The sequence below is a fragment of the Gallinula chloropus genome (assembly GCF_964237585.1).
Source record: "Gallinula chloropus genome assembly, chromosome: 1".
In the NCBI taxonomy this organism is placed as follows: domain Eukaryota; kingdom Metazoa; phylum Chordata; class Aves; order Gruiformes; family Rallidae; genus Gallinula; species Gallinula chloropus.
Window position 1 is genome coordinate 183,108,780 of NC_140085.1, and position 60,948 is coordinate 183,169,727.

Below are 60,948 nucleotides of genomic sequence, written 5' to 3' on the forward strand. Positions count from 1 at the left end.
GTGGAGAAGGGGGGAGGGGGGGGGCTGCAGCTCAAAAGGGGAGTGATAGAGCGGCTTTGGTGGGCGTCTGGCCTCCAGCCAGGGCCAAACCACCACAGCAGCGTACTTCACAAGCAGAATTTATAAGAGAAGGTCAGCACTTGCTTTATTATTTTCTGTAGTCACTATATTTGTTTATTAGTCACAGAGCACACGTGTAGAAGCCCTTCTAAATATGTGCCTGTATTACAAATAATGAAAACTTTATGAAATTCCTTCATATAGAAGAGGTACAACAAAATCATAAGAGACACGTAAAAAAAAAACCTAAGAAAATGCCACACACACAAAAAATCAGCTTAAGTGCCACAGGGAGGTGATAAGGCAAACCCTTATCACCACCTAGTCAGTCTTATAAATACAATGTTAATTTACAATATACACTAATGCAAACATTGTCTTCCTTTTCTCAGTAGACCTACTGAGGCAATTTGCCTCTGGGGAGACACATCATAAAATGCAGTTATTATCTGACCAAGAAGAGTCTTGAAACACTTAAATTCAAGTTTTAACATCAGGATACGCTTGCCACAAAAAATAATTAATGCCCTATTTTATTCTGAATAAATTATTATAGGCTTAGAATGAAATGGAAATTTGTTTGTACATAAAGCATCCAAAATCTGTGATAGTAGAATAAAAAAAACCACCCAAAACCAAGAAACTGACTTCAGCTCACTAGCAACTTTCTTTACAACTGCATTTATGAACAATCATGGATACTCACCTTTTCTTGCCTTTTCAATTGATTTCAGCTTTTCCTTTGCTTGATAAACAGCTGTTGCCTAGTTGTAAAAAAAAAAACCCAACAAATTAAACGTCAATACATCTTTAATTCGTTAACTTCTACATAAAGTCCACTCTGTGAATAAACCCTTGCATTCAATTGCATTTTAAGATAGAAACTATTCAGTGAACGTTATCAAAATATATAAAGCAGGTTTGGAAGAAAATTAGCATTAAAACCCAAAACTGCATAGTATGATAACTGAACAGTATTGAGTGACTAAAAAAAACCCAACCCCAAAAAACCCCACCAAACCACTAAGCTTTTAATTAAGTTTTAAATATTTAAATCTTCTCAAACTAACATACCCCCACCTTCCCCAGAACAACCTTTTCCACAACTAAGCGTTCAAAAGCAAACACATCATTATGGACTTACCAGTATGTGCTCTGCTTCTTTAAGCTGTTTCTGCAGCTGCTGAATATCATTATCCCTCTTTTCTACTACCTTTTCCAAAAGCTGCATTTCATGATGGATTTTCCCCTGATCAACTGCCAACTTCATTAGCTCTTGAAACTCTCCATCCCTCTGAATCAGCAGTTCCAGGATCTATTGAACAAGAGTTTTGTAGAACTTTATTTAGCTAGAGTAACACCACACCCTTAACTGTGCTGCAAGGAGCAGCTAACATCCACAGGAATATTTCTGTTTGCATGAAAAATGAAACAGAAATTATTCCTCTGTTTGGAGAAACAGGCTATGCAGCATGCAACAAGAAGCAAGCAAACAGCAGCATGAGGACCAAGAATGCCTCTGTAGTGGGGCCAAAACCTCATTACCACCATTAGCCAGAGTATAGGTAAGGGTGAGGGGGTTGAGGGGTGGGGAGAGGAAAATATTGGAAATAAAGCATTGCCTTTACCCGGAGGAACAGAGTTTAAAGTCAGCTTACCTGACTCTCTTCCCCTGGTTGTGGAAGCTTCTGGTTTCTTGAAATTGCCAAAATTTCAATTAGTTCCCTGAAAGGCAGACTCTGTGTTTGTACAATTCTCTAGGGCATTTTTTGTAAATCGCATCAAGTCATCCCAAAATTGTCAGAGTACTGATATCATTACAGGAGTAGTCACAGACTTGAGTATTTTATAGCTTTATAGTAGAGTGCTGGCAGGGATCTCTCAAGTAGGAGTAATTCTGTGAATACTCTCATGACTGGAGCACGTTTTCTTCCTTGTGCTTTGAGCTCATGATGTGCTCATGAGTATTTGTACTTACAAGACATGCTAAGATCCTGCCAAACTACGTAAGACACAAGGAACAGCTAAGAAACAGCACAATCAAATGCATTCATATCCCTTCTTCTACTGCCCCTCATCAATAAAGCTCTAAATAGCATCTTGGTCAATCACCCTTGGTCACTCCTGACCACCACGATAATTTAGAGAATAAAGATATTCACCATCATCACTAAAGCTTTATTATACCTGGCCAACACCAAGCAGTAGCAAATTAAATCTGTTATAAGAAGGTCAACTACCTCCACCAAGGTAGGGGTTGTGTTAGCCAGATGACGCACAGATGCAGGGTCAGAACTATGCAAGGGCTACAGATTGGACACGTTGCTTAATTCTTGCCCTCACCACCAAACTGGTATCTTGAGTGTAAAAGGCCTAGCTCTGTGCTGCTGCAACACTTTGCTGATCAACAAGAAGGTTCACTAAACACTGCTGAGGGCTGCTCTGGATTCACTATGGTAAAATATTAGCCTCAAAACTTTAAAAAAGTTTAGATAAAGAGCAGATTTTGCTGGGTTGCTGGTTGTTTGGTGGGGTTTGGGTTGGTTTGTTTTTTTTTTAAAAAAAAGCATGTTCTCCAGCAACCCATATATTACAAAAAAAATCTAAAAATAAAATAAAACTAAGGACAAACAACAAGAGCAACTGACCAATGTATTTTCCACGTCCTACCAGGGGTACTTACACAGTGAAGCAGCCACACTGATACTATGGGCCTGAAAAAGTTCTCCTAAGCTTCTGTTCTCCTGGAGAGGAGGAGAATAACCAGGAAGCGGTTCAGCTGCACTGCCAGCTGTGCCCCCACCACATGGTGGGCACCTGGGGCCAGGCTTATCTGCCCAGCCTGAAGAACACGAACCGAGCCCACAGTTGTACCATTCCAAGGATGAGCTCTGCAGCCTGACCTGAGCGAGTCTAATACCGGCAGCGACCAGAACGCCAGCCGAGTATCACCTGCAAGTTCCCCGCCCAAAACTGGGGGACGGGTGGTGCGCGTGCATTGCACAGGAAACGCGGGTGCCAGGAGAGGCAAGCGGAAGAAGGAGGAAGCTCTCCCCCTGCTCCGAGGGCAGGAAATAAAGCACCGCCGGCACTTCCCTACCCGGGATGGAGCCGCGGAGCAGAGCGCAGGGCCGGGCCGAGCGCCCCGGCGCAGCACCAGCTCCACTCCCGCACACCCGGCCCGGGGCCGGCCGGAGGGGCGGCAAAGGCGTGTACCGGGGCCGGGCCCTCGCCGCGCCCCACAGCCCAGCCACGAGTCACGCCCGGCCGATCCCCTCCCCAGCCTAACCCGGGGGCACCCGCTCCCCTCGCCGCTCCCGGCGGACGTACAGCACCCAGCACCCTCACCTCTCCCCACCCCACCGCCGCCGTCTGGGGCCGTCCCATCCGTGCTCGGGGTGGGGAGGATGGGGGGAGCAGAACACGGTACCTGGCCAAGAGCTCGAGATCCTCCAGCGCCGCCAGGAGCCGGTCCCGGGTGCTGCTCCGCTCCCCGCCTCCTCCGGTCGCCGCCGCCATCACGATGTCGGGTGCGGACCCGAACGAGAACCACCTCCCGGTGGCGGCGCCAGGCCCGCACGGGCGGGCAGCAGCGCCCCCAGCGGCGGAAGCGCGAGCTGCAGCTGCTCCCAGAGGGCGCATGCGCGTAAGAGGCCCGGCAGCTGGGAGGGCAATTGCTGCCAGCACGCGCTGGGGGCGGGAAGGGACTGAGGGGTAACGGCTCCCGTCAGGGGCTGGGCTGGGCGGGGGAAGGAAGGGAGGGAGGGAGGGAGTGCTGGGCGGACGAGGGATATCCGCCTAGCTCGTTGCGGAGAGCTATGGGTGTGAGGGGAAAGGAGGTCACATCTGCCTCGGCGAGGCCAGATGCGTGTGTGTAAACGCCCTCTTCTGGAGCTGGGCCGTTACACAAGGATCTGCGGTTGTTGCTCTTTGGAATGCGTTTCCAGTCCCCGGATTTCCGCAGAGGAGACACTAAATGCGATTCAGATGTACGCTAAAGACATAGAAAACAAACTTGTGACTGAATTGCGTCCTAACTTTTTAAACTCAATATCTCAGGGTCCTGATGTCCAAAAATCCCTTAGGCGCTTTTTATCTCAGGGAGGAAGAACTGTTGCTTTACTAATGGGAGAAGACAGTTCACTGGCTGATGCTGAAGATGTAGCAAACCCCTGAGCTTTACATCTGAGCCACAAGCTCCGTGTACATAGGCTATCTGTCCCGTTAAAGGATGGGACTTGGCAGTGACCTGCTAGAGCTGCCTGTGAGGAACAACCTACCCATGGAAGCCAGAGGCAGAGCTTGCACCCATTACATCTGTGCACGATGATCAGGGCAGGTAACAAAAGCAAATCCTGCCAGCAGTTGACCTATAATTAAGTACTGTTGGGGTATTTTTTTAATGTTGCTGTATGTGAGCTGGTGCTGTAAACAGGCCTCTGGGTGGGGTCACAGTGAAGCCACTGGAACTTTTTATATTCATGAAACTTTCCGTACTGTGATGAGAAGCCGGGGTGGAGGGCAGATGAGGGAGCAGGGAGTGAAAGCTGATCAGGGGCCAGGGTTTATAACTGGGGCAAGCACTTTGGCTGAAGAGCAGGGAGTCCTCCAGGCCCCATGTCCTTCTACTATCAGCAGGCAGCTGCAAATTGGGCCAGCAAACAGCAATTCTGATTAGAGGAAGCACTAGATGAATGATAACAACATCCCTGATTCTTCCGGTATTTACTCCAATTATCTTTTTATCTTTTGCTCTAAGTATATCCCTGCAAAATTTACTCTTAAAAAATAAGAGGCACAAAATTCATTAACCAATGATTCTTTAAACTGTAGTTCAAATAACCGATTCAGCATTATAAGATTTGTGGTAAAGCAATGAGTTCTGGCAACCCCAAGAAGAAAAAAACTCTGCCAACAGGAGTTATTTAAAATTCATTTACAATATACAGTAGCTTCCAACATTCTGATTGTAGATAGTTGGGAATTCTCCTTATACAGCAGGTAAAATCTCATTGAATAGTTCTGCCCTTCTCTCCCCACCCCCACCCCCTCACCTCCCCAGTATTTTCCTGATTTTTTTCAGAGAAAAATGTAATCAGTGATGCTGCCTAGTTGTGCATCCAGTTCACTGATCTATTAGAGTGTCTGTATGGGTGCATAAATAGAAAGAAATAGCAACTCTGAAAACAGAGCAATCCTGATAATCATTTTCTTCCTCGCATTCATTTTGGCATCTCAGTTACCTAGACCTGAAGTACTTCTGATATATTTCAAGGCCATAATACTAGTTTCACTGGAGCTGAGAGCTTGCGGCATTAAGAGGACTCCCAAACCTGACAGGTCAAGGAGTGAACTTTGGTAACAGGAGGTTCCTGCAGGCTGATCTTTCCCTGTGTCTGGGAGGCTGTTGTCCCTCTCCCTTTTGACAGCAGTACTGTCAGTAAAAGTGCTGCTGCCTCCCACTGTGTTGGGTCTGGTTGAGATGGAGTTAATTTTCCCCACAGCAGTCCTCACAGCGCTGTGCTGGGTATTGGTAGTCAGCAAGGTGTTGGTAACACCCCAGGATTTTGGTTATTATATCTCTGCTGTCTCTGTAACATGTCTCCCCCCCTACCACTACCACCATCTCCAGCAGTAGGCTGGGCAAGATCTCGGTAGGGGGGACAGCCAGGACAGCAGACCCCAGCTGACCAAAGGGATATTCCACACCCTATGATGGCTGCTCAACAATAAGAAGCCGAGAGACAGGGGAGGAAGAGGGGGGGAATTTGTTTTTACTTTTGTCTTCTGGAGCAACAGCTTCCCAGGAAGTGGCAGACACCGCCTGCTGATGAGAACTAGAGAATCATCTTTTGCTTTTGCTTTGCTTCTACGCATGGCCTTCTGCTGTTGCTGTATTGAACTGTCTTTATCTTGACCCACGAGTTTGGGGTTGTATTTTCCATCTTATTTCTCTCCCTTCCCTGTCCTGCAGAGAGAGGAGTGACAGAGTGGCTTGGTGGACACCTGGCATCCAACCAAAGTTAATCCACCACACCCACCCAGGCAATACCACCGTGTTTCACTGCAGCTGTCTCCCTTCTCTCCCCGCTTCTCAGACTGCTGCCACTCTTCCAGGCAACACAGACTTGTAGCTGCTTCCTACTGCCCAGTCCTTCCCTTCTCCTTGCCCTGGGAATGCAGCAGTGGCTGGGAAGTGCAAGTCCATAGGAAGAGACTGTAGCTGGTGCCTCTGTGTGGGAGGACAGGGTGAGACCAGAGGCACCCAGGAATGCCTGCCTGTGCCAGGACACAGAAAGTCATTCAGACTATGTCAGAGGGGTTGTCTCCCGCAGGACAAAGGGAAAGGCTGGGTAACAGGGTTTGCGCCCCAAACTTGCCCTGTGGGCCCACTGCTTTAAGACTGAGTGGTTAATTTGCTGAATAGACTTCTGAAACTCTTGCCCATAAAAAACAACAGAGCCTCTGTTTCCCCAGCGTTGGTTTCTCTGTTTCCTTGCTTCTTCAGTGCTCTTGGCCTTCTTTCCCTTGAGTAAACTTTTTTCATAGTTGTGTTGGGTTTGAGCCAGATCTACTTCTTTAAAGCTCATGCCCCTCCTGAATAACTAAGCATTGTTCCCGATTTTTTTTCCAGTAGTCTGAGAACTTTTTAGATTGTGTGCTCATGAATGTGTCTTTCCATCCACTGTGAGACTTGTAGACATTTCAGAGCTTTTTCAGATTGTCTTTTCGGTGACACACTGAATGTATTATTAAGAACCTGTTAGCACAAGCAAAAATAGCTTATTTTATCCTGTTTGGTTGAGTCTCCTCTCTCCCAGAACAGGCGTTATGATCCACAGAGCAAACTGATTCCTGATCCATGTGCAGCTGAGCTGATCTAATAGCCCACTGGTGCTGAGAAGCTGGATGTTACTGACTCCTCATCTCCCAACCACAGGTTTTCACCCTCCCTGAAGTCCTCCTTTGTGTTTGCCATGTGCTTCCATGAGCCACTTCAACTCAGTAACAAGACTGAGGAGTATTTAATTTGGGAGGGGGTGTTCACTTCCTTCTGGGTTAGTGAGTGAAACCTAACCTCATTGTATGGAACTGTGCCTTCAGAGCGTGGTTTTGTTGCAACTGATTTAGTATGGCCGTATACTAATGATGAAAAGTGAAGTCTTCTCCATCTCTCTCCAGCCTCACTCCCCTTCATGTGAGGTCTAGTGACTGTGAGACCGCAGAATGAACCAGGCAAGCAAACGAGTTTAATGGAAAACCGTAATTTTTCTGGTGGTTTTCTCTTCTGTCAATGAGTTCTTTGAAGCAACTGACATCAGGGCTAGTGAGGTGACTAGACACAAAGGAATATGTGGCTAGGGATGGAAAGAGGGATGCTACTCCTACTCCTAGGTAAGTAACATTCAGGCCTAGGATTCCTCTGATGCAAAGCCTTTTTTTCCAAGGTATTACTGTGAGTTCTTAAGTCTTGGTGCTACTACATAAACTACCGGATCATTTTGGAACTTGGAAGTTGAGCTGTAGAGAACCTTGTGAAGAGCTCAAAGCAGACACTTGTTTCAGTTTCCACCTGTATCTTTCCCAGGCTACAGTGCTCTTTAGCTGTCTCTTATTTATACTTTCCAGACACTAAACATCAAGTGTTCCTTTGGTCAGTGTTTGGTACACCACACCTTAAAATAACAATGGAAAATACTGACTTCATAAGATACATAACTCTTGAAGGCTCTCAGGTGTCTGACCATATGTAATAAAACACTGCAAACAGTACAAATAAAAATGCAGAAGGATAAGCAAGGAGAACAGGTAAGGAAAAGGACAGAACAAATACTCATTTCCATTTCCTCTAGATAATGTAAAAATAAAATCCTTTCTGTCAAATATCAACTAAAATGGAAATCAAACATCTTGAGCATTGCTTGGAAGGATGCCACAGCTGTACTTTGGCCTGTGGAGATGAGAATAATCATCCCTTATTTGTCAAGCTGTCTTTACACCATTAATATTTTTAAACGCCTCTGATAAATCATCCATTTCTTACTGCTATTTAAAAAGAAATCTTTATTTCCCTGCTCACTTGTATTTCATTGCAAAGTTAGGATGATGAGAAAAGAAAATAAAAAGGTTGTTTTGCTTATCCATTATAACTCTAGAATAGGTTAAAGATAGGTAAAATAGGTTAAACTACAAGCCAAAGCTTATTTTTATTTGTGGAAGGAGTGTGAAACACTAGTACATACAGCCAAAACCAGAGTTGGGCATACGATTCCAGACTGTTCCAGCACAAAATTATCTCCACTTTGAGCTATATTAAACCTGAGTTACTCTGATTTCTGCTTGTGTAAATTTGAGCACAGAGCCCTCGAGACAGGAAGTCACCCAGGCAGAAAGCAGTTGCAGCTTTCAGTCTGCTGGAGGGCTTCTTGGGACCGGTGCTGCTGTGAAGTAGGAGGTGTTGAGTGGGAGAGAAGAGAATCAAAACTGGCCCTGGATGGGGAGGGGAGGGAAAAAAAGAAGAAATAAAGAAGAAGAAAAAAATGTCCTTTGAAAAGGGAGAGTTTGTTTGACAGCTTGGCCGCTAGAGATATTCACAATCCTGCCAAGTGTTCCCAGGAATAAAGGAAAATTTGGGGGCAATTAAATATGAGATCTTTTCCTTCACCACGCTAAAAGTTAACGCTGACTACTTCATGAAATAAATCATCCAATTAGGGATAATGAGACTCCTGGGGTAGCCCCCCAATGCATATTAATTTTGAGTCTTCATTAAGTTAAACTTGTTTATTTGGGAAAAAAAAAATCTTATTTTCCTTGAGGCTCCTGCTGTAACCTGTTTACCAAACACTACTGGGACACCCACACAATCCTCTGTAGAAGCCAGGCTGAAATTTAGAGTTGTTTACTTCCCCTCACAAAAAAAAATAAAATCCAAGGACAGCGATGACAGCAGCAGTCCCTGCTCTCCCACATGCTGAATTCCAGCTAAGCTGATAGGAGTTGTAACTTACTTAGGAAGAATCTCATCCCACACTTCCCTCATCCTTTTACTGTCCCCCATTGCCTGCTAAAGATAAAGCTGTCATCTCTTCCATTTAGACTAGGTCACCTGTCTTTTAACTGGGTGAGTTCATCTTCTGATCGCCAGGATGCTCCTCAGATTTACACCTGCTTCACAGTAATGCAACTTGCAGACAGGTTTTCAAATACCTGCAACTCACACCAGCTTCTGCCCGTAAGATTCAGAAAGAGCAGGACACCAACCAGAAATAGAGGTCACTGGCTTAAATAGCTGTGTGGACTGAGTTCTAGGTGGAGGTAAAAAGGAAGATCTATTTAGAAAAAAATGCAAAAAATTGGTTTCTCTTCTAGCAGTTAGAGATGGATAGAGATAAAACTCCATATGAAAGATGAATCTTGGGAGAAGCGAGGCAAGCTTTTATTGGCAGCCAGAAAACAGTATGATAAACTATTCCAAAAGCAATTACAGAATGACTTGTACTCAGCAGCCAAGTAGGATCCCATGGGAGATTCTGAAATCTAACAAACTACTAACAATGCTGGTTCCATGTGAAAGGAGGGGAGAGTTCATAGCCATTAAGCCTGGGAAAGACTGTTACAATCAGTAGTAAGTCTGTCCTTTGTGAAGCAGGCTGTACAATTACACGCACAGATCCCTACTTCATGACTGTGCCATTTATTTGGGCATCAGCACACCATGCAGAAAGCAACCCTGCTCTTCACTTAAGTGCTGTAGATGAATCGTTCAAGGGTTAGTGGTTGGGTCAGGTGAGGAGTTATTTCCATAGTTTTGATCATCCACAAACACAGATGCTGAAAACACGCTGAACAGTCATTCTTCATTAGTGATCTGTGTGGATGCCATCAGGTGGCTGAGAGGCCTTTGAAGAGTTATCTCATCTGCTTCTGAAACAGATGAAGCCATTCAGCAGCATTGTCAATGCAGAATCAGAGACTGCCTCCAAATTCACGCCAAACCTCCCTCCAGTAGACAAATCCAAACTGCAGTTCATGTTTACTAATGCCATGTCTCATTTTTAGCTCAAGCCGCAGTGTAGTAGTGACATGAGGTCATTAAAAGCCATGCAGTCTTATCATGCCACCTTGTGCTGGGTAGGTGACAGTCAATTAAAATAACCTGCCAGGAGTTCATACATAATTAAAATAAATATATTGCTGATATCCAGGGCATTTTGAAATGATGCTGGGTGTTTTGCCTGTTTAATCCAAGCTTCTTGTGCCAGGAATTGTCTCTTGTGCCTTGTAAGGACATGGAATCCAAGCTGGTTGTCAGAGTTTCATACATTATATATATGGCAACGCTAGCATTGGAAAATGCTTCGTTAAGAGCTGCTTTGTAGGCATGACTTTGGGCACATAAAACATATGCAAAACACACTGTGGAATACAGACTAGGAAAAGGAACCAGCACAATCTGTCACGTTTTTACAGATCCTTAGAAGTGTCATGACAGGAGAATAATTTATATGTGGTTGTTTCTCTTAACCTCACCAAATTTCTTTCATAAGCCCTCACCTGCCCTGCCCCCACCCCAGTAAAGAGATATAGTCATTGCAACAGAAGGGCAGGTGACCAGGCTGGGATCATTGTAATTCCTGTCCCCAGGTGCTTCATAAATCATGCTTTGATTACCTAGTAAGAAAGTTGGCAATGAAAAGGATGCCATAGCAGTGAGTTATAGGCATCTGCAGGTAGTGTGGCAAAGAGTTCACCCCAGGGAACCTTCTTACTCAGTCGTCTGCTTCTTCCCCCACAGTGTCCCTTGTGCTTCTAATTCTCCCTTGTCTCTGATTCTGTTCTAGTTAGTCAGGGCCTGAGTCATACACCTTGAAATAACAGTCACCCTCATGTTCAAATTCAAGCCTCAAAGACACAGAACAATTACAGTACTTCAAGAAATTAAGGCTCGATGTTGCCAGGGGTTAACCTTGTGAAATGCTGATGTTTTCTGCCCCCAGTTCAATAGTGTGCCTCTCCCTGTGTTTAGCTTTAAGCTTTGGGCTCATTGCTTGCATTTAAGCACATATTTAAGCTGTTTGGTAGATTGTGGCCTGAGTATACAGTACCTGGCAGATTCCAATTTTGCAGGACAGAGTACTTGGGGACGTTTGTGCTAGGGATGCGTAAGTACCTTTATTCTAGATCCTGATAACTCAGCCAGGTGCTTCTGTATACCCTGCCTTCCAAGCTGTGACATTTGTCCTATAAAACACAGTATAGTTGTACACCTCCTGGAGCATTTCCACATGCATGGAGCTTCATCCAGCATGGATGCTGTGGGAGATGCTAACATAATTGTAGGCAGTTGTATGGACTAACTGGATATGACCACCCCACTGTCACAGAAGAGTATCCTTCCACATTGACCCCACAGCCCCACCTCCTGACACGACCAGTATAGATCAGATGTTAGCGCTGGAGGTGGCACTGTCTGGTACTCTCCCTGCTTTCTGTTACATGCAGCTGCAAGCACAATCAAAAATCTCATGGGGTAAGTGTCTACACTCCAGAACCCAGGAGTGCCTCCGCAGCAGTCCCAAGTCCAGACACATGTCTCTGGTATGTCAGGGTGAGCCTTGGGTGTGCACCAACCAGTCCTTTTGCCTCGCCCACTTCTTCACACCTTTGTTTCATGGGAAATAAACTCAGGCCAAAAGACATCCATGACACATTCATCCAGACCCCCAAGCAAGAAACATACTGTGGGTATCCTGGACCAGCATTCTGCATGCACCCACATGCCCCATGTTGTTTTAGGCACTTAAGGCCTTCTCTTTCTGTTAACTCACACCACCTGCCTTGGAACACAGTTTTTTAATTTTTTTTTTTCATTAAAAATAGGTATTTCATAAACAAGCTTACTTTGGTCTCTGTGGAAAGGCTATACCCTTCCTATAATATTTCTACTTCTGGCAGGCTGTCAGAGACACACATAGAACTCTTGTCTTGTGAATTCACATGTGCCTTTGGTCACAAACAACTGCCTCTGTCTCTCCGAAACACATAATCCAGGTACCAAGATGCAGCCTCACAAGAGGACCATGCCAGGCTCTGTAGAGATAAAACCCTAAACTCATAACCCTCCTTGTCACACAGCTCCTCTTCCTGGCCTGAACACAGGTGCCAAGAAAATGAGAAATGCAGAATTTACAGGAGGGAACAGTGCTTTTATAAATAGTAGCCTAATGCCACAGAGTTTTGTAAACAAGAGGAGGACTGTAAACAAGAGGACTATAAACAGGCTCTTAAGATTATTTACGCAAGGAAATACATAAATTCTGTTCTGACCTAAGTGTTTAGAAAAAGGCTTCAGACTTTGATAAATTCTGCCTTTAAAACTTAAGAATCTTTAAAGCTCAGAACTTTTGCAGACAGACTTTAGTTTTTTAGGGCTTTTTTAAGTGCTTTTAGTCTTTGTATGTTGCAGTCCTCACAGAAGTATTTGCTGTTAATCCCACGTGCCTGATTACCTCAAAGGTTGTTTTTATCAAAACAGAATGCTGTGGTTTGTTTCAACATCTGAACAGCAGAGGTAGAGGTTAGCTGGGGAAGCCATGCAACGTCCCTTCAGACTGACCTCTGGCAATCCTACCCCCATAGTGGAGTAACAACATCATGTGTTGTGACACGCATTAATCTTCCAGAAGTAACAGTGTGTAGGAAGGGGATCTAACCCTCAGTCAAATCCTACTGCCTCTGTCTTTTGGAGAAATGACCAACTTCAGTTAACAGAAGGAGAATTTAAACAAGTCCTTTCAATCTGAATTTTCACACATTCATGGGAATATGCTAACCAAAGTTTGCTGAAAATAAAATGGAAAACGATGCGGAAGCTCAAGTAACTTCACGTGCTATATTCAAAGCCAGACTGTGAATGGGTTTCTCAAAATACCACATTTTAACTGTAAAAAAACTCAGAAGGCATCACAGAAAGACACTACAGACTGCAGGGAGATGAATGTCTGTGATGAGGAAAACAACCCAACTGGCATGTAGGGGAATGCTTGAAGCCTCCTTTGTTATGACTACAGTAAAAATACACATCTATTTTCCTAGAATAACAAAGCATTCATTCTCTCTCCTGCTCGGAGCTCTTGGGCATTTGCAGCGTGTTATTAGCAACTGTACAAATGTCTCGTGTTTTGAAAAATCAAAGGAATTAGTGAGTAAGGAGAATTAATACCTTCCCTATAGCCCTGCCCCTGGATTTGCTTATGTGTTTTGCTTTAAGGAGTCACTGGATAAAAAAAGGTAATCTATGCTGGAATCAAGGACTGGCGCCCGAAGACCTCTGTCTCTCAGGGGAGCACCTCTCTCTCTAATCAAGGTACAGAGTCAGGCTTCCTATTATTGCTTGTGCTTTTCCTGGCTTTGTGATTCTTCGGTGCCTTTTTGTCCAGTGGTCTTTACAGTGGGAGGGAAGGCTCGAGCAGCTGAGCCTCCCAGCTCTGGCACAAGAAGCTCCCCTTTGAGAAGGGAGTTGTAGGTTTGAACATTGTCGCTCCAAAGAGAACCCCAATCTTTTTTCTTTGGGTGGATATTAAAACCTCTTTGAAGGCAAATTTTCTGCAAGACACATTTGTTCCCCAGGGCAAGAGATAGTTACCTAAATGTAGAAGAGAATGAAAGGAAAGGCTCAAAATATGTTCCAGTCTCACACATGCAGCACTCTCAGGTCTGAGAAGAGGAAGAATCTCAGCTCTCTTCTGCCTTCTCATTTCCCACTGGCTGGTTTCAACAGATGCTGCTCTCCTTTATTCAGAGGTTTTGTTGCTAGGAAAAAGATGCACTGCTGCCTGACTCTGTTCCGGGAAGGGAGATGCCTAAAACAAGCTCATGATATAGTCCTTGAGTAGCTACCTAGAGATAAAATATTCACAGAATCACAGAATCGTAGGGGTTGGAAGGGACCTCCAGAGATCATCGGGTCCACCCCCCCTACCTAAGCAGGTTCCCTAGGACAGGTTGCACACGTAGGCATCCAGATGGGCTTTGAGTATCTCCAGAGAAGGAGACTCCACAACCCCCCTGGGCAGCCTGTCCCAGGGCTCTGTCACCCTTAGTGTGTAAAAGTTCTTCCGCATGTTGGTGCAGAACTTCCTGTGCTCCAACTTGAGGCCATTGCCCCTTGTCCTGTCCCCACAGACCACTGAAAAGGGGCTGGCCATTTCCGCCTGTGTCCCACACTTCAGATATTTATAAACATTGATCAGATCCCCAGTTAGTCTTCTTTTCTCAAGGCTGAACAGCCCCAGTTCATTCAGCCTTTCCTCACAGGGGAGATACTCCAGCCCCTTAATCATCTTTGTGGCCCAGCGCTGGACTCTTTCCAGGAGAACCCTGTCTTTTGTACCAGGAGCCCAGAACTGCATACAGTACTCCAGGTGGAGCCTGACCAAGGCAGAGTAGAGGGGGACTCAGCCTGAGTCCCTCGTGAATCTTCCCCTTTTGTTCCTAGTGCCTAAGCTTGAAAACATGCCTACCATGCATCTTCAAAAACTAAAAGGTTGTTAAAAGGCAAAGTATCTTTCTCTTCTTTGTTTATGCCATCAGCTAAATGTTTGTGCCCCTTCCCTTAGCATGAGATGGACTTATGCAGGGGTCCAATTTGGAAAACAGATTCCTGGAAAAAAACCAAAACAAACACCCCACTCCCCCCCACCCCCTATCCCAAAACCCTCCACCACATTGTGATAGGTTAGATCCTAGCTGGATCAGCTCCCTGAGCTTGGTTCATCTTCTGGTTCCACTGGCACCATTGCCATGCAAGACGCAAGGCCAAATCATGCAGGAAAGGAAGAAACGTGTGAGTGAGGAGGGAGGGTAATCAGGCAGCCGTAGCTCAAATTTAGGGCAGCTTATGCTGTGTTGGAATCATACTCCCAGGTACAGTTTGGACTGTTATCTACTCAGTGGGTTGCCATCATCCATACCTCCTGTAAAACAAACCTGTTTCAACTGCACTCTGAGTCCCAAAATAGATCAGAGAGCATCCACTGTAGGGTTTTGCAATTCAGGATAAAAAATAAAGACCTGGCAATAAGCAGGGCCCAAGGGTGGGGTTCCATGTGGTGCTGGGTGTAATTTAACAGCTTGTGGCTGCTGAAAGGGGGCTGCTCATCTTCTTCTTTTCTCCTGCATCTCCTCCCCAACAGGCACATACCATTAATGCTCTCCTTACACCAACATCTTCCACATAGGTTAAGAGTGGGTTGATTTGTCTTGCTAACTGCCACAGAAAACACAGCCAGCAAAAAGCGTGTCGTCTCCTGGGTCTCAGAGCTGAATCAGCTTTCTTGGTCACCTGCCTTGCTCGGATGAGCACCACAGGGAGCGGTTCCAGGGAAGGGGGATGAGGCCCAGCTAAGGAGCAGGAGGTTGTGGGGGGGAGGTGGGAGCAGGGTCACAGCCTCTTGGCAACAGCAAGCTGTGAGGTTGGCTCAGGTTCCTGCTGAGCTGCAGCCCTGCTCTTCTTAGACTCTGCTGTCCAAAGCACAATCCCAAACACATGCAACTCCCAAGTGGGAGCCCTGCCAGACTATTCCTGCTACACATTATGGGTCAGATGAATTTGCAAATCCTCCTAGATTCAAGAACCAGCTTTCTTCTTGGCTCTTGCTGGCAGCTTGGGCAAGTGGTAGAACAGTGGTGCAATGGGCTTCCCCAGGGGAAATTCTGCTTACTTAGGGAAGCAATCTAATTATGTGCTTGAAGCTTTTGGAGAATCTGTATCACCAGCCTCCTGGAGGGAGCTGCAGTGATCCAGATGCTAGGCAACAATAGTAGGAAATGCTGTGATGGAGCCTGCATTCAGTAGGGAAGAATGTCACTTAAATGACAAAACACCTACTCAAGAACATCCTCTCTTAGAGTAGCAGTTTAGCAGTTCCTGTAAGAGGAGTTGACATTTTGTTTGCTGTCAGGTCACAGGTTTTATGGGCAGCTATCATAATGGGCCCAGCCTCTCTCTGTTGGCATTTATAAGCCAAGAGATTCACAGATCTGTTTCATAGGTCACAGCTCTGTCCTTTCCCTGCTCCCCAAACAAAAATGATTTCAGGTGGCCAGCAGAAAGGAGAGCTTTTTGACCTCCGAGGAGCAGCAGGATACAGTTTGAGTGATTACAGTCTACAAAGTCATCCACATCTCTTGGACAGAAAAACAATTAACTCTGTCCCCGAACCCCAGACTCACAGGCAATAGGATCCACTCAGAGCAGCTGAAACCCACTGTGATTTGTAGAAGCTGTAGTGGAGGCATGGGAACCTTTCTTCTGCTCCCACACAATGAACAGCATGACCTTTCCAGCATCCTTCACGCTGAAGTCAATTTGCTTCAGTGTAAATTCCTCTCTGTGGTACATACACTGAGTTCCTACCAGCAGCATCTGTTGCTGAGCTATTGTTATGTGATGGAGCCATAGGAACCCTGGACTCCAGATTATTCCTCACAGAATCGTTCAGTTTCTATGGTTTTTTGCTGCCAAGATCTGGAAAGAAGATGTGTGCACTTTCTGACAGAATCTGGGAAGTACATGTGTTTCAGTAACATGGCCAGGGATTTCTGAAGACAAGGTGTCCTGAATTTCTTGGCAGGGGTGAAAGAAGCAGGTCTGAGTCACTGGTGGTGCTTCTGTATTTTCATTCAGGATGGTGGTTGCCTTTTCTGCTTTTCTACACTTCTGTCACAGTGTGCACAGTCCTTGCACCCCATTTCAGGATCCAGTTGTGCAAAAGAAGATGATTTGTTGTGGCTGCTGGTGTGGAGCCTGCTTTCTGAGCACACACTTGCCTTAGGCTTGCAGCATGAGTCTTCAGACATGCTTAGCATTACATGGTTAACTCAGTTCCTAGCCCAGCTGAACTTTTACAATTAAGGAAGAAGACACTGTGCAGAAAAATCAGATTGTTGTGTCTATTAGTTTTTAGCTCCTGTGGAAATGACAATGATGCAGTCATGCTCTGAACATATGTGTGCTTTTGTGTCTCTTGTCTGTCTTCCCTTTAAAAATACCCCCTGGCCATCCTGAGCCCAGTTTTACTTAAAGCTACTGGTTTCAAACATACCAGATCCCTACATTTTTCATTAAAACAGACAGCTGGATATAGCAGAGGGAGAGACTACAGCCTTATACAGAATAAAATGTATACTATCAACCCAAGCCATGGTAAGCATAAAAGAATCCACACAGGAGAGCAATAATATACATCCTAACCTCATCAAAAGTTTTAACCAGAGGTGGCACCACCAGAGGATCCCACTATCACCTGAAAATGAGTTGGAAACCAGGTTTCATTTGCTGGGTGGCATGTGGAAGTACCTGATTATTTAGGAGAGGAAAAAATAAATGCTAATATTGTCTCCCATTCTTCCCTGCTCTCTTGCTTTGCTTCCTTTGCTGCAGGCCTGTAATACAGAACCAGATCCTGTGTGACCGGGAAGTGAGGGTTGATAACTATGCATACAAGGCTTAAATTTCAGTGAATGTCCATGAAGCTTACGCTTTGAATTTGAACAAGGAACGTTTTACTTCCCATAGTATTGTGTGTTCGTTCCGCAATCCCACACTGGTTACGTCTCAGCAGGTCACTGCATGTTTGGTACGTCCGTCACCAAAACTATAAAATATACTCTCTCCACAGGTGCATTAAAAGGCTTTGTTGGAGAAAAACACAATAAAACTGTACTAGCTGTAAAACCCTGATGGACTTCTAGCTACTTTCAACAATCAACACCTCTCCGATCCTGTGGTGAAGGCCTTGTCTTTCCCAAAACCAAACAGTTCATACTACCAATGTTTTGAATCGGGAGACAGTACCAGCAGAAGCATTATATAAATTTCAGTTGCCAAAACTAAATGTTTTAATGTGTGTTCCCGGTGGGTTTAACTGTCTCTCCTTGTCTGGGCCACAGTACCTCAAACCTTAAGTATGCAAGAAAACCTACACATATAAATAGCCACCAGATCTTCTCAAGTATTTGGAGGTCTGTGGCTTCACAGAACAAACACATATGAGCATACAGAGACTGATGTTGTAATAATTACTAATCACAGTGTAGTTTTACATATATAGTACAACATACTGGCGCTTCATCCTCAATAATATGAGTTACCCTGTTGACTTCAGTGCGTCTGTCTGTGTTCGCAGACAAATGCCCTGTCCTCCCTATACTAGTGAAGTAAACGGTCAGTGTCCCCTGGAACTAGAATTTGAGCATCCAGACCATTAAACTGGAAGAAGGATCCCAGGTAAGGGATCCTGTTCTAAGGATCTTCTGACACTTGCCCTAGGGTGTGCAGCCCTTCTGGGTGCAGTAATCAGTCTGGGACCATTCACAATAAGCTGCTTGGAAGCAGCCACCCTGTGTTGGGAGATAAGAGTTCAACAAAACGGGCAGTCACAGTGGGCCTCAGCAGGATCATAAGGACATTCCATTTACTAGCACAGGCACAGCCTGACTGTCTTGCAGTTGCTGATGTGGATACAGCTGATGTGAATTTGTGCATGTAGAAAGAATCCCCTTTAATGTCTGACTAATTATTTGCTACTCTTGCTTATCGGTTTTGTTCTTTTAAAAATGGCTTTAACATCAGTTCCTCCTTTACCCCTGAGGCCTAGCTCCCAGCATTTCCTATTTCCACAGCTCACCCTTAAACTAAGGTAGACTCTCTGTTCTCCCCTAAGAAGCAGTGATGTCAGCACATACTGCAGAAGCAATGCAGAGCCAGAAAGAAAGGCCTGAACTCATCTCTGGGAGATTTAAAAGCCTGTCATCTCTGGATGCAAGAACAAGCCTTTGTAAAGAGAGGATTACCTCAGAATGCATTTTACATTAAAATTCAAATACTGTCATAGGAGAAGGATGCTTTTCTTCTTCCTTTTTTCTTTTTGTTTTTTTTCCCAAAGGAAAACATTCCAGTGCATATTTAGATCACTGTTTATTCTGCTTCTAATAAAAGTATGTGGAGGAAGAGTCATAATAATAAAATACTGTTTCAACAGGGCAAAATTTTAGTAATTGAGAAGTCAATATGCTTTTTATTAGTCACAGATGCATTTCAGTCAACAGTTTTAAGTATGTTAAAACCTGCTGTTTAGTCCTCAATTACTTTTCATTCTCCTTCCTTATATCTACTCTTTTTATATTGTCAAAGGACCTGACTGAGGACCAGGGTCCGCATTTTGCATTTCTTGGGTTTAACTTTCCTTCAAAGCGTTTGTTCAATTCTGGTTATTACTCCAATGATGCAATACTATGAGTATATACTTACGATTACCATGGACAGATGGTCTTGAATCAGTTCACTGTGTTTTGTTGTTTTAATAAATTACATGCTTTAATTAACAGAAATCCCAGCCAGACATTTACCTATCAATTTTCCATGGGCTTGCTTTGCTCTTTTAATTGCAACAGCAGCCATTTCACATTTAGGTGTGCAGAATATCTATATTAACACAACCTTTCATTGATAATTTTGAAGCCACCTGTGAATCAAGTGCTTACAGACAAATAATTATACTCTTGGTGCACTTGTCTGATTATGAAAAGAGATGGAGTTGTCAGAATTCCTTGCTTTGCTGTGAAGTATTGTTCCTGTTTTACAGAGGAAGGCAGTAAGAAACACAGTTTAATCCCTAATTTTTGGAAGCTGTTCTTAGGCAATTTGTATCCTCTGGGTTTGTCTAAAATTGTGGGACCAGAGACTTTTCAGTTCCCAAAAAATGTACCCTGGCCACACTCCACACTGTAACTGTGTATGAGGATAAGATTCTGATGTACATTTTTTCTCCCCCATTCCTGCTTCCTGGTTTCCACTGGAAGGAACTGCAGTGTATTTCCCATTCAGGTGTATGGGAAAAGAAGCATCTACAGTCTGCTCCAACTGGTCTCCATCGTGACAGGCACAGGAGTGAGGACAGGGAAGGGGAAGGACAGAGGAGAGAGAGACACACCCTGAAACCCACAGTGCCCCACACATTGCCTGTTACCAGTGATAGTAGATTTGTAGGGTGAAAACCTCCATTAGAGTTGGGGTACACATAAAGGAACTTCCCAGCAGATACGGGACTAGGGCGCCTTCCCCCCCACCCCAGGGTTTTGATCTTATTCCAGGATCATTCTTTCCCTCATTTCTATTTGTTGGCTGCTACAGAACCACTCTGGTTATGATATTAAATATTCATATTCCAGTTACAAAATACCCTGTGCAATTTAAACTCTCCTTTTTAGAAAGGAATTTGTGATAGTAAAACTGAGAAACCAACAGGTTTCCTTCCTACAATCAGTTCATATAACCTCTCTCTACAGCCCCATTTTTCCTGTGCCTGACACTCACCTGTAGATCACAGTTTCTTTTCCGTTTGTATTTCCATCACTGCTCTTCATTTCTGAGAAGTATTTCTGTTTCCCTGCAGCACACTGGCATTTCTCCTGCGATGTTTCAAGGGGAGCTAATTTACATCAGGAAATTGCTTCAAGGTGATCCATCTGGGACAGTCAAAAAAGTCTGCATACTCTGTGTGTGCTATGTAGATACATTCTGAAGGAAACTGGGAGGAAAGAGTTCATCCAAGCTTAATCAACACCTGGGGACTAAAAGGGGCTCCCATGGGCCAAGGCTGGCTTCCAGTGCTGAGGAGAGAAGCGCTACTGGACAAAAATGGGTCCCTTCTTTGCCTGGAGTTATTGTGAAAGGACTGCTCAGAATGTCCTTCCTTCCTGCACAAGGTTAAATTGTTTTCTAAGTAGAAAACCTGTTTATTTTCTGCCATGTCCCAAGTTGGAGATGCAAAATGCTTCATTTACCACAGAGCCATTCAGCACCAAGTCAATGGGTGCCATGCAAGATCCTGGAAGTAGATTGAATAAAAGTAGCTCCTGTGGGGAATTTCCTGACACATTCTACTTTGCTGACTGACACTACTCAGACTGAGCGCTACGTATGTACCTGCTCACAAGACAGGCAGAACACTGCATCTCTGCAAAGGCCCATTTCCCTCTCCCCACACAGCTTTGATCTGAGCTAGAGAGGAAAAAATGGGATCACTTCAAAGTGGGGAGTAGCGTGTCCTTGTGATATGCTGCCGCATTTCCAAGCAGCCTGGGCATGGCTTTCATTTCACAGGAGATGTGGCTTTTCTTCTTTCTCTTTCCTCCCTCCATCAAACCACTTTTTTTTATCAGTTGAACTGATTAGGCCCACAAAAAGCTGGTTCTGGTGTCCTTCAAAGAGGCTACAGAGCCACCACAAATGTAGGCACTGAACCTGCTAATGCCACAGCTCAGTTAGAGATCTCCACACTTTCTGCCCGCCACACCTTTCTCCTGGGAAGGTTTTCTCCAGAAACATCAGTAAGCTTGTCATCTTACAATGGCCCTCATGGATTTCATTGCACTCCTCAAAACTCTCCTTTTTGAGAAGAGCCAACAACAGTGCGTGAACTGTCATGCAGATCTGTCACGATGCCCAAGTTGTTGTCCTGTCTGCTTCGTCTGTTCCGGTCTGTTGTCTCCTGTTTTAAGCTCAACTGCTCAGTCCTGAGAGGTGGGGACATTATGTCTTGTGTCTGTACAGCACGTGGTGTCCTGTGGTGTCCTATGGTGTCCTGAGTCCATTGCTTTAGGTTTCTAAAAAGGCATGCAATCTGATTGATCCTAATTGCTCTTCTCCATTTCTAATGGCTAACCATATTTTGTGTAACCCTACTCCCCCTGCATGAAATTATGCTCCGAGCAGCAAAATCTGCAGGCACGGGGAACAAAACCGGTTTCCTTCACTTTACAGCCTGTCTCCTCAAGGACTCCTACACAGGACGTTGTGACCTAGGTCTACCAAAGTGCTATAGCCACACTCTAACAGGCCCGCTCAAACCTCTCACCCCTAAAGGTTTCTGCTGCTTCATCCCCACTCTCTGTCTATGTATAGCATAGACAGGTACTGTAAGTTCCCAGCCAGATCTGCTTTTTCCTAAATCTCTCCCCAAGCACGGCTCAGGATGGCAGTGAGAGCGTAGCCTTGCTCCATGCTGCTGCTTCCCGAGGCAGTTAGCAATCTGGGAGACAATGTCAGTGGTTAATGACTACAGTGTTAAAAATGATCCTGCAGTGCTGAGGATTTGGTGGTTGCTCTGTGGTGGGCAGAGCGCTGTCTGAAGCTGTGCAGGTCAGGGTGCCTTTTAGTAACAGTGCAAGTGTACACACAGACTGAAGGTGTTGGATTAGAAAAATAAACAAACTGTTGTGTGACAGTAATGCAAAAGAATCCTGAAAAGATACAAATGCCCCTGCATTGAGAGAGGAAAATTTGGCACGCTGGACTAGGGATGGCCAGGCCACCTGCACAGTGTTACTGGTTTGGTGGAGTACTAAGAGATCAGTCCATGTAAGCTGCCTTTTAGCATCTGATCTGCCGTCACATAAGTGCACTCCCAGAGTGCTGGACAGACTGAACGCGACTTCCCACCACCCACAAAAAATTGCTGCTAAGCTCACCCTTCTCCAAAGTGGCACATGGCTCCCCAGAGGAGATGGACAGCAGGAGGCACGTTCATGTTGGAAGTGTCTAGGATCAACTGTCCTACAGGAGGGTCTGCCTGAGAACTGTTCCCACACCAGTGCCTGAAGAGCCCTTGGAGGACAGCAGGGTCCTGTCCCCAGTCACCTTAAGACAGTGTGGAGCCTTGGAGGAGCCACTTCCTGGAAGCACCCCTGGCTCAACTAATCCCTGTTTGTCTTGCTTCCCTCTCTGAACCTGTAAGATTTGTTCTTTGCAAAGCTACCTTCCATACTGTACACAGAACCCTACTGGTGGCTCAGTTGACCCTAATTTCTTTACACCAAGGACTTTATGCGTTTTCTGTGCTAAGAACTTCATGCTCCATTTTTTCTTTTCACATTCAGGCTTCCCACACCTCCTTCCTTCCCTCCTTCCCTCCCTCCCTCCCTCTCCAGGGCAGGGTTCAGACCCATTCCCCTACTAATGTTACCGGTTTGGGTTTTTTTTTCTGTCTGGGAGTGGAATTATTCAGTGTGGGTGTGTCCCAGCTGCATTGAAAGGACAAACAGAGAGAATGGATGGGCACTGTTATCTTGCAAGGTGTTAATGGATTTCTTGTTCACTTCTGAGTGCCTGTGACTGTAGCTCTGAGAATCATAGGCTCTGTACCCCCTTCATTTTTATTTCCTTTTTCATTATTAAATATCTCTCATGCCAAGAATATTCCATGAAACTCGAGAAATAGATGGAAACCGTGTTTAGAAGTTACTGCTTTAGAGAAAACAGAAATATTGTGAGGCTGTGTGGGGCTCACAAACTCCACCCATACCTTGTTTAAAACAGAGAAAACAGAGTCTAGCAAATATGATAATGTGATTTATTCAAAGATGTTTGCTCACTGAAGAACATCTCTTCAGGCCTTCTAAGCCTAAACAAGGTGACAGCCCCCATCCACACTAAGAAAAGCAAAACGTGTCTACCCAATTTTAATTTTTAAAATAAAATACTTATCACCTTCTTCTTAATTTGGGCTTAAAGCTAGCATGAAAATTGTCTTAATCTCCACACTACCAGTCACATTAAACTGTCTATTTCTCTTGCTCTTTTTCCTCCAGTTTATTTATTTTTGGCTCCTTCTCCGTCATCCCTGGTTCATATTTATTTGTGTTTGTTCTTGTTTTTCAACTATGGGACCTGCTTCTATTGTCTTTACTCAGACCAGTCTTTATTGAAAGCAAATGGCAGTCTTACTGGGGAAAAGGCAACAAATGATCCATGGTTTTCAGCCTGCCAGACTGCATGCTGGTAGAGATACACACCAATGTACAAGCAGCCTCAGGTTCGATCGCAGATGACCGGTTGAATCCTACATTTCCATTTACAATCTATGTAAGGAATTTATTGTTCATAAATGTTTCTATTTTTAACCTGTTTTTAAAATGTTTTCCACTCAAAAGGGACAGTATTATTTAGGAATCCTTGTGCTATGAATTATTGAAGACTGAAGGAAAACTCACTGGTTTTCTGGCACGGTGCTCATGTAAAAACAGTGACCCGTGCCCGATGACGGCTTCTTCTCAAATCATGTGAGTGATGCAGTTTGTGCAAGAAACTTTATATACTTCTCCGTTGCTTCCAGGAATGGACAGGTGGGTTTTGGTACATAAATTTTACTAATCTTGAAAGGGGATTGTAACCTCCTTTTTTATCAGAGTGAAGATGGATGATTTATCTCTAAGATGGGCAAGACTCATAATCGCACGGCTTCAGTCAGTGGGAATATTGCTCTTGACTTCAGTAACTACTGAAAGAAGTCACAGGCAGGAAGATGGGTTTGGTTTTGTGGTGTTTTTTTGTGTCTAAAATTACCCAGAGGAGATAGCTGAGAATTTCTCATATATTGAGACCAGTTTTCTCTCTGAGCTTTGACATTTCCTTACAAATTATCATTAGCTTTATTTTTCCCCACATAATTTATCTCCCAAGTCTGAGCCATCCTGAACAAGTTGGTGGTCACCACACCACTGCTTGTGGCACCCTGAGCTGGTTAATGCTGTATCAGAGAAGTTCAGAACAGACCACAGGGACTTTCTGAGAAACTAGAAAATACTTCTTACATTTCTTTCGGTTTCTTCAATGTTTCATCCTCATAATTATACCACTACCACACTAGCCAGCTTCAAGAACATAAAGGAAACTCATTTTATTAGTTCTAAAGCTTTAAATAACCCTGAAGAGAAAAATGTTGAGGAGATATTGCATGTTACTGATTTTTCTTTTCTTCCTATAATCAGACAAAAGATGAAGCTTTCAGGGGAGTAAACATCTTTCCACAAACCCATTCAGGATTTTAGTAAATTTTCCTGAAAGAAGTTTTAAAACAGTTTTAAATTACTGCCAGATACCTAACGCTATTTGGCTTGTTAAGTATTGGCCCAGGGCTTTTTCCAAATTTGCTTTCGTTATAAACCATGGTTTTAACTCTCCTCTCCTCTCCTCTCCTCTCCTCTCCTCTCCTCTCCTCTCCTCTCCTCTCCTCTCCTCTCCTCTCCTCTCCTCTCCTCTCCTCTCCTCTCCTCTCCTCTCCTCTCCTCTCCTCTCCTCTCCTCTCCTCTCCTCTCCTCTCCTCTCCTCTCCTCTCCTCTCCTCTCCTCTCCTCTCCTCTCCTCTCCTCTCCTCTCCTCTCCTCTCCTCTCCTCTCCTCTCCTCTCCTCTCCTCTCCTCTCCTCTCCTCTCCTCTCCTCTCCTCTCCTCTCCTCTCCTCTCCTCTCCTCTCCTCTCCCTCTCCCTCTCTGATGCCAGTCATACCTGGGGAAATACTTCCTTGTTCTTATTAAGCCAGGTGATCTTACTGAACTTACAGATGTTTTTAAAAAAATACAAAATGGGGTGGTCTATTTCACAAGTCTGTAAATTGAGTAGAAAGGCCACTGAATGTCCAAGTATCTTAAAAACATATCTCAAATGCAGAAGTGGGGATACCTCTCTTACCAGTATTCTTCTGCAGCCCTTAATTTATGTTGCTGCTCCTTCTGTGCTTCCAGGATGCCCTGCCTGTCAGGAAAAGCACAGAGAAAAAGAACCAAGGAACACAGAGATCTCAGCACCTGGGCAATTTTGCACGGTCCCCTCCCAACAGCTTCATTACCAGGCTGCCAAGATCAGCTTTTGTGACATTCCGAGTGAACTTTCATGTTACTTCTAGAGCAAAGTGACTGTGGGGTGCTGCCAACAAGGGGCCCTTTCTTTCACTGCTGCTTTACTCTTGGATCCAGTCTGCCTGTGACTACACCAAGGCTCGACTCACAGGCAGCAATGGGGGTGCCACTGCAGCAGATACATGCAGTTGTCCAAAACTTGATGTAACATGAAACTTCTCCAGAAGACACCAGGTGATGCTTTAAACAGGCACAACTGGGTGCAACCTCTGACTCCTGCTGTTTGGGAAGAAGGTTTGTCTTAGGTGTGGCAGAGCAGGTAGCAGTGAAATTAACCCTTCAACATAAGACATCAAGTTTGCTCACCTCTGAGCAGGGTTGTGAGCCAAGGGCATTGAAACCTGTTTAAACAGGATAGTGCCTTGCATGCTTTCTGTTGTGTTCACACAGCTTTGCACAAGTTTATCCTAAAAACCAACAGTTGCTGGGTAGAATTAATCTTACAGCATCAGGCTGGAAAGGTCAGTTCCTTACTTTTTTTTGCCAAATGCTGGTAAGCATAGAAGAGATCCAAAACCCAACAAAACCAACAAAAGCTTTAGAGAAGAAAAAAAAAAGAGACAACAAAACCCACTGAAACCAAAACACCTTGACTAATAGAAATTTTTTAAAATGTGGTAAATGAGAATCCCAGGCTGCTGACATTCCACCTCCCCTGCTTGCTTCAAACCCCCACATGAAGAGCAAGGATGCTATCTGAATAGTTTGTAGCACAGGAGTACCCAGGGGCAGAAAGCACTGAGTGCACACTTACACAGCATCTATGAAAAGGCAATCTCAGGTGCAGAAGAGCCATGGAAGCACACAGGAAAAGGCAGGAAAGGAGGTGAGGAAGAAAGGGTGCAGAGCAATGGTAAGATGATTTGGACCAGTGAGGTGAGCAGTCTGTCCCTTCACCTAAGCAGAGCTGTCATCTTAATCTCCACATGGATGCATGAGAGGCTCCATCCCATGTCCCTTGACTGCAAAGAACAATAGTAGCAGGGCCTCACAGACTGTGGGTCTTTCCAGCAGGACCAGTCCTTCTGGCCTGGCTTCATCTTTTCCTCTGTATAGACACTGTTTGCCACAAGGAAGAGGGAAACTACAGTGTTAAGTACCAGTGTGCAAGATCTTAGTGATCTGGCTGAGAAGCGTGAGATAAGGGCAACTTCACAGTGACCCAGCAGCCAGATGTGATGCTTCAGTTGGTATGAACGTGCGTAACTTCAGTCGCATAACGGTTTTCTGATGGATGGGACAGCTCCTTCCATGTGTGGTGACCCAGGGCCAAAGAAAAGAAAGTCTGCAGCAGTAATCACCTGTACGACCAGGACGAGGCCTGACCACCAACGTGGACAGGGCCACGTGCCAGCCAGGGAGGGAAGTTGGCATTTGATGCAGCAGGAAAAGGGACAAAAGGACAGGGACTGAAAATTCCTGAGGCCCAAACAGGAATTTGAGCCTATGACACTCTAAGCTAGGATATATTGTAATGGAATAAGCTGAGTTCATCTTTAACCTCCTAAAGCAGGTGTCCTGCAGTAAACTGACCACCTGCACCCGACAGTTCTGGCAGTCTTGGGAGCTAATGGAAGAATCGACAAGGAGTGATAAAGCCCCCTACAGCCTAAAAGACACAAAGATATTTGCAGCATGTATTTAATATATGAAAAGGGGGGAAATGGCATTTGTTAGGCTGGTAAGGAGAAGGCAGCAGCTGCTAAGATACTAGAGGACAAGGGTTTGCACACAATATTTATTTCTGTGAACGGAAATGAGAAGGAAAAGAGCTTAAGGGAAAAGAGAGTGAGCCTGCAAAGTTATTCTGTGTCCTTAGCTTCCCTGAGAATTTTTTTCTTTCTGAATCTGATTTAGATTATAAAATCCCTGGGGCAGCAATAGTCTTTAATTTGAGTCTTCTTCAGTACTGGCCAAATCATTGATGCTTAATGAGCAAATAAAATGTTGATAAATTAATATAAAGGTTGCCTTCCTGCAGTCTGGCACTTAATAGATGACACCCAGTTAGGATGGAAGTAAAAACATTTGTATTGAACCTGAGCACAGGCTCAGCTCTAAGAGAAGAGCACAGGAGTCCTTCCACTGCCTTCAGAGGGGGAAGGATCTGGCTTATGCTGCAAACAGCCCTTTGAAATGAAAAGCGTGCAGTTGGGTACTGTACACACAGGTACAGCTCTGCATATTGCATGTGGTAACTTCCCACCAGGCGAACTGCAGACCCAGTCAGACAAGCTGCTGAGTCTTGGTGGACCCTGGGGTTCCACGTGGGTGCAGAAGCCGGCTGTGCAAAGCATCGTGCTGGATTATGGCATAACTCACTGCTGTGGTGCCACTTACACAATCTAATGGGCTTTATGCACAGCAGGGATGACTGAGGTGCCGGGAGGCACAAGCCAAGTTGAAATAGATTTGTCAAGCTTATTTCATGCTTTGTTGTAGTGGCTGCATTTTAGACAGATTGTGAAAATTATGTTGTTTTTTTTAAGATTTAGCTTACCATACTGCCTAGAGACTAATAAAAATTGGGGATTCTGCTGTAGTGATTGGGTCCCAAAATATGTGAGAACAGCAACAGTCTGCAGTCCCAACCATCTGCAAGCTAAAGAATGGCAAAGATTTATGTACCATTTGGTTTGCCAACTTCAGCAGGCTCTGGGATATTAAGAAAAATGTGGAGGCTGATAAAACAGACTCATGTCTTCTGATATCTTTTCTTTCCTATCCCATTGTATCCCGTTCCATCCTATTTACAGTACTAAGTGCCATTTTTTCCCTTCTGCTTTAGCCATCAGGAATTTATGCTGGCCTATTTGCTTTGAGCTGTTCTAGGAAAGGTAGATTTGGAGGTGGTAGCAGATTTAACTCAGGACAAAGCTAAAAAACAAATGCTGCCATGGCCCCGTATTCCCTCATCTAACTAAAACAAACAGTCTGGGAAAAAATTTCCCAGATCATCAAGCTAAAGCAAAAGAAAATTCTTTTGCTGATAAAGTGGCATTCCCAGTACAGGGTTTTGCCACTGGGATTGTATAACTACTAGTCTTAGCTGTGTACTAATGTATCTAAGGTGAAGTCTACTCTTAGTACAAGTCCTTGCAAATGAATTCAGGGATCGTGCAAAAGGGACAGAGTGACAGTAAGCTTTTTGTGGGACATTTGGGTAAGAATCTGGCAGATGAGACCTCTCTCAGGTGGAGCTGAGGGGGCTGTGCAGAGAAGAGGGGTGGAAGGCAGACTAGGGCAGAGAGGAGGGACCATGGTGTGAAAAGCCTTGAAACAGCAAAAATGTATTTCAGCTTCTGGTTAAGAAAGCAAGCTGAAGAAATGTCTGACACACAAACAACTTCTGCTTGTCTCCTCCCTGCCCCAAGAAATGAGAATAATATGCATAGTTAGACAGGGATGGATGGATGGATGGATGGATGGATGGATGGATGGATGGATGGATGGATGGATAGATAGAAGGATAGATAGATAGATAGATAGATAGATAGATAGATAGATAGATAGATAGATACATACATACATACATACATACATACATACATACATACATGCATAAAACTGGGAAGAGTGGTTGAGGGAAGAGTAAGGCACACTGTATCAGTGTCACACAGTTAATGAGAAAAGAGGAGTAGAAGAAATGATTAGAAAATACCATGACACCATATGGAACTTTCCACATTCAATTGCATTTAAAAGCTTTATAAAAGGAACTTTAAAACCAGCTACATTCTCCTCATCTCAAAATAGTGTCCTTTGTTGGAAGACAATATCGTTATTTAAAACCCCCGCAGTTTTATGTGTTTGAATTCACAGATTGTCTAGTACAGGCATTAGAAACTTATGATCCCAGTGTAAGAGATGGCACGTAGGCTGATTTTAAACTGTAGATGGGCAAGCAGAGGTACAGCTGGGAGCGTCGTGGTGTTTTAAGAGGCATGGGAATGAGAAAGTGACTCCCAGTCCCGATGGACACAAGAGCCGTTTCGCACTCAGGGTAAATGAGGAATCAATGAAATGCCCCTTTCCAGTGTCAGCTGAAACAACAGAAAACCTCTGCCCAAGGACACAAACACACAGATCTAAACTGCAGAGGTGAACTGTTCCTAGGGGCCGGTTCCAGAGATCTGATAAATGATGGGACAGGGGACTGAAGGAAACGTAGCCTTGTGTGTGAGAGAGGAGGGGCAGTGGCGTGAGAGAGAGTGAGAAAGTCATCCAGATAGAAACTGAGATGCACCTACTTGCCTGAGAAAAAACGAGGCTGTGGTTTTGACAGATGTGATGTGCTGAATTAATACTTTTATCTATGCAGAGGCCTTCCCTCCCACTTCCCCCCTCCTCCTCCCTGTTCCTGGCCTCACAGACCCACTGTTTATGCTGGTGCTGGTCCTTCTGTCTCACTGAACTGATACAACTCACCAGCCCAGCAGAAAAGTTAAGGTGTGCATGGGTCGTACACATAACACAGGCACTGGGTGGGATTGCTGGTAGAAGGAGGGGAGTACAAAGACTGAGACAAGTGCAAAGACTGATGAAGGGCAAGAGGAGGAAGAAGATGAGGCAAGATTTCCTTTTAGAGGAATGGAACCATCCAATCAGTCAGCTGCGTGTGAAACCACAGCCTGAAAGCAAGCATGGAGAAGCAAAGCACAGTAAGCTGAGAGGTTCTCCTCATACTTTATTCTTACCCTGTTCTCTACTAGACAAAACCCCAAATATCCTAAATTCTGGCTAATCAAAAGGTCAGAAGTGGCAACACCATAAGGGTGCTTCTCTAATCCTGCTGTGGTAAGCTGCCATGATTTGTAAACATGATTCAAGAAGCAGACAGAGTATATTTGATCTGGAAAGATAAGAGTGTATTCTGCCTGGGGAAAGAGTTAGATAGACTCTAACACAGACAATAAAATGTCATGCCTTAGCCTTGACTGTCTTTTGCATACCTGTCTTTCTGTGAGGAGTACCTGAAGATGTCATTAGGGAGAACAAAGCAAAGCAAAGCTCTGAACTGCAGCCTTTGTATGCTAAATATTGTCCTGAGTACACAAAGACCCTCCACAGATTCCCACTGAAATGGGAGCAGAGGTGTCACCCAGCACTTTTCTCAATAAAGTCCCACTTACACAAAACATTAAATAATGCATCGTAGTAGCCTAGGAACCAGCAGTTTATGATAGCCTTTAATAAAGTACTCCATGGTTTTCATGTAGAATGCTCAAATACTTTTTATGAAAGTTCCTACTAAAGCAAAACCTCTGGGATCATACCAAATATGGTCAGAAAGTGCCTGGAGAAATCTCTGTATTCTGTCTTCCTTGGCACCCATGACTTTTTATACTTTAGTGAAATATTTGCAAATTGTTCAGTTAATCGCTGTTGAATTTTAAGGTAGTTAGACTGAATTCTTGGAATACCTGGGGCGATTCGCAGTCTTGGGTACAAGCTGTACCATCAGCTGTTTTGAGATCACATCAAATTATCAACGGTTTGCTTCGTGGATTTTACATTAGAAAAAAAAAAAAATCCTCAAATTATCCATAGACCTTTGAGTGAGAATAGTCTGGGATGATAGCACAAACCCGGTTAATTTATCTGTCAGCCATTTTAGGTTCAAAATTTTAAAGGACACGGGCACATAGCATAAGGACAATTCAGTTGACATGCCATTTAATGCCCTAGGGAAAAAGGCCAGATTTCACCGAAGTCAGCAGCAGAGTGCCTGCTGAGCTCAAGGACTGCATTTTGCTTGCCAGGTATCTTACCGACAGTGACACCAACATTATTCTGCCAAGCTTTTGCTAGGAAATCAGCTCTACCCAGGTGAGTCACCAACACGAAATCCTTTCTAGAGCAGAAACCTACAACACGACTGCACACATTGCACAGATTTACGGCAGAGCACCTTACTCCAATGGCTGGGTTCACTCTTACACCCTCCATGTCAGAGAGGAAGGTGGGCCTCCTCTTCCCAGTACTCCTTGTATCCTTCCCAAGGGATTTAACAGCCGGTGGGCTTCACCTTCACACCGCTTATATAGCATTTCGTGGATTTTCTTCCCCACTGTAAATTCTTCCCACCCATAAATCTTCTTTCAATACCTAATTAAAATGGCAACCCGAGAAGCGCAGACACTGCACCAGGTGAACCCCACTGCATGTGTCACCCCCGGCCCTCCGGGGAAGGTGGCAGCCCCACACAAAGCCACAAGCCACGAGCAGAGCCAGCAGCGTGCCACGGCCCCAACCAGGCCGCCGCCGCCGCCGCGCCCGAGGCAAGGTGCGGGCCAGCCCCGAAGGGAACGCAGAGGAGCCAGGCCCGGGGCCGATGGGGACAGGCTTGTCCCCGCGGGGCCCCCCTCCCAGGCCAGGCTGGGGGCACCCGGCCGCTGCAGGCGATGCCGCCCGGGGCTACGGCCAGGCACCGGCAGAAAGGTGGGCCCACGGAGCACGCAGCCCTTGGCCGCCGAAGAGGTGAACTGCGGGGAAACCAGCCCCACCCCGCGACCCCCTCATCACACCCCGCCGGGCCGGGCCGGGAGGGCGGAGGGCGAAACCCCACCGCCCCCACCTCCCCCCATACCCGCCCGCCCTGTCAGGCACCACCTCCTCCTCTCCCCGCCCCGCCGCAGGCCGCGGCCCGCCTCTCCTCCTCCTCCTCCGCCTGACAAGGGACGGGGGTGGCAGTCGCGGCGGCAGCGAAGGGCGGGGGGGCTACAGGGCAGGAGGCAGCATTCGAAGCTCCGCCGGCCTGGTTTTCTTCGCGTCCTCTCTCTCTTGCGTGCGGGGCGTTCGGGATCGGCCATGGTGAAGGTGTCGTTTAACTCTGCCCTGGCGCAGAAGGAAGCGGCGAAGAAGGAAGAGGACAACAGCCAGGTGCTGATCCTGCCGCCGGACGCCAAGGTGGGGATCCGGCGACCGAACCGCTGGGCCAGCCCGGCTGCGCGGCTGCAGGGGGCTCCGCTCGGCTCGGCTGGGCTGGGCTGGCCGGCGAGCTGCTGCCAAGGGGAGGGAGAAACTCGCTGGGGACGATTTTATTCTTTATATGCTCTTCCCCCCGCACCCCGCAGCGATAAACCACGGGCGGGCCAGCCGGGAAAGCTGCGCAGCGGTGTGCCCCGCCGCCCTCCCCTCCTCACGCTTCTAAAATGGCTGACAGGAGAACGGGCTGTAAAGCCTCGCTTCCCCCTACTTTTGGGGGATTTTTGCGGTGGTTTGGTTTTCATTATTTTCTTTGAGCCCGACAGCGCTTGGACCGCATCCAACTCGGCTTTTAAGGCGCTTTTCGTCTTCTTTCTGGCGTCCCGTCCGGACCCGCGAGTCGCGGCGAGCTGAGGGACCGGCCCGGCGAGGGGCTGGCTGCCTCTCACCGGCCCACCGCGGTTGGGCGGGGGGCGCGGGCACGGGACGGCGGTGCCGAGCCCCGGCTCCCCCGCCCCGCTCCGCCGGCCCGTCCCCCGGCCGCTGCCCGCGGTGGGGAGGTCGGGGCGTCCCTTCGGGGTGTGTTCGGGGCGGTCGTGGAAATTGGCTTGTGTGGATAAGGCTGGATCGCGTCTGGTCTTCGCCCCGCGTTTCATCCCCTCCGGCCGCACGGGTGAGCCCGGCAAGCTGCTCGCCAGCTCGCAAACCTGAAGCGCTTCAGGGCAAGGAGCGCTTGGCCAGGGGGAAGTCCGAGATTCGGCCGGGCTTGTGCCGCAGTGTTGTTTGCAGAGCCTGGTAACTGTGTGTTGCAGCGAACTTCGCCTTGAAACTTGGACTGGTTTAAATAAAGAAACAAAGAGCTGCCTCTCCCCCCGCCCCAAAACAGCACCCAGGCCCCAGAGGCAGTCGCCTTCCCTCCGCGTCTCCCAACAGCAACAAAGAGCAGAACGGCAGCAGCTTTTAAAGTTTATGAAGTGCAAAACGGCCCAGAGTATAAAAGGTTTTGGTTGCAATTTCTGTGCTCCTGTAGTCGAAGCCAGTTTTTAATTAGGGCTAGCGTAATTTGCTCTGGGCTCTGTGAAAAGAGAATGAGAACTTGAGCAGTGGCCAGCTGCACGTAAGCAGCGTGCTTTGCTGGGTTCGGTTGGTTTCACCATCTTTTGTGTGTCGGGGCTCTCTCTGGACTACCGGGTTGGATCTGCACAGGAGACGGTGTTCGTGAATTTCCTAAACCTTTGTGATGTAATTCTACCTGGGAAGGCAGCAGCCTCTATTGAATTCTCAGCTTGCAGTTGCACCCCGGTGTAGGATTTTGGTGGGGGCAGGTTCTTCACCAGCAGAACCCACTGTCATTTCGGAGAGAAAGGGGACCACAAGATGTTTTCTAGTGACATCATCCTGGTACAGCGAGTGGTAATTTCACGCTTCTTCTGAACATACTGTGTTTATAAAACTTGGGCCAAAGTATTTAAATCTGTAGAACAGTGTGCCACCGCATATGAGGCTATTGTTTCTCAAATTGCCTGCAATTACGGGAAATCCGTTAGGTGATCTGCGTGACTAGTTGTTCCTTAGCAGGAGTGCCCTTCTCGGCAAGATACTGGATTCCCCCAGCCCAGTTTAAGGTGTGAAGTTTCCTGCCCCACAGATTTGGTGATCAGTTTGAACCGAGCATACGAGCAGGGCATAAACTACAGGTTCCGGAAAACAGGTTTTTTCATGCTACCTTGGAATACAGATCTACCCTGGATGGTGTTTGTTTCCAGATAGCCTACCAGTTTGGGCTTGTCCTTCCTACTGCTAAACAAACAAAATACATCTGGCTAATTGTACACTGGGGAGCAAATCCTCCAGACCCTGTCCAGATACTGACGGAAGTGTGTTATTTGACTATGATTTCCTTAATGTAAAGCTGTAAATTCGTTCAGCTGAGGATGAGATACAGGATCTGTCTTAACTTTGCCCAGGTCTTAGTATTGCTTTCCTTGCCTAGAAATGAGACTTAGAAATATTTATTAACCAGGTCAAAAGGTGGTCTGGTCTCATACTAGTGACTTAGAAGTTGTTGCACGGTTATCAGGGGATGAACAAGCCTGAACAAGGCTTAAAACAGTCCTAAAATAGTATGCAAGGAGCGGATGTCCTGTACAGATGAAAATTCTGCAAGCAAATTAGTGCTCTTAAGGGACATCAAGCCTTTGACATTCTCCTTGACACATTTCCATCTTTTCCTCAGCAGAACTGCAGACCTACACTTAACCAGTGTTCAAAATTCTCTTGAACAAGCTTTTTTTGAGCTTGTCTTTAGGGCATAAACAACACAAGACCAGAGTGCTATAGCATCATCCTTAGTTTTAGTAGAAAAGTCCATGCAGTCCATGCATCATTAAGAATATGGGAACTGAGGGCTGTTGTAAAACTTGATACCTTTCAGGTAAGTGCAAGATACGCACTTACAACTTTGCCTTCTCTAATATAAATGCATTAGAAACAAATCTTTCCCCCCCTTCCACAAAGAACTCCTGCTGCCTTTGCAGTTCCTTGGAAGGAACAGGAAAAATAAACCTTATCTGACAAATGCATTGTTCGTATTACTTCGTTGCTGGGAAGCCCTTAGCTTCAAGAGTGGTTTCTGAAGGCAATGTGAGAAGGCATATAGAAGAGTGAATTCTGGTAAACTGAAAAAAGGACATGTCTCCAAAAGAGCATATATGGGACAGTCGTTTTCCCCTCTCCAGTATCTTTACAGACTTTGTAGGACAATAACTAGATCTGGATCACAAGTGAGAACATGAAAAATATTACAACATTTTAATGAAGCTTTTATGAAGAAAGTCCTGGGAGGCATTCTGGACTTAGAAGTAAATGGAAATGCTTAAGAATGGAAGAGGATCAACAGGATTGCACATTCAGAGTTCTGTTACCAAGAATTTCCAAGATCTGAGCAAGAGATACTGTTAATAAACCAGTTGATATTAAGTAATAAAGAAAAATACCCTGAAATGGTCGGAAGATAACATGGAACAAGCTTTTGGGCTGGGTCTTCGACAGTCTCAATTCTGCTGCTTTCCCCATCCTGGTGTCATGAAGGATGCTGCTCTTGTCTGCCATCACAGGACTACTGTTGCTCCTAAGTAGACAGTCTTCCTAGGACTTACTAAAGAGTGTTTGCACCCAAAACATTCTGATGATGTGTCACAGAAATACTCTGATCTCACTAAAACTTGCTCAGTAACCTCTGATGCAGATGCCAATAGGAAGTGAATGGGGGAAGGAAGGAGAGGAAGATGCAAGAAGAGTCAGAAGAGTCGGGAGGTATCATGGCAACAGCTGCTTTAAGAAAGTGCTTGTAGTGGGTAATGGTCTTATGCACTGGTGTATGCTAATTAAAAAGGAGTTTAAAAATCAAGAGTGCTAATCCTGTTTGCGTAAATCACCTGTCAGGGTTGGCGTGTGTTGTGAAAGTGGCTCCATACTTAGTGGCAACAGTTACAACCTGCTGCTGCTGTTATTATGACTACTGCTGTTGGGATGATGCTTCTGTTCAGTAGTTCTTGGCCAAAATACGTAATACCCATAGTGAAGCTTCTCAGGCCTCATGTAATTTTCCACTTGGCTCATTGTCAGTACAATAGGGTATTTTATTACCCAGTTTCCCAACAAACAGTGTGTGGTATTTTAGCATTTCTTCCTTCAATAGATCTTCGGAGAGCCAAGGATGGTTCCAAGCATAGCTGAAGTCTTCAGACTCTTTAAACAGTCCATTCAATAGATTTAGGTCCTTCCCAAAGCTCTTTGGTCCCTCAGTACCTCTCAGGCAGTTGCCCCCTTCTGCTGGGGCACGTGGCAGCCTTTTATTTTTGTTTTCTATTTTTGTTTTCCTTGGGGCACTCAACTCAGCCCATCTTTACCACGTACAGTTTTGTGTGCAGAAGCTGTGGATTCACACATAATGTATCGTAGCTGTGTTTGCAGGAAGTTGAATGTGAGAGTGTAAATGTTAAAAATTTTAAAAGCAGCACCTTTCTATATTTGTTACTTACGAGAACATTATTACTCCTCACTCTTAAAACCAATATTTATTTTTAAAGCATATTAAAATAGGCCCTTTTAACACAGAGTGAAGAGGGTCTACCTGGGAAATGCTGTTGAGCAGCTAAGGAGTGCTGTTTTACCATGTAGGAAAACCTTTAGGTTTTGTATAATTGGTGTTAGAAGCTTCTGAAATAAAGGCATTAGCTTCACAGTTGCAATACTCTGTGCGTGTGAATATAAATACTACAGAGCATATTTACAGGCCATATATGTTAGCATACAGACTAATAAATAGTCATTTGCTTGTTGTTTTGCTGTGAGGAAAGCAGGTTTTCCTACTTTGTGGGACATGTCTGTAGATCGATGTTTTGGAGTTGTTTTGGTTTTTCTTGGTTTCTTTTTTCTTGGAGGAGCTGCCTTATTCACTTTGTAGCCTTCCTCCAGGCAGATTTTCTATAGGCCTTTCACCAGTCACCACTGGGGAAAGAGCAGTCTTTGTATTTTCCTGTATTTTCTGTGATGCAAGTAGGTCATCAAACCAACCAGCTTCTGCTGTCTGTCAGAGCATTCTGGATTAAGGCATGATCATTTAAAAGAGGAGCAGAAGTAAAAAAAAAAATCCCAGCAGAGTAAATTCTCTCCCCTGTACTCTCCCTGACTCAGCTAACATTTTAACAAAAAAACACCAAACCTCAGATGAAAACCCTCCAGTTTCAGGTACAAAGGGTACCCAGAATTCTGTTACTTGCTTGGCATTATGGTTACCTGTGAGCATGAATTCAGGGAAATCGAGTTTACGAGTTTACGTAAATGAAATGTGTGGCAGGGGTTGTTCTTCCTAAGAAAAGAAGCCTTGTGGCTGATGTCATCCCCTGCATCCTTTTGCATGGTGAATCTGTGCTACTGGTTAAGTACTGCAGCTTCCTGCAAATAAGATCCCTGTGGTCTTGAGACGTTTGGCTCCTAAAGCTATTCTGTAGCGGTTGCCAGCAATTGAGAGAACAATGCTAAGAGTTTCTGGTGCTCCTCTGAGAATCTCTCTCTCTCTCTATTTTGAAGTTTGTTGAGGAACTTGGAGTTAGAGGTTAGAAAGGTGGAAAAGTGATCTGGAAGAGGTGGTGCCACCCCCATGTCCCCAGAGTCGGCAGTGAACCTGTGGGACAGAGGAGTTCTGTCGGTGGTCCATACCTCAGTTCTTTTTCTGCTTCTCATCACTTCCTGACCTGAATAACAAAACACAAAGCTTTGGTTGAGAAATACAACCATTTCCCAGAAGAATGATATTTAATATTTCAAACAGGATGTATTCTACCAGACCTTTGTGATAACTGCTTTGTCAGTTGTTTGTATCATTTACGTTTTTGGCTGGCTGAGCAAGAGGTCATGTCTGTACATTATATAAACTCAGTGCAGGGATGAGCATAGAGACAATGCAAATACTTGACGTAGTTCTAGGTAGTTTCTCTTCAGATTAATACACATCTACTTGGCTGAGGCCTCTTAACCTAAAAATGCATTTGGAGAACATTTTTTTCCTACTTAGCATTGTCATATGCAAAATCTGTAATTAGATGAAGCTCTATATAGTGCAGTATCCAGAAAAACTACCCTGCGCAGCAATGTATAGTTGTAGCTAATGCCATAAATATTTCTCTTTCATTCATCTCTTTCTTTCTGGGCTGCAGTACTCTTTCTGATAAGCTTCAAGAAACTAGTTTGGGTATTAACATGGCATAGTGGTATGAAAAAAAACCCAACATTTAAAAGAGAGGCTGTTGGAACCAAAAGTGCTGTTCAGTGGGGAAAGCTGAAGTTAAATTAGTTCATTTCTGAAGATGTGGATCAAGATGATGTGGATCAAGATGTTTCCTGTAAAAACAAACATTTGAAGAAATGAACTTGGGAGCCAACAATGTTTTCAAGGGAAATGGTTTAGACGCCTTCCGTTATAATGAATATTTAATCCAACATACCAGTGTCTATTTCAAGAAAAGTTTTAATTTGAAAATGTAATGTGTATATTTTTTCCTTTTAAGTATTTTAATGAATGTTTACCATGGCAATGTAAACTAACACTTGCATCCAGACTCAAATAAATCAGTTTTCTTTGTTATGGGTTTTTTTCCTATTTTTTTCCCTTACCAACAATTTAATAAATTTGGACACTAATGGCCATTTGAAGGGGGGGTATAAGAATGTTAAGCGTGCTTACCTCCAGTGATGTTTTCTGTTAACCCTTCTGCAGTTGCAATTTTGGAATATTTTTCAGCAATATACTGTTTTCTATCCAGTAGCCACTAGCTACAGGCTCCAGATAGCTTACATGCAAGGGAAGTAGTTCTCTTTGTGACCCTCAGGAAATGCCTTCAAAGCAAATGCGGCATTTTTCAGTCCTGGTCATTTAAAATATTCTTTATTCTGTGCTTCCAAAAAACCATTATGACATATTTAAAACATAAGAACTACAGCTGGGATAAGTAATGGTGTGTTCTGTTAGGTAGTGCCTAGATTATTTCTTTTCCCTCCCCACCCATTTATGCAATGATTGACAAAGGTTAGCATTATCTGGTTTTAGTCTCCTGATCCATAGGAATAACACAACCTTAATTTTCTTGCTATTTATGTACTGCTTTTTATCCTCAGTGGAGATTACTTTGAATCTACAGATGAAAAGCATGCTAATTTATAAAACTCAGATATCTGTCCTAATTTTACAGATGTGGTAAACCAAAGGAATGAGATAATTAATAAGATTGAGCTCTGCAATGAAGTCAGAAATGGTTTTGCAGCAGACATCACGTGGCTTAGGGTTTGGACCACAACGGACATACCCAGAGACTCCAGCACCTCTCTGAGTGATCGGTGCAGCCCCTACAAGCCGTGGGTCCTTTGTGCAACAAGCTTACTAAAGGTACCATGAGCAGAAGGGCCAAGTAGTATGAGCCCAACCATTAGTATAGAGCACATGGGGAAAAAAATAGTGTCAGCCTGTGTGTGTATACAAATATTTTTATAAAGTTTATGTATTATTAAGTATATGCTATGTATATTTTTATATGTGTGTGTGTGTATGTATATTTACACACATAAAAATAAAACCCACAGGCATTTTAAGAGTAGAGTTCCTTGAATGCAGATCCTTGGATAATTTGTGGTTTTCTTCCTCCTAGGGTTGAGATGGCAGCTTCCTGCTGTTCTGAGGGTAGAATCAGACAGTGGAATGTGGAAAAAGAGTATGCTGGGGAGATGGTGTGGGGAGGGGGTGGTGATCTCTGGGGGTGGATCTTAAATGATTGCTGAATCATGAACGTCTAGTTATTTGTTTATTTGAAAAGATACAGTCTACATGGAAATCCCTTGCATTTGCACATCTGAAAATGCAGGACCCTTTACAGAGAGGGGGGCTGAATGTGGCTTTTCTCCTGTTGCACAGTGGGGTGAATTGTCTTGCCTAAGGTTTGCAGTTTTGGGAAGTTCTCATGCTGCCCAGTGAGGTGTTTGAACGCTGCCCCTGCTTCTGCAGGTTGTGGTGCAGCCAGGTGCTGGGCACTGGAGCGTGTGCTCCACTTGGGGCTCTCAGTACTCTAATTGCAGTGAAGCTCTTCTGGTTGTTACAACAATTTCTTCTAGAAAGAGAAGGTAATCAGATGTAAGCCTTTCAAGGTCGGTTCTTCTGCACTGATACTCCTAAGTGCTACAATTAAATGCCATTCTGTATTTGCATGTAGAATGGCTTCCACTCAGGGAACTTTGCTTGCTGGACAGGTATTATGCATCTCATTCCCTCATGCACGTATTAGTAAGGTATGTTTTCTTTTGAGGACAGGGCTGCCATTCAGATGGACCCTGACAGGCTGAGCAAAGCCTCATGAGTTTCAGAAACAACAAATGCCTGGAACAGACTCTCCCCTCCATCAGGACAGGCTGGGAACCACCTGGCTGGGAATTTGCTTTGCCTGAGAAAGAACCAGGGCTCCTGGTGGACAGTCAGCTGTGTACGAGTCACTGGTGTTGCTGATGGCTCATAGCAAAGATATTGAGAGACTGGTGGGATATCTGCAGGGGCCACCATGATGGTCAGGGGCTGGAGCACATGCCCTGTGAAGAGTGGCCAAGGGAGTGGGGCTTGTTTAGCCTGAAAATGCAATGACTGGGGGGGTGTGACTTCATTTTGAGAAAGAGGTTGGACTAGAGACTACCCAAGTGGTTTCTGTGATGCTAGATATTACTTCTGAGAGAAACTGAGACACGTTTTTTGTAACTTGCTTGAGATGACATACCATCTGTGGCTGAACTGGGAATAGAGTTATTAAATTCTGAGGCTCAGTGGTGCATATGTGCATGCTAATGAGATCTCTTGGGTGAAGGAGCCATCACCGCTTGGGAAAATAGCCTTGAGAGAAATCTAGGTTAAATCCACATGGCGTTCCATCACACTGATGTCTGAGATGCAGGCAGACATTGGGAAAAAAAGCAGAGACATTTCAGACAGAAGAAGCGAGCAGGGTAAGGAAGAGACAGGAACTGGAACAGTCAAGGTCAAAAAGGTAATTTAGTATCGATCCATTTTAAGTGGCATAGGAACCTTCTCAGTTGCTGGTTTCAAACATTGATCTAATTCAGGATAAAGTCGAGAGAAATGCAGCATTTAAAGCTGTAGATTTATTTAGTGCAGTCTTTTTAAGTATGGTAAATGCAAGTCAATTCTAAGTCAAAGAATGCAGGTGAAGAGAAAGGCTTATTTTGGCAATATGTAAAAATGAAGTATTTTCCAAAAATGGACAGTTCAGTGGAATTCCCTGTTTGATGTGCTGTAACCATAAAGGGTGATTTTGTTCCCTGAAAACAAAATGTACTCTGAAAAATGCACCATATAACCTCTTACATTTGGATGGTTTCTTGTTCTAAAACAGTAAATATCCCTCAGGCACCTCTCGACAAACACCTCTGCAAGCTTTCATCTGCATGTTTTGGTGTATGACTTGCAAACTGTTGCACCAGCATGCTTAGTGCCCAGCCATTTAAAGACAGCACATTTTCCTACTGTTGTGGGATTTGTTGAAGTTTCTTGTTGGGTGGGAGAAGGCAGGAGAATCATGAAGCTCCAAAGCAAAGGAAGTAAAGGATGTATGGAGCTTTATTACTTGTCTACCGCAGGCCCAGCACTCCAGGATTTTTTATATTTTTCTTTTAAAATGAGGTGTTAATCCTCTCCCTGCATGGTATTAGTGCTACTTAAAACCAGTAGGCACGTGTCATGAAATGGTTGAGGTGGGAGGGGACCTTTGAAGGTCTTCTGGTTCACCCTGCTCAAGCAGGGCCACCTAGAGCTGGTTTCCCAGGACCAAGGATGAATACTGCCTGGGCAATCAGTGCCAGTGCTTGGTGGCCCTCACAGTGAAACAGTATTTCCTGATGTAAGATGGTAGTAAGGTGGTGTGGTTGCTGAACAGAGAAAGAAAGGAGGACACACAGGATGAGAAGCACAGGACTGATGGTTGGTGGGGTAGGCTAAAGGTGTGGAGCACTTCGGTGGCCACAGCCCAGCTCCTCTCCCCAAGAGTGTAACACACTGATGGGGTGAGTGGTTTGTCTTGTAGCAGAAGTGAGGGGAGGAAATGGAAATAAGCTGTGCCTGGTGCTCTGTGTGCGGCTGCGGTATAGACATCTGATTGGCATGGGGATCTTAAAGATGTCAGGGCATAGACACAGGGTAGGAAGGAAATGACAGGAAGAGGTGAGACCACTGTGTGTGGTGGTGAGAGAAGGGAGTTGGGAGATCTTGGAACTGGACGGAGGAAAGAACAATTTAGGGAACGCAGTGCGAAGGAAACAGTAAAACACAGTGTGTGGTTAGTTGTACAGTCCGTGTTGACAATTTGGGATGAGGATAGAGCTGAAAGCTCTGCATGTCAGTCACAGGAAGAAAGTCCTTGCCTGGTCCACAAAGATAGAACTTTCAAGCCTTTTAAATAAGTGTTTTTAATTTTTTTTTTCCACTTTCCAGTCCACGTAAGCCCAAAGTTAACAATAACAACAATTGTTCTTAACAATACTGCTCCCAAATTTAATCAAAGCAGCAGACCAAACAGTTAAAAGCCTTTGTCCTTCTTTACGTGTCTTCTTTAATTGTTGGCTGCTATCAAGTTTTTGAATGTCTTATCTGAGAAGTTGAAGGCAGTGTTTAGGTAAATCAGGATTACTCACATCAGTTAAGAATTACAGGATTACTTTTTCAAGACAGCTTCTTTTATTGTCCCTCTATCATGTAGCTGTGGGTGAACTGCTGATTCACATCCTTACATGCACTTTACAGTTGTAATTTTCCTTGACTTCCTGCAGAGAAATTGAACTCTCTGTGTCCCACCATGTCTCTCTCTAGTTTTATTTCCTGCTCCCCTTTCCTTGTCTGTTGTCTCCTTTTTGTCCTCTCCTTCACCTCCATCTTTTCCCAATATATGCAACTTCCTATCCACCAGCACTGATTCCCTTTTAAGATGAACTTGAGTTTGCTGCTTATATTAATGTTTTATTCCATGATGGGTGTGACGTTTGAGCCATGAAATGAGTAATTTGACAGACACGTTATCTTTTAATAAAATACCCCCATTATTTGGTGAAAGGTTGTGTTTGACTAATACAAAATTGACTTTGGACTTTGGAAATACACTTGGAATGTGTTTTCTCTTCCCTGCTGGATTTTCTAGTGCTGTACAACAGATTTTGTATGTACAGTATTACTTTATATAACATACACAGGTATGAGAAATATGAAAGAGGTAAGTAGATTGAACAGCCTCATAGATTATTCTTCGTTATCCAAACTATGTGAGTGCAGCAAGCAACACCAGAACTAAGATCTGGTTTTCCTGCTACTCTTTAGGCAGAGAGCCTTTGGCCAGATGGACAAGTCCCTGTCTGTCTTGACAGAAGAGGAACTGGCAGTGCTGCCACAGGGGGGTTGCAGTGTTCAGGCATCATCTGCACATCAACAGCCATAGCTTGTTCTCAGGCTTCATCATCTGCGTACAAAGAATGTGTCACTCTTCGTGGTAAGCGAGAGGTCTCTGAAGCACCTATTGTGTCTAGAGTCTGTTTTTCCAACTAGCAAGTTAAAAGATCATTGTACTTAAAACTTGAATTTAATTTTATTAGGAAGCATAAAATTGCTGCTTGAGAGGCAGATCAGTATGATGGCCTTCCAGATTCGCAGCATCTGCCAAGCGAGGAGTCTTGCAAAAGCCTGCCTTAATTTCCCATCTGCAACAAGTAATAAATAGAATACCAAGGCTTGGAGCACTCTTCAGGCAGGAATACCATGGGAGGAATGCAGAGCTCTTTCTAAATTGAGTTCATGTTAAATTGACTGTCTTTTGGGAGGATTTTTCTGCAGATGTCAGATTTACAAGTCAGAGCAGATGAGCCTGACCAACAGAATTCAGTTTATGCAGCCGTTGGTCAATATTTTATTTCAAGACTTTTTAGCCTCCCTCATTAAAAAACACTTTTAAGGAGCCATCATTAACTTCTCTTCTTCCCATTCCACTAATTAAAGCTGCAGTTGGTCAATATTTGCCTTTAGGAAGCTCAGTCTGCCCCACTGCACTCTGTCCATCCGTGTGAGCTAACTGCACACAGAGGAACTTGGAAGAAAACTTCTGAACAGCTGCCAGCCAGTTCTACCCACACTAATCGTAAGCTTATATATGTGTGTGTACAACTTATATATACATAAAAAAAATGTTATTTCAGATGCATAATTACAGATGGTTTGTGTCTTATGCTGCAGACATTTTTAGTAATATTTGTAATATTCAGTAATACCTTGCATCTGGTTTCTTTGTGGACTGAAGACTCCGTGTCAGTTCTGAAGGGTGTTTTCCCCACCCAAAATTACTGCTAACGCATCTGTTTATAAATTTGGGCCATTATTTTTTGTGTAGGTGCACGGCAGCCATACAATATTGTGGCCACCCCACAGCATATCCAAGCATTGTATCTGGTTCATAGAATCATAGAATATCCTCAATTGGAAGGGACCCATAGGGGTCATCAAGGCCAACTTCTGGCTCCACACAGGGCCGGCCAGGTCAGAGCATGTGACTGAGGGTACCATCCAGACACTTCTTGAACTCAGCCAAGCTCGGTGCTGTCACCACTTCCCTGGGGAGCCTGTGCCAGTGCCCAACCACCCTCTCAGTAAAGAACCTCTTCCTAATATCTGACCTAAACCTACCCTGTCACAGCTTCATGCCATTCCCTCAGGTTCAGGTGGATTGCTACCCAACAGATCAGTATGATTTGAGGGTTTTTTAATGATATAATTGTTGTGCCCTCAGCTTCTGCAAAGGAACATGGTCTGATAATCTCACCCATTTTCATATGAACTAGAGATACGCCTTCTAAGTTTTTAGAGCACTTTCATAATGTTCAAGCAATTATATTCCACTATGTACAAAAAGCCACAAGGGGAAAATCTAAGTAATTGCCAAGTCTAATTAGACGCATTCACATTTGTGGCTCAGTACTGAAGTTCCTTAGAAGAATTTTGTAATGTTACCCCAAACATGTATTTGGTGCTTCTGAAATTCAGCATTTATTTAACAACAACAACAACAAAAAAAAGTAGCATTTAAATGGAACTGAAAGGAGCAAGACAGTTTATGGCTAGTAGCAATTATTAAATGGCTATGTTTGCAGATGTAGAGGTTCTTAGCAGGTTTTTTTTCAGTCCACTCCAGAACAATTAATGCTAATTGTTGTAAATATGTTCCTGTGAAGATCTCTCTAAAATTGAGAGGTGGTTTGGTCAATAGTTGGTGATTTGTCCATCCAGCGTGTTTCGTGGTTCCAGTAACAAGGCATGGTTCCATTAACAATGTTCCAGTAAAGCTTTATGCTTTACATTGGCTGCTGTGGTCACTGATGAAGGGATCTTCACTGAAAACTGCAGCCATCTTGCAGCTTCTTTATGAGAAGATGCCAGACCTGAATCGTATCAATCTCAAATAACAGAGTTTAATGCTTCTCATTTTATACTTACGGGAAAATTGTTCCTGCAGAGCTTGAAGCTATTCAGGTTGGGAAGTTCTGAACCGTTTAATTTTAACACTGAAGAATTTAGTGTACAAGTGGCAGAGAGATGCTTCTGCTTCATGTCTTGTCCATGGGAAATAGGCTAATCAAATGTTTTCCAATTAGAACAATCAGCTCATCAAGGGAAACAAGCCAGTGTTGGGCTTGCATCCAGTTCCTCCTAAGGCATTTTGCGTCAGAGAAGATTAGTTCTGTGGCATCGTCATAAGGTTGAGGATTCACCAGGGAGTTGGAAGTACATGGGGCAGGGATGAAGCAGAAGAGGGGAAAGGAAAGGACCACAACAGCAACGATTAATCATTGCTGCTCACAGAAGTAGAGGTGCATATTTTTAGAGGTCAGTCTTCACCTCAAGTATATGCTGCTTTCTTTTGTCACGTACCCCTGGCAGTGGAAAGCTGACCCAGAGGAAAATTAGTCAGTGAGGCTGCAGTCTCATGTGCCCCAGCTTCAGAAGCCGGCTGCTATCTGGGAACAAAGTGCAGTCCTAAGTACGTGGGGAGAGGTGCTAATTCAGCGCTGCTCCTCTAATTCAGCACTGCTCCTCTTCATGGGGATTCGCTTTCACTTCATGTTTTTTCTCTCAGGACATGAGTCACCTGAAAGGAAGGTGAGCATCCATCGCACTTTCTTCTCTTGCAGTGCCAAGGGTCAGATTTATATAGCGAGGGACAAATTATTCTTTTGGGTCAATTCAGCCCAAACTAAGCTGTCATGGCAACAGTACAAAAGCTTAGCCAGCTTAGCCATGGGACAGCTACTAATACGAGTATAATTTAGCTTCAGTAGGTTATTTAAAATAAGTTAATTTAAGGTGGTTTAAACTGCTTGACTGTGTACTTCGTGTTCAGATTTCTTGGAAGAGGAAATAAATTGTCTTCTCCTTCCACGACAGAAAATGTTTTCAGTGTTACTTAATGCTTGTGGTTTCTTTGTCTGTCCTAAGCAAGAGGCTAAACTGAGCTTCAACTCGTGCTCTTAAGTTTGGTGTCCTGTTTTTAGTGGGCTATGGACAAATAGATAGGGTAGGCAGCTACAAATACAAAATACGTTACTGAGCCACCGATAGGGACACCTTCAGAAATAATGCTAAAATTTTAGCTGCTCGTAGAGGATTAAAGAGTTGTATTAAGCATATTGTTTACACCTGTCATCTCGTGTATCAAAGCAAAATTATTTCAGGTGGAATACTGATAACAGTTGTCCTTCACATTCCTCCTACCATGATGAAAGTTACTTTCCATTTTTGTGGCCTGTGCAAAATTAATTTGACATTAATCCCCATTTCCAGGTAGGTGCTCACACTGTACGTACCTTCTGCGCTGTTTCCCAGATGCATGTTTTCTAAATCTTTCTGAACTTGGGGAAGAATGGAAGAATGGAAGAGGCAAGTTATTCCACTAATGGATAATTCTCCTTGGGTTTAAAAAAAGGAGAGGGGAGATGAATAAAAGCAGCACTGGGAAAGAATAAAATCACTCTCTGTAGTCTTCACTAGGGAGTATTTTGGCATTATGTCCCAGAGCCGGTTTGCTCTCTGTTTTTGTGACATTACCTTAAAACAGTTGAACTGACAGCTGTTTTAAAAAGTTTCAATCGGGTGTCCTTTATGCTTTGAAATACCTAGGGAAATAGTTACCTAATGATATGGGGCAACATAAAAATCCTTGGTTTACCTGGTTTAGATTTATAATTGAAATGATTTATAGAAGAATCCACAGTGAATCTTAACCTGACCTCAGAGTTAATTAGATTACCATGGGTATTACGTTCTATTCACAGTCTTTGCAAACAGCCAGGTTAAAAACTACACAGATACTAATCCTGTAATTCTTTACACCGGATTCCTTAAATAATTGATCATGTAAAAACTTTCCAGAGTTGTTACTTGTCTTTCCATTCTCCTTTTTCAGTCCATGGCAACTGTCTTCTAGCCACTCCCGCTTTGCCTTGTAATGTATCCCAGAAGCGCTGGTTGGAAGGGCTGCCTGGAAGTCACCTGGCCCATCATCCCTTTAGAAACAGGATGGTTGCCAAAGCAAGATCAGCCGTGGCTTTGTCTAGTTGAGTCTTGCAAACCTCCAATGATGGAGATTGAGCAATCTGATTTATGGTGGTAGTTTGCAAGGTAACGTAAAGAAAATCTGTGAAACACCTTTGGTTTGACTCTGAATATTTCTGAATTGGGTTGTGGCAGCCGTTGCCTGGCAGAGAAGCTGCGTTGCCACTTCTGTAGGAAAGGTAATTGCAGGGTACTGTAAAGGTGGGTTTCACACCACCTACTTTTAGCTACATAGGAATTAGGAACCTGGTTTCTTAACCAGGGAATTGCCCTCTATAATTGGTGAAAAGAAGTAAGCCCTTCCAAAAGACAACTTCTGGCTGTCAGGGATGGTCGGGATGAGTCGTTCTCTGGAAGCACCTCTCTCTCCGCACCAGGTCCCCTCTCCCTTTGGTGTCAGAGTTGCTTAGGTACCTTTGGCCAGGTGAGGGGAATTCCTTTCCAACCAGGCCTAGGCAGCATGGTGACTACCCCCACAACTTTGTTCAAGTGAGAAAGGATCCTGATTAGCAAATACTGCAAAATACCCATATAAGGCAGAACCATCACTGTCAGAGCCTTCTCAAGTGCTTCCCTCTTGCTTGTCCTCAGTTCTGCTTTGGGGTTTTTTTGTTTATTTGAACGCTGTGATTTTGCCATAGTCATCATTCTCCCCTATTGTTATTTTGGTTGCAGAGAGGTAATGTATTGCTTTGTATTTATTTAAATTCTGATACTTTCCCAGGATTATCATGGCTTGGAAAAGGGTGACTCAAAAGATGTTGGGGTATTTTTTTCCCTTGATGTAAGTTATGCAAACACTTGGGGGAGGAAAGAGCATTGTGATGTGGCTGATAGAGGAAAGATTTTGCAAGCAGCACTTTATTGCTTAGGATGCCTGCAGGGACTGCATGGCTATGCAAACTAGTGCCCCAGAGGGGGAACATCTTGTCATTCCTTTAGCATAACATGCGCAGCAGATAGAGGCATGGCCAACACTGTCTTAGAGCAGAATGCTTCCCTAGCTACAACTTACAAAAGATCCTTTTTTCATTCCCGTTCTTATTCTACCAGCAATGAGGTGGCAAAGTCTTCCTGATGGAACTGTGTAGGAAAGGATATAGTTTGCTCTTCTTACTGCCTTTTATCTTTTGTTGGTTCTTCAGGTTCATTGAAATTGTATATGCTAACAAAAAAGAACCTGACCTTTCTCAGTTAATTCCTTGCTCTGCTGTTGCATTGAGGCGGCCTGAGAATGGATGGATATTTTTCTGCCCTCATTCTGTAAGGTCTGGCTCACTCTGTGTCGTTGGGTATCTCGGGAGATAATGTTGGGTTTTTCTCTTCCTTAAGACTTCAGTCTGATGGTGGAGTCAGTGCTGATGGCATTCAAAGCGACTGCTAGTACAAGTTTTCCCAACTTAAATAGATCTGGTTTAAACTTTGTCACATAAAACGTGTTTCCAGACAAACCTGCTAAAGCACGTGCAGCCCTCTCTGATGGGCGCAGTGTTCGTACTTGCCGCCCCTGAAGCACCTGCTGTCATACATGCGTGCCTGGGGACGCTGTGCTGAAGGTCTGTCTCTTCATGCGTTGCAGGACCCTGAGGATGCTGTGCCCGTTGGGCAGAGGAGGGCCTGGTGCTGGTGCATGTGCTTCGGGCTGGCCTTTATGCTGGCTGGTGTGATCCTGGGCGGTGCCTATCTGTACAAATATTTTGCATTCCAGGTAAGTCAGGTACGTTTTGTCATGGGAGGGCTGTATTTTTCTCTGTTACGCTTTACATTTAGAAGAGGGAAGGGGAGTGGCAGACTCAACCAAGTAGCTTTGCTGCTCCCATTTTTATCCTTCTAAAACTCGAGCTTTTCTAAAGGCCAGGTGCATGTATAGCCTGCTCTGGAGGTACCTGTCGTCAGAGGGGGCAGGGGCAAAGCTGGCAAGCAAAAGGGAGCAGCACTTTTGAAAACCTTTACTTTGCAGAGAAAGGATTTTATCTAAATAGGTCTTGGGCTTAGGAACCCCAGAGGTGTCCCAGATTTTCAACTGCTCTCTCTCTCTCCTGTTCTGAAGTGCTGAATACTGGAAGTGGATTAACCCCTTGAAAACCTCCTTGTTTGACCCCAGATTTCCTAGAGGCCTCTGGTGCTGCTGAGGCACGGGAAAGGGACCGCTTGTGAAAGCAGCGCGGTGGCTCTCCTCCTTCCTAGCTTCCATAGGGATGAGGAAAAACAGGCCCTGCGGGGGACTTGGGAGAAGCACAGTCAACGAGGTTAAACATGCTCTGTCAAGTCTAATCCACACTGACAAGATTAGACCTCTGACAAAATGTATTCTCAGTCTTCTAACAAACGGCTCTGCTGCACGAGGAGCCCTGGGAAGGCAGCGGTGCAAAGGAAGCGGAGCATTTGCCTGCAACGTGTGAGACCCGAGCTCAGTGTCTTCCTCAGGGGAGATTGTCACCCAGCAGCGGTGGATGTGCCGGGCTGTTGCCGAGGTGGTGCAAGCACACCCTCCATCCTTCAGAAACTGCCAAGGTTGCAGGATTCAGAGAGTCAGACAGGGAGAGTATAAGCAAAATGTGAATCCCTCCAGCCCAAAGGTTGGCGCACATAATTGTAAGGTAGAAATTCTGTGTTCTAGTCCCTGCTACCAGGATTATTCCGCTCCCCTCCCCGCTCCCCATTTTGGTAGCTGCTAATGTGGAAGGCAAAGTGATTAGACATGAGAAATTCTAGCTGAACTTGCAGTTTAAAGCCGCTTTAGGTATCATGTTAACGTAATTTTCAGGGGAGCAGTAGTGTTGCAAATGATGCTTAAACAGCACGGCTTATCTTGGTGGATTAGAAACTCAGAGTAGCTGAAGACCTGCTGTATTTCCAGCCCATGTTTCATCCTGGAGAAGAGAAGGCTGCAGGGGAACCTCATTGCAGCCTTGCAGTACCTGAAGGGAGCATAAAAACAGAAGGGGAATCCACTTTTGAAAAGGGTAGACAATGGCAGGTCAAGGGGGAATGGATTAAAACTAAAGGAAGGAAGGAAGTTTTATACAGAGAGAGTGGTGAGGTGCTGGAACAGGCTGCCCAGAGAGGTGGTGGATGCTTCATCCCTGGGGGTGTTCAAGGCCGGGTTGGATGGGGCTCTGGGCAACCTTGTGTAGATCCAGGCCTGGAGTTTGGTGGCCTTGCCTGTGTCAGGGAGGTTGGAACTGTATGATCCTTGGGGTCCCTTCCAACCCAGACCATTCTATGATACTGTGATCCATGCTGAGAACCACAGCCCTCCACCTTTGGCATGCCAGCTAGCTGAAATGCAGAGTGCCATCTAATTCAGAGGTGTGGTACTTGTTCATCAGTCACACCTGGGTTGAAGGAAGCATTCGGGAATTGAGTTAACATTGCACTGAAGACGTGTTTTCAGTGTAAAACTTTGAATTGATGGCATGTGCATATGCATAAGTTGTATGTTTCTAATTTGGTATATAACTTCCTCTGATTGAAGAGTATTTTACACTTCACTTAGGTGACTCCTTGCAAAACTAACCAGCTTAATAGAGTAATTGAGGTTGGAAGGAAGCTCTTGAAGTCATCTGGTCCAGCCTCCTACTGCAAGCAGGACCAAATTCAGAGCCAGACTTGCTTTTTAAAAGTGACTTTAATGATCAGTTTCAATGTCTTAAATTGTAATTATTGACTTCAATTACGTAATAATTTAATAATATCCATGCATATAGATGTAGGAATTCCATTGTCTTTCTAAAAATAATATGCAATGTGCCACGGATAATGGATGCAAAAGAGAAGATTTGATTTTAAGAACCTGCTTTTGGGATCCTGTTTTCCTTGAATTGAAGGGAAGGATTCCCTCTGGGTTCAGTATGTTCAAGGTTTTTACCCATGGTCCTGCTGTGGTTAGCAACTGGCTCCTACTTTGGTGTATGAATCAAATTAAAGGGAAGACATTTCATCTAGTTCGACAAGTTCTTCTTCCCTGCAGTGCTTTGAGAATATTAGTTCTAAACTTCTAACAAGGCTACTGATGTTTTGTTTACTATATTTAGCAGGGTGGTGTCTATTTCTGTGGAATAAAGTACATTGAAGATGGTTTGAGTTTACCTGAGCCTGGGGCAGAGGCTCAGAGTGCTCGCTACCACACGATTGAGCAAAACATTCAGATCCTGGAGGAAGAAGACGTTGAGTTTATCAGTGTGCCAGTCCCTGAGTTTGCTGATAGCGATCCTGCTGATATCGTCCACGACTTCCACCGGGTAAGAAATATTTCTGAAGAAGCTGAAAGCATTTAAAACTTGAAAAATGTTCCCCCTCAGTCATCCTGATAAATATACTCCATAATTATTGTGGTGGGGGAAAGCGGAGGGTGGAGGAGGCAGCAGAAACGTTTTGATCAGCAGCAGGCTGCAAGCAATTATTAACCAGGCATACAAAGTACAGCGTTATACAATCATCATGAGGTAGTATGTAAACCACCACTTGCAAATGCAGTTCTGTTTTTAGAAAGGGAAAAATCTTCGAGCTCTTTCCTTCCCTTAGTATGAGGAAGTAGAGTGAGTATCGTTTGTGCTGTGGTAAGTCCACCGAGCCAGAATTTGACCGACAGCAGCGGTGCCAAGGGCAGTTCAGAAAGGGCTCTCACAGCACTGACCTCAGCGTGCAGGGGCTGGTTGCATCTGATGTCACTAGGTATGTGCAGGCACCCCCAGAGGTGACCTCCTGGTGTGGCTGAAAAACCCCAACGCAGCAGCAGAAAGGGAAGGAAGCAACCAGCTGATGGACCGTGGGAGAGAGCTTGTTTTCTAGATGCTGTAGGAAGCCTAGCATGAGCTTCTAACTTCTCCTTGTGCACCACAGGCCACTCTGATTCCTGAAAGCACTGAGCTGGGGTGTCAGAGCACTTTGAGCTGTGTCTTCCTTTTCCGTAGAAACAGCCTCGATTGACAGGAGTCATGGTAACAAAATTTTTGCTAAGGCAGTTGACAGCCCTGCAGCTCTTGGTATTCATGACAGATGTAGAACAATTAGAAGCCCTTCTTTTTTGCTTCTATCAGCCTGATAGAAGCTGTCTGATAGCAATGTGATGTTCTACAGCTGGTTTTCAGGAAGCTGAATTTCTGTGAACATTTGAAGCCTTGGCTGAAAAGCTTTTTTTAAGCAAGGCTGAAAAGGAAGAATATGGAAGCATCCTATTTTTCTATGCAGACTTCAGAATTTGAAGTTTTCCAAGGAAAATGAGTGCTATCTATCAAATATTCATAACCAGATTTGGAGGAAAACATTGCTTGCTCAAGCTATGTAATTTTAAAATATTCCTGGATGTATTTAGGGAGCTTCTGTGGAGAGTTAGAGCAAAGTCTCTACAGAGGGAAAACCAGGGAAAAAAGCTGTATGTAAGAAGCAAAAAAGGAACAATACAATATACTCAAAATTTACTTTTGATCTAATGGGTTAAAGGCTTTGCTGTAAAGGTCAGTGGAAGGTTCATTTGCTGTAGGCACAGCACTTACTCCCATGTAATTATATTAGCTGCAGTGATGATTGCTGTCCTGGTACTCTTTGGACTGTTGGACTCTTGGCACTCGGTATTTTATATACGTCTGCAGCCTGAGAGCTTCAGGAGCTCGAGATAATGTCTTCTTTAGCAAGAACAGATGCAGTAAAACACAGCTCAGTGAGCAGAGCTGTAGGATTCATCAGGATAATTCCCTGGGCTTTTATGTCTCTGTTTTTACCAAATAATGGCAAATACTGCAGTTCAGGTACTATAAAGATAATTCAGCTATGAATAATCATTAACACTTCAAGTCAATAGAATTTTTGAAAATAAAAGGATTGTTGTTGCCGTATCTGTAACAGCATCATCTTCCTTCTGTATTTTGTTCTTACCAGCAGCATTTCCCCTTCACACCACAGCACAATACAACAGCGTGGAGATCAGACCAAGGATTTTGCCCTGTTGTTTCGAAATGCAGGCACTAGGAATAAATGAATGCTCTACTTGATTCTGCAACAGCTCGGATACACCTTTGTAATTTCATTACTGTAGTGCCTTTGAGCTGCTTATCGCCTGCTGCCTTGCACAAATCCCTGTCAGAGATTCAGGCTCTCATCAAGACTGCCTTTTATTTCTGCATTTACCTACCTTCAAATTGGAGGTTTTTTTGGGCAGGCTCTATGGTGAACAAAACAGTATTTTGAACAACACGAGGCAATAGCAGTTTAGCAAGGACTGTGTGTGTATTTTCCAACGTTCTCGTTATTTTGATGAAAACATGTGTTTCTTCAACAGAGACTCACTGCTTATCTTGACCTTAGCCTGGATAAGTGCTATGTGATTCCTCTGAACACTTCTGTTGTTATGCCGCCAAAAAATTTCCTGGAGCTGCTCATCAACATCAAGGTATGGTTAAATTCTAAGTCGTTTGTTCTTAAGGCAGAGGAAAAAGGAGAATTCTCCCCCCCTTCCTTTTTTTTGATCTTCCCCAGAACTGTGACGTTCACATAAGGTGCTGCCTGTGTTAGGAGGTTAACTGATCTCTAGACATCTTGCCAAGAGAAAAAAATAATCTACAACCTTCTTAGTTAATTAAACACAATAATGAAGGAGTTATTAATTCAGAGGAAGACAGACAAAACCTGATTTCATTCTTTGATGCTACAAATTTAATTGACAAAATGGTGCAGATGTGGTGTACCTGGACTCTTTGATGGTAGTCTGTGTGGGTTGGTGTTTGGTTTTTGATTTTTTAAAATTTATAATCCATTGTGACTAAAGTTTCTGTAAAGCATTTACTGGGAAACGCTTCTAACATGGGCACTGTTTAAAGCACAGGTCCTTAGGGGTGGCCCCTACTTTGATCCAGTGGCTTGAGGGTGATGTACACGAGGTGTGTTGGATCTGCTGTGCGTGCTCAGGGAAATGAGATGTGGCTCTAGGTTGTGGTTCACAAAGCTTCCAGCAGCCTTATGATGGACCTTCCTGTTTCCAGGGAGGTTTTGCAGGAGCGATGAGTATTTGGGCTGTATGATTAGCAAAGCCTGTTCAAAGACGAGGGGGTGTATTCACGCCACATTCAAGCAGACCTTCAGAACAAGGCTCAGTGTCCTTAAAAAAAAAAAAGGACCCTGGAAAGGGCTGATACCACAATCACTGAACAACCCAACGTGAGTTTTCAGCGACGGCGGCTCCTAATCGCTTCCCGGCAGGGAGTGATAGTGGAGCGCTGCGGCCCGGCCTGTGGTGCGGGCGCTGGCTGGCGAGTCGCCACCACGGGGACACGCTGTTCTCTGGGTGAACGTAATGGCCTGTGAAATTGAGGAGGCCACAGCAGATAATCTAACGGGGTCTCTTACTAATTTAATGCGGATTGGCTTGTATCTCTTTTTCTCTTTTCCCTGGCTCTTGCACATGTATGCTTCTCCTGCAGATTTAAATAGTATTCACCCTGGGTTTCAGCCCTCTGGTTTCATTACAGAAAAGCAAAGTGCTCAAGGTGGGGAAGAGAGCTGAGAGTCTAACTTGGGGCTAAGGTTTGGGAAGGGTGCTTTAAGCTTTTGTAACTTTAGAATTGTTGATGCCATCTTTGGGTTTGCATCTTTGAACCAGAGCTTTGGAATTAGGACTCCAGGAACTATTTCAGCAATGTTTGAGTGGCTGTATATATAAATAAATTTCATGTGAAAAATGACTTCACAAGTAAGTTCTCTGCTGCCTTTTTGCTGCCTAATTCGAGACTGGCTATTTAACCATGCTTCCATTTCCAGTTCACGAGGGTGAGGTGGTATCTCTAAACTCAGTGGCCCCATATTTTTTTAATTTGTTTATGCTGTTCTGTTTCCATTTCTAGCTCACACAAATTCCACTATTAAAATCTGTTGATTTCCCAGTTTGTCACTGGTACTAAATCAGTTGTGCTTGTTTTACAAGTAAGAGGATAACCAGGCATCATGCTTTTAATTGGAAGTCTCTGCAAAAGCAAACTGTTTCGATCATTGTCCCCAACAGTGGTTGCCCTAATTTTATGAGACATCTGTTTAATTCTCGTTGTATTAACAAAAAGCTGTGGGCATTTGATGTCTCAGAAAATCAGGCTAAATGTTTTCTAACTGAAATTTCAGAAACTATTCTGCAGATGCACAGGGTCATTCTCTGTTCACTGTCCTGCAGCCACAGTGGTTGCACAAGGAAAAAAATGTATGAAATGGAAGTACTTGTTTCTTTAAAATGAGCTCTGAATACATGCAGAGAGAGCATTTAATGAAAATGGAGGTGCTGTGGGCTGTTGGGGGGGGTAGTGTTTTGGTTTTGAGTTTTTTAAGGCCATAATTTTAGCCTAAAGAACAACATTTCTATATATTGATAGAGTTTGCTGACATACAGAAACAGTGAGAGACGACTTCTTTCTTTGGGAAACAAGACTGTAACCCAGATACATTTGTTCATCCACCAATCCCCATTGTTGAGCCAGCTGGCCAATTTTAACCTTATGTGATGCACAGGTCGTCTCAAAGATGATGATGACATATGTGGATGTGCTGGGTCCCAGTGCTGGCTAATTGTTCCTGCAGCAGAGGAGATCTCTGCACTGAGCTCCCTGTCCTCCTGCACTCACCAGGAGGGCTGAGAAGGCTGGGTCTGGGATGGATGGGGGGTCCAGGAGGTCCTTGGACATCCCATGATTTGGAGGGCATGGTCCCAGCAGTGTCCTCAGAGGAATTTCTCCTGAAATTTGAGAGACCAGGCTTAAGATACAGTAATTTACAGTGATTTAATTACCAAATAATGAGTGGGATAATTTGGGAGTGTGAAGTCTTCCAAACTCTTACTTAAAGGAAAAAAAACCCACTGCTCTTTTCCTCATAGGATATGCTAAAGAAAATCTTCATCATACAAAGTGAATTTAATACAGTCCTTTCTTTACTGAAAATAATGGCATGTAATCAGCTTCTTCTCATCATGTCACTTGGACTGAAGAGAGTCTTGTTTTGCAATGGAAATTTCAAGTTGTTTATTGTCAACAAAAAAATGCAGTGATTGTTTGCCACAGAAACTGAATTTGTTTCCATAATAAGTTACCATTTTATCTTCAGAAAGCAAGCAACACCTTCTCTGCTGCCATAAATAAGAATCACACTCCAGGATTTCTTAAACTAGTAATATTTTTAAAAAAATCCGATGATTCTTTACCTGTGGCAGTATTAGGAAACTTGGCTGATGGTGCATTTTCCAGTCATGTACAGCAATGTGCCCTCCTGGCCATAAACACCCATGGCATCCTGGGTTGTATTTAGAAGGGATGTGGTTAGTAGGTCAAGAGAGGTCCTCTACTCCGCCCTGGTGAGACCACACCTGGAATATTGTGTCCAGTTCTGGGCCCCTCAGTTCAAGAAAGACAGGGAACTACTTGAAGGACTCCAGCACAGGGCCACAAAGATGATTAAGGGAGTGGAACATCTTCCTTATGAGGCCAGGCTGAGGGAGCTGGGCCAGGTTAGCTTGGAGGAGACTGAGGGGTGACCTTGTTCATGTTTATAAATAAGTAAAGGGTGAGAGTCAGAAGGACGGAGCCAGGCTCTTCTCAGTGATGGCCAGTGACAGGACAAGGGGCAGTGGGTGCAAGCTGGAGCACAGGAAGTTCCATGTGAATATAAGGAGAAACTTTTTCACTGTGAGGGTGACTGGAACAGGCTGCCCTGAGAGGCTGTGGAGTCGCCTTCTCTGGAGACATTCAAACCCCATCTGGATGCGTTCCTGTGCTGTTTAGCCTATGTGATCCTGCTGTGGCGGGGGTTGGACTAGATGATCTTTCAAGGTCCCTTCCAACCCCTTACACTCTGTGGTTCTGTGTGATTCTGTGACAGTGAGGTGTGCAGAGAGATGGATTTACCCATCATTTCGGCTGTGTCAGAATAACACTGAGGGGACTAGAAAAGGGTCAGGAAGCTTTTGCATGTCATTACAGCTCTTCCTTTTTCAGTGTATTATTTCCTTAAAACACCTGATAACACCACCATGGCTTTCTAACACCTTTCTGTATAAACAGTTGTGGGAGTTGTCATTATAACTAATGGGGCTGGATGGTCTCGCTTCGCATTTGGCTTGAGGGTTGTGACCCACGCGTGCTGTGAGGATGTTCAGGGCTTCCCACACCCTGTGGACTGAAGCTGGAGTATACCACAACTGGTATACTCCAGGAGTGTGTAGAGCGTGCTTCTGCCAAGGTGTGTTTGGTTGTAGTTCCCCCGAGTTCTGTTGGGCTGTTGTTAATTAAGAGAAAATTTTGGATGAGAGGTGCAGGACTGATCCGTGACAGGGGGTGCTCCTGAATAGGAAGCATTTCTTCTCGGTTGCTGTATCCGGAGAGCGGTGGACAGGCGCATGGGTGGAAGTGGTGTGACCTTTTTGAATGCAGCCTGTGTGTATTGCTGTAGTGCAGTGGAGTCCTGTTTGCAGATTTAGAATAAAATTCTGAGGGTGTTACGTATTTTGAAAGAACTCAAAGAATTTGTGTCACAGCCATGTCAAAGAAACAGATGGCTGAGTCTTTCTGGTGTCCTTAGAGCACAAAGCGATGGCTTTTGACAGAACCCTGGCATTTTTGTCCAACAGGCTGGAACATACCTGCCTCAGTCCTACTTGATTCACGAACAGATGATTGTTACCGACCGCATTGAGAACGTGGATCAGCTGGGATTCTTTATCTACCGCCTCTGCCGTGGCAAGGAAACCTACAAGCTACAGCGCAAAGAAGCCATGAAAGGTAAACGTTCCTCCTGCAGTCTTTTGTGTTGGCAGCAAGTTCAGTGCCGCTTGAGTTCAAGAAATAGGCTTGATTGTGTTGAAAGGAATGGCTCTTATTAAAGCAAGGGCTGCTTACTGCAGTAACTGGCTCTGTGGGCTGAAGTACGTCTGACATTTTCTGAGTAGGTATGGAAATAAGTCATTTTATTGTGCAAAAGTCCTCCAGGCCCCGGCGAGCTGTGTGTGTGTATGCATGGCTTTGCTTTCTGGGGTTCAGGCTTTCATCGATGCTTTTCATTAATCTTATTTCTTGACCCACTCCCCCAAAACAAAATCAAACCACCCCCGCATTTAATACATGAGAAGCCCTAGCCTTCTAGTCAAAGGGCAGAATTGCAAGTTCTTCATGTCATTAGAGCCATTTATAGATTAGTCCACATCTTCCTGTGTGCATCAGTGAAATGTGAGTAAGAATTGTCTCCACAGGAGAGCTGTGGTACTTGATGCTGCTTCATGGAAAAACGTTTGAAAAACATTGGAAGAATCTTGACAAGCTATTAAATTCTTAAATTCTGCCTGAAATTCTTCACTCAGACTTTACCCAGACTTTTTTCTTTTTGTTTTGTTTTGTCTTAAACTGTATATGATGTGCAAGTGCACACTGAAGCAGTTCAATTGCTTTAGTCTCGTGGTTGGACCCGACCACCTGGGAAAACAAGGAAAAGAAATAACATTTTATAAAAATAATTTAGATCAATGTTTAAAAATGAAAAGGTTTTAATAGCAAAATCCAAATGAAAATTCAGTACGTTGATCCTGTGGCAATGAGGAGCGGAGGCTGGCAGTGAGCACTAGGTTGGCAGTGAGCATTAGCTTAACTAAAATTTGGTAAAATTCCGTCTTTCTCCAATTCTCAGACATTGTTTAAATACAACTGGTCCCCTCCTTTTTGCCTATGGTGGTTAATTCCCTCACTATTTCCTCTCCCATGTCCCTACAAAGTTTATACAGATGTGCAGGGAGGGAGACTGGGACCTTATCCAGGTTAAAACTAGCCAGTGGGGGGGTGGCAGGTTGGTTTTGCCTAAGCCAGTGCTGCGATTTGGTTCACCACACCTTCAGCAACATTGCTCGCTGACTGATTTTCCGAGTCTGAATGCGTGCCTGAGTGTGGTTCCTCTGAGAGTGGGGTTGAGGAGAGAGTATTCTGATTTCTGCTGACATCTTATTATAGTAAATGTAAAATTATTACATCTCTGCTGGACCTGATCCCTCCCTCTGTTGACCCTCCATTGTTCTTTACTAACACAAACAGGGATTCAGAAGCGTGAAGCCGTCAATTGCCGAAAGATTCGACACTTTGAGAACAGGTTTGCTATGGAAACAGTCATCTGTGAACAGTAATGAGGAATATTACTCTTACAGGAGACTTAAAAACCTACAGTATGACCCCACCCTTTGTATTGTGTGCAGTGATTTATTTTTTAAAATCTTCTTTTATGTAAGTAGTGGGCAGGGCTTTATTGCTGAACACCTTCCATACTTTTCATCTCATGATACACGTAAAATCAATATGGTTTAGGTTTTTTCCTTATTTTCAGGTGTGGTGTTCTTCTTATATTCCAATAGCAATTGTATAAAGACTTAGTTGCTAGTGCATTTCATGTGATGAATCTTGAGTACAAAGAAGAGGAGAAACTCTTCAAAATATCCACCGGTTTTTAATTCAGTAAAATTGAGGAGAACTATTAATGTACAAATGGACTGCAAGAGCTACTTCTGACTGTAATATTACCTGCTATATAGTTTGTTACAGCATATAGACAAACCTGTATTTGACTCTCCCTAACAAAGTGCAATTTGTTTTGTTTTTAAGAATATTATCATATTTACCTTTTTAGATTGATTTCTGAACTCGGTGTTTTCAAATGGCGAGTGTTTGCTGTAACAATCTTTTAGAAAATTAAGAGGTAACTTATGTTACTAACTTGTATATAATCCATGTATGTGCAATGGAAAATAAATCTTATAAACCTGTTTGTCTAAAAGTCTTGTGTTTTCTTTTGCTATTACTGGGGTGGGTTTATGGTGAAATTTGAAGTTAAACCTTTTTTACCTGCAGTGCTGTTTTTAAAAGTGAGAAGATAAAGCAGAATAGGCAACAGTTGAGAAATTAAATATGAGCAGAGAAGCCTGTTTTTACCTTCCTTTTTCATGTAAAGGCAATATTGTGCTGCTTACTTAAATTCTGGGTTGGTATTTCCACGCTACATACAAT

At 44.3% G+C, this 60,948-nt stretch overlaps 2 protein-coding genes across 4 annotated transcripts in view; one reads left to right on the forward strand and one right to left on the reverse strand.

Annotated features, from left to right (window-relative positions):
* The window catches only part of MED4 (mediator complex subunit 4), an 8,435-nt gene extending 4,821 nt beyond the window's left edge, over positions 1 to 3,614 (reverse strand). The window contains exons 1-4 of the mRNA XM_084268988.1: positions 3,491 to 3,614; positions 1,719 to 1,785; positions 1,205 to 1,375; positions 767 to 824 (exon numbers count right to left, since the gene is read on the reverse strand). Coding sequence (XP_084125114.1) covers positions 767 to 824; positions 1,205 to 1,375; positions 1,719 to 1,785; positions 3,491 to 3,579 — 385 coding nt within the window. The 5' untranslated portion in view covers positions 3,580 to 3,614. The remainder of the gene's footprint in view (positions 1 to 766; positions 825 to 1,204; positions 1,376 to 1,718; positions 1,786 to 3,490) is intronic.
* A 28,881-nt stretch (positions 3,615 to 32,495) lies between these two features.
* Positions 32,496 to 60,708, forward strand: ITM2B (integral membrane protein 2B). 3 transcript variants are annotated; one of them, XM_084278999.1, is made up of 6 exons: positions 32,496 to 32,727; positions 49,518 to 49,655; positions 51,976 to 52,182; positions 54,219 to 54,329; positions 58,539 to 58,689; positions 59,986 to 60,708. In XM_084278999.1, the coding sequence occupies exons 1-6, from the start codon at positions 32,629 to 32,631 to the stop codon at positions 60,072 to 60,074; spliced, it is 795 nt and encodes a 264-aa protein (XP_084135125.1). In that variant the 5' UTR covers positions 32,496 to 32,628; the 3' UTR covers positions 60,075 to 60,708. The 3 variants fall into 3 exon arrangements, with proteins under 3 accessions (XP_084135125.1, XP_084135126.1, XP_084135127.1); XM_084279000.1 differs by having other exon boundaries at positions 49,518 to 49,646; XM_084279001.1 differs by having other exon boundaries at positions 49,518 to 49,646; positions 51,979 to 52,182.
* Positions 60,709 to 60,948: the final 240 nt, after the last annotated feature.

What these genes read in the sequence shown, in the direction of transcription:
- ITM2B (XM_084278999.1), top strand. Translation starts at nt 32,629, where the DNA reads ATGGTGAAGGTGTCGTTTAACTCTGCCCTGGCGCAGAAGGAAGCGGCG. An exon ending in AGCTGCTCATCAACATCAAG is followed by an intron (nt 54,330 to 58,538) that starts GTATGGTTAAAT and finishes TTTGTCCAACAG; the next exon opens with GCTGGAACATACCTGCCTCA. An exon ending in GCGCAAAGAAGCCATGAAAG is followed by an intron (nt 58,690 to 59,985) that starts GTAAACGTTCCT and finishes TAACACAAACAG; the next exon opens with GGATTCAGAAGCGTGAAGCC.